This window comes from Acinonyx jubatus, chromosome C1, assembly GCF_027475565.1.
Source record: "Acinonyx jubatus isolate Ajub_Pintada_27869175 chromosome C1, VMU_Ajub_asm_v1.0, whole genome shotgun sequence".
Lineage (NCBI taxonomy): Eukaryota > Metazoa > Chordata > Mammalia > Carnivora > Felidae > Acinonyx > Acinonyx jubatus.
In genome coordinates, this window is record NC_069381.1 from 97,672,379 (window position 1) to 97,742,836 (window position 70,458).

A 70,458-nucleotide genomic window follows, 5' to 3' on the forward strand; every position below is an offset into this window, starting at 1 on the left:
AGGGACAGTTATGTGTTAGGTACTAGACCGCTATGGGGATACAGTATAGACAGGGTTTATGTGTTACGTACTGGACCACAGCGGGGATACAAAACAGACAGGGTCACTCACTGTCTTCTTCACTGCTGAGGGCATCCTCACAGCATGGACAATTGTCTCCGTGTGGTCCTTTGAACAGATTTGAGTCACCCTGGAATTAATGGAATTTTTGAAAGAATAAGTCAGAGTTTGTGACCTTGATGAACTTTAACAAATTTGTATATATAAGATTGATTTGGATCAAGCCAGCTCTCCTCCTTGGAATGAAAACCCCAGCCATTAGGTAAGTAAATCAATAGCAAACGCCTCTGCTGGTGAATCAAGGATGACGTTATCTTCCTAGGGCTTTCATATGGATGGTTTAGGGTTTTGAATACCTTGTGAAACTGACTTGAAAAATAATTTCTTGGTCCTCACAATAGAAATTGGGCCAAAGCTGGTTTACATGTTCATGCTTGCATTTGGTATGAGTCATGAGAAATGAGGATATTTATTTCCCGAAAAAGGAGGAGAATCTGAGTTAACTTTGAATCCGTTTCTGTGGCCCAACAAAGTGCCTTAGGCAGACTGTTGCTCAATAAATATTTGCTAATCCAAAAGTCACGTAGCCAGAGATTTATATCTACAAAGAAAGGTCCTCTTTGCCAACCTGTCCGAGATCCTGCACTGTGGGACTGCCCTATATATTGGAGCCTTTGCCCACGAGGAAGTATCTTAGGGAGTCAGGCACTGGTTGTGTTTCAAGAACCCCTATTTGCCAGGAACGGCACCCAGGTAAAACTAGAATGTAGTAATGCACCCTGAGCACAGACTGCTTCCTTCTCCCTGGCCCTAGTGATGCATCTGGGAGGCATCACTGAGCCCTAGCGAGAGAAGAATTACAGTTTCAACATTTTGAACAGTGGCAGTGCTGGAGCCACAGGGGGAGGGCAGCCACAGCCACAGACAGAGGGAGGCAAAGCAAGTTTGTGCATCTGATGACATACCTCTGGGGGAAACTTAGAACTGTAGGAGAGGCCCCACCAGAGCAATTGGAATCCTAAGTTAATGATTACAGTGAAGCAGAATAAGGCCAAAAACAAGAGGACTCTGGTGAAACCGAAAATGAGGTGGAGAGAGAATTCCGCACCGTAGGAAATTCAGTGAGAGAGAGGCTCAGGTTCTGTTGGTGAAACACTGAGTTTGGACTGACCGGCCAGTGGTAAGCCAAGAGAAGAAGGTTCTGAAATATTCTGGAGCACTTGATATCATGCGAAGGGAATTTTGAATTACAAATAGAAGAAAATGGGAGAGCAAGGCAGTTTTGAGGAGGGGTAGGTTTACGATATTTACATGGACTATTTCGATTTGCTACAGTGTTTCACAGAAGGGATCTATAGAAGCTGGCACGACCGCTGGGATTTATGAGGTGGGTGGAGCAGGGAGCTTGGCGAGGCCCAGATGTGGCTTCCAGACCTGGCAGAGAGCGGAGGTATGCAAATGTGGTGGTTGCGGACATCGGGCAGCGGAGTAGCCCAGGTGCCCAACAGTTGCTGAGCGCTCCCAGGTGGGTCTGGAAAGACATTTGCTCAGAAGTGAGCTGGGCTCCCAGAAGCGCTCTAATTTCTTCAGATCATCTGATAGCAGTCTCTGATGTTTACCTTCAGGGAGATCAGGCCATTGTGATTTTTTTTTTTTTTTCTGTAATAAAACTAGCCCCAGCCAGCCAGACTGGGAACTTACTGCCTGAGCTGTTTTCCAACATGGTTTTGCTGGCAAAACTAGACAAGAGTGTTTCCTTGACTCTCAAGGGGCCTGTTTACACTGACTTTATTTTTTACTGCCAGTTTTCAAGTGGGAAGAGGGAGATTATATTTAAAGGTCAGCAGGTAGGCAAAAAGATCCCTGTCCTGCCGTTCCTGGGTGTGTGCCTGTGTGTGTGTGTGTGCATGCCTCTATGTTTGTGTATGCCTCTATGTTTGTGTGCGAGCACGCGTGTGTGTGTGTGTGCTTTTCCACATGCACATTATTGTGCCCTGATCTTGTTGATGAGACCTGATCACTTGTCTGTAAGCATAATGATGGTGCCCGGCCGCTTGTTTGTCAGTTCCCTATTTGTTTATTGTAAAGAAGGTAAATCAATCTGCGGGATTTCTGGATTGAAGGGCAAGGAATATTTACTGTCAACAGGATAAGAACAAGGAGATAAAAGATACTGGGCTCCAGGGTGCATCTGGTGTCAGGACAAGAGCATAAAAAGGCAGGGAAGAAGCCAACTCCCGAGCATTTCTATCTTAAATGGAAACTTTTTAAGTATTTGAATGGGAAATACAACTTGGAAACTTGCCCTTCGGTCAAAGCACCAGTCCATAGGTCTAGGTCGAGTCAAATTAGGTTGGACTCCAGTTCAATTTCAATTTCATCAGCTCTCCTTTCTAAATTCCTTTCTAAAAAAAACTTTCCCGAAAGATGACAAGCGAATGCTCCCAATTTGGATATGAGAGCTGAAGGGAAGAATTGGGAAGGGAAGTCTCTGGTTCATGTACACATTCCCAAGGAAATTTAGCACTGAGACTGACATTCCTGGGAAACCAATTTGCAACTGTTGTCCTCCACTGAGGGACAAACCACAACATTGCTGCTCTACTAAGGACTGACCGAGAAACCATGAAATCCCCGTCTGCAGGAGACTTGGAAGACTACCTACTGAATAAGGTAAGGGCAGGTACTGGTCTCTCCCAAACACCCCTCCTCACCCCTGCTGCCCCATCAACCTGGATTCAGAGGGATTTCAGGCTGCTTCCAAAGATACATAAAATGCTCCTCAGGAACCCAAGACTATCACCCATAAGAGTGTTTACAGACTTGTTTAGTGCCAGAGGCCCATTGGGTGCAGAATGTGGAACAGAAGAAACGTGGGTTAGAACTCCAGCTCCGTCACTGATGCTTGGTATAGTCATGAGCAAGGCACTTAACCTGCCTGAGCCTCAGCTTTCTTCTCTGTATAATGGGGGTGATAATAGGGGCTTAGTGGGGTCATTGAAAAAGAGTAAATGAAATTAAGAATGCCTTTTGGAAACTGTAATCATGCTAGATTTAAAAATATATATCCTATTTTTAGTACACATCAATTAAGAGTTAATTGAATTTCTTCTGTAGAGAGTCAGAGACTCTTAGAATATTAGAACTTGAAGGGACCTTAAGTATTATCTAACTTAACCCTTTCCATTTACAGACAAAACTATTAAGGCACACAGACAGCCACCCGTAAAACTAAAACATGTAAAATAAGGGTAGGGACTTGTCTAAGATTAGGGACATGCCTTCACAAGTAAACACAGCAGAGTTCATGATCACAGTGATAAGGAAAGTTGATTTCTTAGGCAAAACCATTTAAAGAGATAAATAGGGGAAACTTACATTGATAAAAATTATAGCCAGCAAAGTGATTTCCCACTATTTCTCCTTTTGGGGGCTATTATAAACAGAAGGGTTTGGGCTGACATTTTCCCATGGTCCTGTGTTTTCTGAAGCAAAAAGCTCCAAATGTTTTAGCCTGGCATCCAAGTAATACTTTATCTTTCCACTCTCTGCTTCCCTGTGTCTCCAATAGCAGAAATTCTAAACAGTGCTCTACGCTTTGAATCTAGCCGTGCACGTGTTTTCTTTGGCCTACGGAGTAGTTTTAAATGTCTTCAAATGTGTTACAAACATTTCATAATAGCGGGATTTTGCATAGAAATCCAGATTTCCATCTTCTTCGGGAAAAGGAAAACATCAGGGTATCTGGCAATCCCAGGTCCCATGGGCTGGGGCCGAGTGTCTGTTCAACAGGGCATTTGCTCGCAGCTTCTCCTGGGTCCGACACCCGCCCCCCCCTCAGCCCTCCTGCACGTGTGCGTCCCCCTCTGTCCCTGTGGGTGTTTGAATCCGCCACACCTGCTCCACAAGTACTGTGTTCTGAGAATATCTAAGGCCCCAGCTTCCCCACTTTCCTCTACCAAGGGAGATATCCTCTCTCCTTTCCATTTCTCTGGCTCATATTCATCATATTCAGACTCAGCTCAGGGCCCACTTTATCAAGGAAGATTTCCCTGACACCCCAGCACAGAACGTTTTTGCTTTCCTATGAACTCCCATCATAATTATTACTGACAATATTTATTGGGCACTCAGGTGTACATGTTGACACCTTTCCTATTATTATCTTGGGTGGCAACATAAATATTACCTCATTTTATTCTTTAGAAGTTTCTGGAGGGGAGAATAGTGTCCTGGATATTTTCATTCCCCTTGACATTCACACAGTATCTTTGCACATAATGTGGTCAGAGTATTTTTAGGACTCGTTGAGGATAATACTAGAATAGTGTAAAAGGTGCTGGCAGGTTGGGGCCCATGCAGTATCTCATTTAATCTGTCAGGAAGCATGTGGCACGTGCCTACTACTTGCATTTTTTACAGAGGAGGAAATAGGCTCATGTGGATTAAAATACTTGCCCAAAGTCACACAGCTGGATAGTGAAAAGTTCTGAGGTGTCAGTAAGAACATTCTTTTTTTTTTTTTTTACTCCAAAGCCATATTTGCTCCGCTAAACCCCTCTATATCTCCATAAACACACACTAAGCACCTGCTTTGTGCAAAACATGGTGCCCCAAACACAGGCCCAGGATGTGGCCTGCTCAATGAGAGGGACATTGTGTTTTGGGTATCTTTTTGTTTTAATTTTTTTTTAATGTTTATTCAGTTTTGAGAGACAGAGAAAGACAGAGCGTGAGCGGGGGGGAGGGACACAGACAGACGGAGACACAGAATCCGAAGCAGGCTTCAGGCTACAGAGCTCGACGTAGGGCTCAAACCCATGAAGCATGAAATCATGACCTGAGCCGAAGCCGGATGCTCAACCAACTGAGCCACCCAGGCGCCCCACTGGTTATCTTTAAGGGTGGACCTAGCCCGCCTGCAGATTTTGCACATAGCTCTAAGGGTAAAAGGAGGATGTCCCGTGAGTGGACAGGGAAATGCTTAATATAATATATGGCCGAGCAGAGGGGTTGCAGCAGAGATTTCCACAGGGCACTGGAGGAGAACAGAGGAGTGTTAGCTCTCGTGGGGGAGGTGGTCCACAGCAAGAGGGGTGGAGACTAAGCCTGGGGGGAGCGCACGTAGGGTTTTCACAGATGGAGGAGGATACGAGAGGCCTTCCGAGCTGAGGGAAACTCATTCAAGCAGGCAGCATGGGTTTCATTCTCTGCAGCCTTGTCCCTGGGGGAGGCAGAGCCCTGGTTATGAATGTGGGCTGCCAGGTGTGACAGTTTCTGGCATGGATCCCCGTTCTGGGGCTTCCTGACTCTAGCAGGACCCTGGGCAAGATTACTTGGCCGTTCTGAGCCTGTGTTTCCTCTGTAAAATGGGGATGATCATGGCGCCCACCTTCAAGGAGTGTTGGGCAGTGCGGAGGAGCTAGCTCTCATAAAGTGTCCTGCACACGGGAGGGACTCCGGTCTCAGCGCTGTGGCACTGCTGTTGCTGTGGGTTCTGCCCAGCTGTACATATTCTGTGGGGCCCCAGCAGATGGCTCAGGGAAGAGTGGATCTGAAAAGGTGGGGATATCATGGTGGAAGCCTCCTGTCTTGTCTGTAGGCAGCATCTCTTCACCTGCATCCTTTTATTTATTTAAAAAAAATTTTTAACATTTATTCATTTTTGAGAGACAGGAAGAGACAGAGCGCAAGCAGGGGAGGGGCAGAGAGAGAGGGAGACACAGAATCCGAAGCAGGCTCCAGGCTCTGAGCCGTCAGCACAGAGCCCGACACGGGGCTCGAACCCACAAACTGCAAGATCATGACCTGAGCCGAAGTCAGACGCTTAACTGACTGACACACTCGGGAGCCCCCATCCCCATCCTTTTAGATTATTAACCCCTGGAAGTCAGAGATGGTACCCATCCTGTTTTATTTAAAAACCCGATTATCGGATTAAATGTGATTCTAGAATTAAGTCTGACTTCCTGATGTCTGGAAGGAAGTTCTCGGCCTTTTCTCCCCAGGCGCCCTTATCGTAAGGGACAGTCACACAGGCCATATGCTCAGGGTTGTGGCCAGGCCTGTGTGACATTCCTGGCAAGCTACTTGGCTCCACCCCTCTATCTCTCTCAAGAAAGCATGTCGGAATGCAAGCGAGTCAGAATGGTGTTATTATAGGGAATAACCTTGCATTCTCACTAATTTATATTTGAAACAGTAAATTGTTCGTGACCTGGAGCTATTCACAGAAGCAAATGATGTGTGGGACAACAGTGGGCCAGACACTGTGGCTGGGGAGGAGGAACATGGCCCGGATGGGGATGTGTACGTGTGTGTGGACACGTACCTATGCCCTGGAGACAGGGAAGCCCACAAAAAAATGCCTGGGCCCTTAAAGGGTGCTCCGATGACTCATTTTGCATAAACTCTGCTTAATTAGAGTACCTGAATCTGCAAGCCAACAAGCGTGGCGAATTTTCTGGGGTCGGTGTGACCGAAGGGAGGATTCGATGACCTAACCACGTCTAGCACCACGTGTCTGACTAATTTCACCCAGTTCATTTCTGCTTGTGCTTTGTCCCATCCGCAAATGCCGTCTTTTCAAAGGAAAAGCATACCTTTGTTCATTGACCTAATCAGCAGAGGAAGTGAGTGAAACTCAAACAGGCACCGAGGTCAAGTTTCAACTGAATGGGCCTTGAATCCTTCTTAAATTACCATATTCCACCTCCCACCCCCCACTTTAGGTTTGTTTCAAAGCGGTGCCATGAAATGGATCTGATGCCAAGGCTATTGTAAGGCCACAGCTGGTATCTTCCTGATGTCGGGCAGGCACTAAAGGGCTTCTGGGGTTGGGCTGGCTACCGTCTCTGCTTGTGGTGAAGCCGCCTTCTTTCCCTGAAATCACTCCCTATAAAGCCGCCTGGGGCCCCATTCCCTGCTTTTCCACACCCTGAAATGGAATCTTTATGCTCTACCTTACTAGGCTGTGGTCAGGACAGCTGGAGGGAAGCTGCCTGGGGTTTCTGGGTTGTGAGTGACACAAGGACAGTGACAAGTGGGGTGTGGGACGGAGCCTGGGAGACCTTTTGCACAAATCCCTGCTGGGGCTGCTGGAGACAGCATGTGGTTCGTATAAGAGTATGGATCAGAACCAATTGCAGCCAGAGACGTGGAGGGGAAGGGGCAGCCCATCATCACCTATGGGAAAGAGGCCTCCACTTGACTCCCGGGGCTTGGGCACCATGAGGCAGGCTTGTCCTAAGTGGGGCTGTTCCTCACAGCTCTGGTCGAACCCCACAACACAGGCCCCTGCTGTGTTGCCCTGGTGTGCGGTGGCTGGGGTGGGGGGGGGCGGTGCCAGAATAGTCAGGGATGCCCAAATAAACAGAGACTTCGGACTTGTTATTTCATGAGCCTGGACTCCAAATGGAGGGCGTGTTAATTCAGTAAAAGGATAGAGGTAGGTATTACTTCTGGAGCGTCCACTTGAGGGTCCGGCAAAGTGGGAGGGAAAGAGCAGCGAGGGAACCTGGACCTTAGGGCTGGCTTTACTGCCGAGTACCGGTGTGACATTAGGACCACCTGCCGCTCCGGCCTCCTGTCAAGTGACACCAGGCAAGCCGACTTCTGAGGTCTCTTTCAATTCTAAGAACCCCGAGTCAAAACTGCAGCGGAAGTAAGGGATGAAGGAAATCGGAACCAGAATGTGTGGCTCTAGGGCCCTGACTCTGCTCTGCGGCTTCAGAAATCAAGACAGGTCATAAAGATGTATAATGAGTGAGAGATGACAGGTGTGCACCCGGGAGTGTGTGAACTGTCTAGTTCTGCCCAGTAGGAAAATTCCACCATCAGGCGAGGGCATAATTTGAAGAGATTCACAATGGAGAACTTTTTCCAATAGGCTACTCGTTATGTGTGTGTACGTGCGTGCGTGCACACACTCTTTCTCTCAAGTTTTATCAGTCAAACTTTATTTATTTATTTCTTTGTTTGTTTATTTAATTTATTTTTTAAATTTACATCCAAGTTAGCATATAGCGCAACAATGATTTCAGGAGTAGATTCCTTAGTGCCCCTACCCATTCAGCCCATCCCCCCTCCCACAACCCCTCCAGCAACCCTCTGTTTGTTCTCCATATTTAAGAGTCTCTTCTGTTTTGTCCCCCTCCCTGTTTTTACATTATTTTTGCTTCCCTTCCCTTATGTTCATCTGTTTTGTATCTTAAAATCCTCATATGAGTGAAGTCATATGATATTTGTCTTTCTCTGACTGACGAATTTCGCTTAGCATAATACCTTCCAGTTCCATCCACGTAGTTGCAAATGGCAAGATTTCATTCTTTTGGATTGCCGAGTAATATTCCATTGTGTTATATACCATATACCACATCTTCCTTATCCATTCATCCATCGATGGACATCTGGGCTCTTTCCATACTTTGGCTATTGTTGATAGTGCTGCTATAAACATGGGGTTGCATGTGTCCCTTCGAAACAGCAGACCTGTATCCTGTGGATAAATACCTAGTAGTGCAATTGCTGGGTCATAGGGAAGTTCTACTTTAGTTTTTTGAGGAGACTCCATACTGTTTTCCAGAGTGGTTGCACCAGTTTGCATTCCCACCAACAGTGCAAAAGAGATCCTCTTTCTCCGCATCCTCGCCAACATCTCTTGTTGCCTGAGTTGTTAATGTTAGCCATTCTAACAGGTGTGAGGTGGTATCTCAGTGTGGTTTTGATTTGTATTTCCCTGATGGTGCGTGATGTTGAGCATTTTTTCATGTGTCGGTTGGCCATCTGGATGTCTTCTTTGGAGAAGTGCCTATTCATGTCTTTTGCCCATTTCTTCACTGTATTATTTGCTTTTTGGGTGTTGAGTTTGATAAGTTCTTTATAGATTTTGGATACTAACCCTTTATCTGATATGTTATTTGCAAATATCTTCTCCCATTCCGTTGGTTGCCTTTTAGTTTTACTGATTGTTTCCTTCTCTGTGCAGAAGCTTTTTATTTTGATAAGGTCACAATAGTTCATTTTTGCTTTTGTTTCCCTAAACATTATTTAATAAATAATGTCAAACATTATTTGACAGTGTCAATATGGTGATGAATCTTTCATTAGTTTATCAAGTCAGGAAACAAAATGTGGAGAGTCACCACTCTGTTACTGACATTTGAGTTCTATGAAGTCACATCAGTGGGCTTGGAGGATTTGTGGCTGAGCCTTAGTCCTCAACAGAGTCTAAGAAATTAGCTATTTGAGAATACTATTTCCCAACCGCTCTGACTGCAGTGTTCTATTTAGTTAGCCCTTGTATTACTTTCTCCCGCTATTCCTGATCAGACTTCTGGTCCCTGAACTTGGCCAATGTTCTCTAATCTACAAAATGGTTTTGTCCATTCTCTTCCCCTGGCTGGAAAACGTGGCCCACCATGGAAACCCTCCCTTGTTCCTTTATTCTTCTCCAGATCTTGCCCAGCAAGTCCTAACGTTAGCACCTCTGTTGTTACCTTTGGAGGGCCGAGGCATGGAGAACATCTTACAACGAAGCCCACTGGTATCCCACAGCCTCGGGAACCCCCCACAGCTGAGTCTTGGGACCTCCTGGAAATCTTCACATACATGCCTGAACAGCCTCCATTTCTTAGAGATGTGATCTCCAAAGTCTGTCACCCTGAAGTCCCCTACGTTCCCTTCTCCACCTTACAGAACATTGCCTTGTCTCCTATGCTGTAAAGAAAATAGTCATCAGACAGGAAATGTCTCCCATTCCTTCACTCCCTACCTTTTATCTGTGTTTGCACCTGTCTTTCTTTCCTTCTGATGCACCAAGGTGAAGTGCTCACCAGGTTTCTGGATTTGCAAGCCCCTCTGGCTGGGAAATTTTTACTCCACGGCTTCGCTCTCTGCTGCCTCTTCCTTCCGGCTCCTTTCTCTCTGCATTTAGACATGTTCAAACCTGTGTGTCATTTTGAAAAAACCTGTTGGTGTCCCTGTTTTGTTTTACCCCTCCCCTGGCCAGACTTCCTGGAAGAGTTGCTTACCTTGTTACTTGCTTGCCTCACACTTAGTCTTAACCCACTTCAATCTGGCTTAATGCCCACCCCTTCCCCGAACACATTGATCCTGTTCTAGTTGCCAAACATGGTGAACATTTTTCAGGCCCTATCTTGCTTGGCCCCTTACTGTTGACTTTGTTCTTGAAATTCTTCTTCCTTTATTCTCAAGACCTCTTGCTGCTTATTCTCCCATTTCACCATCCTCCTCCAAGGCAATCCCTTCTCCAACAATACAGGAGCCATTGTAGTTCTTCCCTTGTGCTCCTCATACTAGATATCTGCCATTTTCTCTTTCTAGAACAACCTTCACACCCTTCTCTTTCCAGCTAACTCCTACTCATCTTTCAAGATACAACACCACTACACTATGCCTCCAGAAAGGGCCCCCAGCCTCCAATACTAGATGAAATTTCCCTTTTCTGTGTACCCATAGTATCCTGTGCAAACCTCTACCCAGCACTAGATTGCTGTGACTTTAATTTCCAGTTTATTTGTCTTGCTTTGTCTGTAAACCTCTTGACACGTACGCACAGTGTTCAACAAAATGGGTTGAATGGAGTTGAATCACAACACAAAGAATTTCTACACTGCTGAGGACCCTTCATCATGGGCTGCTAAACACGTTCTCCTTTATGTTTGGCATGGCAAATGATCTATCCTCTCTGTGACCACCTTTCCTCTTCCACCTGGACACTCTGGAAGATGCAGAATCTTGATAGTTTGCAGATGTTCAAGGTAGGTGCCCCGGGTCCCTTCTCCCATGATGAATGTAGTGGGATAGAAATACGGAGAGCAGTATTGTGGCCACTGGTGGCAAGAAGAAGATTGAGCCTGTATAGACATGATCATCATATCTAAGGTCAGACAAGACACATGGATTTTGAAAAGACTATTTCATGTGTATCATGTATTTTCAGTGAGATTGTACACTCCTGAAGATCAGGGGCCTCGTCCTATGTTTCTTGTGACTCCTAGACATCTGGAGAGTATTAGTTTTTCAAAGACAGTCCCCTGTGTGGGGACAAGTACCTTTAAAACAGGTCTCAGTCTTCAGACTAGAAGGCCTCTGCTCCATTGTACCCAGGGGCACACTACACTTCCCAATCATGGCACCCACGCTTCCATTCAGTACTGACACCTGTCTTCCCCACCACTGTCAGCCATGGCTGTGTCTGTGCTGTTCATTGCTGTGCCTCAGCATGTAACAGAGTACCTGGAACACAGAGGTGCTAAATAAATGTTTATTAATGAACTAACTTTACATAGGATATACTTTATAATGTGTATGTGACATACAACATGTATGCGTGTGAATATTTGTGTCCAATGTCCGTATATGGTTGTTGGGTTTGTGGGTGGGAGGTATGAGGTCTTAGGGGACTGGGCTAGTTGGTGACTTAGTTTAGAAAAGCAGCTAGAAATCTCTTTGCCTTGAACTTGTTTTCTTGACCAGTTTATGGGTGTCTTAAACTACTCGAGAATACATAGAAACAGCCATTGTACAAAACTGGGTGGGGATATAGAGATTCATGGTGGACCTTGTGTTTAGATATACCAAATATTGCTTCCAGTCAGTTCCTGGCGAGGCTCAGTAGCCCCTCCAAGGGGACACTCGTCAAGGCACCATGAGCAATGAAACAGAGCCCCACCATTTCAGAAAACACTTATAGACTCTTCCCATTTCTTCTTTACTTGGATCTTTCTAACTCTCCTGGATTTTGCTAAAAGTTCCTTTGTGTTCCCCACAAACACCAATTTCCCTAAACTTTAAGTGTCTGTGAAGGTATATATCTTTGGTGTTTGACTTTCTGAGGGTAGTTCTGGTTCTGGGGAACTCACAGTGTGGGGTCTGAAGGAAAGCAAACACGCACCTTGTGAATCTAGTAACAAAGGAGGGGTGAGTACCGGGGTGGAGAGAGCCATCCTTTGTGGACAATGTAAGTGGGAAACCATCTGAAGCATGATCACAAGCGTTGAACTGCTTAATCTTCACCAACCCGGATAGCAGCCTTTTTACCCTATTTTATCGTCTCACCGCTGCACACAAAGCCCTATGGGATGGCCTGGTCCCGCCATCTTTTCCAAATTCATCCCCTGTCACCCTCCTTTCCCTTTCCCAGGCTCCAACCACAGGGTCCTCCTTGCCAGTCCTTGAGCCTTGCCAAGCATGCTCCCGCTTTAGGGGTCTTGGGGTTGGTTTCCCCGGTCGTTGATAAGGTTCACTCAGATGTCACCTCCTTAGTGAAGCCTTCCCTGGCCACCTGATCTAAAATAGCAGCCCCTTTACTCTCTAGTCCCTTATCCTATTTTATTTGTCTACATGCGCTTTATCATACCTGATATTAGATTATACATACACATACCTGTGTGTACATATATACGTGTATATATGTGTGTATGTGTATACGTGTGTATGTGTACACATATATACATATGTCCTGTATATACGAGGACAAGTCTATCTTGTCCGCTATTTTCTTGTTCACTTAGGTGGGCACTCACCGCTCAGCAGGTGCTGGATAAATATTAAACGAATGCTTCCAGTTTAGAGGAGAACATTGAGTCACGAGCAGGTGCCATCACACCCAAGTTCATCTCCCCTGGAGCTCTTGGGTGGGCAGGGTTGTTTGAGTGTACTCCTGTGGTCACCCAGCACTGGGCCCACGTTGTCACTTCCCCGTGCCGGTGCCTGGAGCCTGCACCGGGGATGACCGCCTGTGCCGATCCCTTGTCACGCAGGTGGACTTGAGGCGCCAGCAGATCTCGCAGATTGTGGAGGAGGTACAGAGGGTCGTCCACCATCTGACCACAGAGATCAGCCTCCAAGACCTCCGATTTCAGGCCGTCCCTTACTCTGACACATACAATGGGAACATTAAGGTAAGCAGGGCTCACTTGTACTGCAAGCGCCTCCCAGAGAGCCAGGGAACGTGGGTGGGCCCGTCTGGGCATTCGACGGACGTCACACTGCTGAGAATACCGATAAGCCTTCATGTACCACAGGTGCTCTTAGCATTTATCATTTACACGCTCGCTCCATCAGTGCTGTCTCATGTGAACCCCCGCGTTCCTCCTCTACGGATGATAAAAATGGAGACTTCGAGAAGTCAAGTGACTTGATCATGTCCTATTAGGCACTAAAGTTGGAACTGAGCCCGGGGCTTTTGATTCCAAAGCACATTTTGCTATATCAACTGAAGTTTAGTTAAACTTCACATTCATTTATGAAGCACCTAGTTCATAGATTGAGGGCTGGGGCGAGGGAACTGAGGGCACTGGTGGGAAAACAGTTGAAAGTGAGGGTCTATGGGTTGCAGGTGGGGGAAGGAAGAAGAGGAAGAGGTGGCCCTTAGAAACGGCAGCAGCAGCCCCACTGTGCCCACTGCGGACAGGGCTCTAAGTGGCCAGGGCCCTGGGTGACAGCCAGCCTTCCTGCGACACTGCTGTTTGGGCCAAGCCATTGTCACAGAAATAGCCTCACTCATGCCTCCTTGTGGAAAAGACATGGCTCACTGCCTTTCAGTGATGAGAGAAGTGAGGCTCTGATTCTCATTCTCCTTTATCTCAATTTTTCTTATGGCACATAAGAACCCCTTTCACTCGCATTAAAGATATACGTATTCATGCCCTGTCTCTCACACAAGACTACAAGCTCCTTGTTTGTAAAGTTCATGTTAATTGATCGCTTCATTCCGCGCACCAGCATAGTGTGTGGCCCATGGCGGACACCCAGCTTCAGTGAATAAATGGATAAGCAGAAGAAATAGCACCCGAACAGAAGACCATTACTGGTCCAGGACGTTTCAAGGTTGTTGGCCACAAGGACCACCCACAAGATTCTGGAACCTGTGGATTTGGGGTCAGAGTGCCGAGCTTGGGAAATTCACCCTGGGATAAACATTGCAAAACTAGATTGGATCCTGACATGTCACAACATCGTTTGCCTATGTCGATCACTCTTCCAACCTGTATTAGACAAATACAGACCAGTGACGTGGAGTAGAAACACAATGCCTTTTTTCCTAGAATTCTATCTGAGGAAATTTCCTTCTGTGGTCTCACTTAGAATCCATAGCTTAAAATACATCTTGCATTTATGTACATGATGTCCTGCATATTAAATTTTGAAAATAGTTACAGTGGGGAATATAAAAACTGCTTTTATTTTATCTTGGACCACATTCAGCGAGTGTTAATTAAGCACCATTGATGTGACTAGTAACATGATAGTTGTACTCTTGAATTCACATGCAAGCGAACTCAAATAATGTATTGATTGTGAGTGCTATAGTTTAGATTTGTTCCCTTTTTTTTTTTTAAGTTTATTTATTTTTGAGAGACAGAGAGAAACAGAGCGCAGATGGGGGAGAGGCAGAGAGAGAGGGAGACACAGAATCTGAAGCAGGCTCCAGGCTCTGAGCTGTCAGCACAGAGCCCGATGCAGGGCTCAAACTCACAAACTGTGAGATCATGACCTGAGCCAGAGTCCGGCGCTTAAATGACTAAGCCACCCAGGTGCCCCGCTTTGTTCCCTTTTTTAATCCTACTGCCTTTCTGTGGCCTTCAGAAGTCATGTGGATCCATCATCTAAAGGATCACACTGTTGATCTCTGAGAATGAGACGGAGTTTGCTGCTCACCCCCGAACTGCCCAGTGACAGGGCCCTGAGCAAAGGTTAACCAAATACCGCTGTCAGAACTTTCCATGAAAGGGAGGTGGCTCTTCCAGTGTGCAGCTGACTGGTGGGGGAAGGTACGGCACGGAGTAGACTGCCACGTGATGTGGCCCACAGTGTCAAGCTCCCTTTGGGCATAGTGTGCTGCTGGCCAGTGTGTTCTCTCCTTTGGACTTCGCACCTGACCACTTTCACCCTGACCTCTGCCTAACCGGTACCTGTAGAAGTGAAGTAGGTAGATTCTGATTGTTTGTCTTATCCCATGAAGCTTAGAATCATCTCAGTGGCTCACGTAGTCTCAGCAACTGCCTTTTGTTTCATCTGTGATGTTGTAAGGACCGATCATTAAAACGGGCTGTGGGTCATCGGTACAGGCAAAAAGAAAGAGGGACATTTTTGCTGAATGCTTTCACCCCCTCCCGTGCCCTCCTCTGCCAGACCCTTCGCCCGTTCCAGGCCACTCCCCCCTGACTGAGAGCCAGCCCATCAGAGGGCTCAGGTTCACCTTCTGGCTCTACCACTGAATGGCTGTGTGTCCCTCGGGAGATCTCAGAGCCCCTCTGAGCCTTAGATTCCTCCTCTGGGAAGTGTTAACAAAGCCCGCCGCCTCATTGTGTAACTGGGAATGTCACATAGTCTGATGCGTGAGAATTACGGTGTTCAGTACGCGCAGAACACAGCGTGTGCTATTTGTATTCCCTGCTTTCTCTTCTCCCCCGGACCTTAGGTGCCCTCTGGGGTTGCAAGTCAGGCTCACTCTTTTCCTTGAAGTTTCCTGACACCCAGGAGGCATTGCGGTGGTTAGTGGCACAACGAGGACGGACGCCTCCTGGGATGAACAGGTGCAGCTCTCTGTCCGTCTCGGCACGTTGCTGAGGGTCGAGTGGTTCACCGAGCTACCCGGTTCGACAGGCCGGCTCCCTGAGGATTTCTGCGACCTTCTGAGTCTGTGAACTCACACTTCTCTCTCCCTTCTCGACCCCAGGTTTTGGCCCCCTGCCAGTTCCTCGTCACGGTCCCGGTAAAGGGCCTGGTGGGGTACAGGGAGGCCAGGGAGCAGCGCTGGCGATACTACACCCTGCGGGGCACCAGGCTCCCCTGTCCCTTGCAGGACCCAGAGGGCCTGCGGCAGTGGCTGGAGGCGGAGCAGTTCATGAAGAGCCAGTGGCAGTGGCATGAGGCAGACGTGAACATTGAGGGAGATATTGTGCCCGCCAAGGTGCTCCAGGTATTCCGGAAGCTGGTAGAAAACGCAATTGGAACCTGTCATCTCTCAGGTGAGCGGATCGAGAAAAGTACAAGAGCAGTTTCTGGCATTTCCCATTTGCCTCTAGAAATCCTCTGCGTTGGTGGGTGTTAACCTGAAGCCCATGCCCCTAAAGTGAGACCATAATCGTGTGCTCCCAACATCTGTTCGATCCTCACAGTAGAAATTAGCTCTTTTTTCCGCTGTGACGCACCAAAGAATGGAATCCATACAGCATCTGCTTAGATTTAAGTGGTTTCCTGCCCTGGCATAGCTACGATGGGCTTTGAGTTATGCACCCTTTCCTGGATGTTAATTTAAAAACGTAGGTACTATTTTTATGTTTATTTTTGAGAGAGAGGAGAGTGACAGAGTGTGAGCAGGGGAGGGGCAGAGAGAGGGAGACACAGAATCCAAAGGAGGCTCCAGGCTCTGAGCTGTCAGCACAGAGCCCGACACGGGGCTCGAACTCACAGACCGTGAGATCGTGACCTGAGCTGAAGTCAGACGCTTAACTGACTGAGCCACCCAGATGCTCCATAAACGTGGATACACTTTTTAAAAACCAAATTCCTCACAAACCACAGATCTTTGTTATTAGCACATTTCTACAACACCCTCCGACTGACATGTTTTGTACCTCGGTGTCTTGAGATGCCACATTTGGAAACCACTGACTTGTGCCAAAACACAAAAGGACTGATTAAACACATAAAGGACTGATTAAATCTGACAATCCCCAAATCTTAAACTGTGTACCACCGTGTGGTATATGTGAACACACACACACACACACTGGGAAAAAATGGCTAACTCCCTTAATTATAAAAGAATATTTATAAACCAAGAAGAAAAAAATATGAGTAGACCAGTAGAAATAGTGATCAAAAAAAAAAAAAAATGACCCCGAGAAAAAGAATATAAACAAGTAGTAGTATAAAAGAGGGAAAACATGTTCCATCTAACATATATTTCGAGCAGTGTGCATTAAAACACCTCATAGGTTGACGGAGATGAAAAAGTGTGATTGTGCTCAGTGTAGGGGTGAGTGTGGTGCAACCGGCCTTTGCACGCATTGCTCCTGGAAGTGTAAGTTGGTGCCTCCCTTTTAAAGCACGATTATAGTCTGTTTTCATTTTTATAATGTGCTTAACTTGACAACCCAACAATTCCAGGTTCTAGAAATACATTCCTACACATAAAAGAGAAGGACACCTGGGTGGTTCAGTCGGTTAAGCGTCCGACTTTGGCTCAGGTCATGGTCTCACAGTCTGTGAGTTCGAGCCCCGTGTCAGGCTCTGTGCTGACAGCTCAGAGCCTGGAGCCTGCTTCAGATTCTGTGTACCCTCCCCCTCTGCCCCCTCCCCCACTCACACTGTGTCTCTGTCTCTCTCTCAAAAATAAACATTAAAACAATTTTTTTTGAAAGAGAAATATGTACAAGGGTATTCACTGCCATGGGCTTTGTAATAGTAAGTAACTAGAAATAATGTCAATTACAAGGGAAAATTGACAAAATAAATTGTGCTACCTCTGCCTCTTGGGCCACTGCGCAGCCTTTAAAAGAGTGGGGTACATTCATGTGTGTGCGCACAGAGCTGTGAAAAATCCTTGTGCTGGATAATGAAGGGAGAAACCACAGTGCCGAACAATGTGCACTCCCACGTGTGGAGAAAGAGACGGATCTGAATGTGCGTTTGCTTGTCTACACAGAACCATTCTGGAAGGTTCCCTAATGGAATTGGCACACGTTTAATGGATTTTCACCACGTGTAGGATGCTTTCATGGAAAATGCGATGCGCCTAGCAAACCTGTAGAGTAAGAGTGAATTTCCTACCTGTTTGACAGATGAGAACACTGAGGTTGAGAGAGATGGGGTCACACGGCAAGGAAGCAGAGCCAGGCAGGAGTAGGGTGTGGGCGAGGCAGGCTGGCCCAGCATGCGCTAACTTCTTATTTACCTCTGCAACACTGGTAACAATGCAAGGGCAAGTGAGAGATTCAAACCGGGGCAGGCTGATGAGATGCTTTCAGTAAATGATGCCAAGGTGCCAGACGTCGCCATGTTCCTGTCTGGGCAGCTCTGATGATATGCAGACAATAAGCTCTTTATCACACCCCAGCCAAGGAGAGGGACGTTATCCTTTTGAACAGCCTGACACAATTAGTGAGGGAGTTCCATTTTCCTCTCTGAGTGAAGAAGAGAACAATAATAGATCCCAATTCAAGACCGCTCATCCTTATCTGTAATGAGGGCAGACAGACAAACAAAACCACTGCGTATCTTTTGAAAGAAGGGAGAACGGATTAGCAGTGAGTCCTCCTATAGGAGCTGGAAGAGGCTACCAGATGCCTTTTTTTTTATCTCCCTCTCTCTGCCTGGTTGGAAGAGGCAGTGGGGGCCTGTTGCCACTCCTTTGACCATTTAAGCCAATGGCTATGAACACTTTGAAGTATTTTATAATTACAAGGGCTCAGGATGACAAATACATCTGAGGCTAGACTGGCTTAATGATGGGGGTACAAAGCCATGCCATCTGAGAGACTGGGAGTCAAGTGAGAGGTGGGTTCAGCCGAACCCCACCAGAAGCAGGTCAAGGAGTAAGGGGACTGGAGGCTGTCCCCAGCAAGGTCAGGACATCTGGATGAAACGGAGGGGGCATGGAAGAATGGTTGGATTTCATTTTTACCAGCAAATACTACGTCTTTTCTTTGTCTTCTGTGTCTCTTTTCTTCAGTTGAGCCTTCTGAAAAGAATTTATTAATTTTTTATTTTATTGTTGAGAGAGAGAGAGAGAGTGCAAGCAGGGGAGAGGCAGAGAGAGAGAGGGAGACACAGAATCCGAAGCAGGTTCCAGGCTCTGATCTGTCACCACAGAGCCTGATGCAGGGTTCGAACTCACAGACTGTGACATCGTGACCTGAGCTGAAGTTGGACGTTTAACCGACTGAGCCACCCAGGCGCCTCAAGAATCAATTAAATTAAAAGAAAATGGGGCTCCTGGGTGGCACAGTCGGTTAAGCGTCTGACTTCAGCCAGGTCACGATCTCGCAGTCCGTGAGTTCGAGCCCCGTGTCAGGCTCTGTGCTGACAGCTCAGAGCCTGGAGCTGTTTCCGATTCTGTGTCTCCCTCTCTCTCTGCCCCTCCCCCGTTCATGCTCTGTCTCTCTCTATCCCAGAAATAAATAAACGTTGAAAAAAAAGAAAATTAAAAAAAAAAAAAAAAAGAAAATGTACCACAAAAACCTTGGGGGTGGGGGAGGAAGGACAAAGAAACACTCACTAACAATGAGATTTTCTAGCAACGTTTCTATCGATATTTACTCAGCTAATTGTCTAGTGTTGACATAAACACCCCACCCTTGGAAGGCTCCTGACGCTTGAAAGTTGCCCCACCAGTTGCAACAGGTGGTCAGAGCCACCGCCCCAAATTCCTTCTTGGAATGAGCCAGGCTTTCTCTTCTCATCGCCTCCTTGTCATTTCCCACCAGGTAAGGTCAGCATGCTGACGCAGCTCTCCGCAGTTTGGGTTGCCATGGAAACCTCCACATGTCAGGTGGAGCTAGAGCTGGTCCCCACGGTGGAGATCCCTACCGTCTGGCCCGAGAAAGCTCGCTGGCCTCCCTGTCTGAAGCGCTGGCCTTCCCGACAACGAGTGGAGTGTATCAAGGTATCGGGGAGCCGGGGGCTCACAGCTTAGCCGCCCACAGCATCACTGACTGTGAACCAGCTCTGGAAGGAAACATGAGGTGTCATGAGATCAGCGGTGCTCCAGGTGTGGGTCGCAGAATCTGAGAGCCTACTAGGAATGCAGGTTCCCGGGCCCGCCCCGGACCTACCGACGGAGGCCTGCTGGGCGGGGCCCTGCAACCTGTGGTGTAAGAAGCTCCGCAGGTGATTCTGGTTCGGGCTTAACGTGGAGAACCAGTTGAAAGTGGGCACAGCCTCTGCCATTCACTGCGCTCCGGGAAGGGGCTTGTCCCGAGGCTCCTTCCGTGTCCCCCACGTAGGAGGTAGAGCCTGCCTGCTGGCAGGCCCCCCCCACCCCCCAGAGTAGCGGATGGCTTCAGAGAGGGCTTTCTGCTGCGGCGAGCCCCGTCCGTCTCATTTTCCTGATGGTTTTCTCTCTCCCCAGTCGTTTGGGTTTGCCTTGTTGGCCTGTTCAAATTATCACTGGCAGCAGAGTTTCCTGCAGGCTGAGCAGGTACTGCTAGACCAGCTGGATGAGGACGGGGGCTGCCGCAGGAAGTGCTTCCAGGCCCTGAGGCAGATGAAGGAGGACGTCTGGTGTCCGGGAAAGAGGCCTGTCATCACGTCCCACCATCTGCAGGTGAGTGGGCACGCACGAATTTGGGCGGGTCCTCTCTGTATGCCCTGCAGGGCCCGGCCGGAGCCACTCACGACAGGTGTGGGTGTGTGTGTGTGTGTGTGTGTGCACACGACGAATTCAGGAGAAGACCCTAGTGTCCATAGTTGCCATCCCAAAGTTACTGCTCACTGCCGAGATGTGTAAACCCGGGCTGTATGTGTGCCCGCCGCAGCCCTGCCCAGGCTGAATGGCCTCCGCCTCCTCCCTGCCCTCCCCTTCTTGCCCTCTTTCCTTTTCTTGCTTTTTGCCCTTTCCAGATTTTCTTCTGTCTCCATCTCTCCCCTCAACTTATTTCACGCAACAAACCAGCGCGATGCGCCAGAAACTTGGCTGGGGTTCAGCATTGATTTACTCAAAGCCTCCGCCTTTGAGAAACCCACGGTCTGATGAAGTCTTGCAAATTGCTTGAACCTCAGATGGATTCGAGGTTTCCCTGGTGTGAGGACTCCCTCAGTCCCCACAGGTGCGGCCACCGGTGCTCCGATGCCCGCCGCGCAGAGGAGGATCCGGGAAATGGTGAGGTTGCCACGTGAGCATTGCCACAGACCCGAACTGCCAGGTTCCAAATCAGCTGGCAGGGGTTTCCCTAAACCCTACGGCACCTGCCTCCCCTCGCCCCCAAACCCAACATTCATGAATGCCCTTCCTCGCTCACCCAGCAAATGTTTATTGAGGTTACTATGGGCCACACCTGCCCCAGCACCTGCTGTGTGCTCCACAAGCACAAGATGAGCAAACACAGAAGTGGTTCCTGCTCCCATGGAGCTTATGGTTTAGCGGGGCAGACAGACATTTGTCAGATGGTCCTCCAGGTGCATGTGGCCTCACACAGCACGGGGAGCACCAGAGAGGACGGGAGCATCATTCCGTGAGGGCTCAGAGCAGCAGAGCCTGACCTGGGCTGCGAGATCGGGGCTGGTGGGGGGGGGGTCCCCCTGGGGAGGTGACTTTCACACTCTCAGCTCCTCTTTTGCAAATTTCCAACCATACACCGTGAACTGGACGTTCATGGAACAGGCTGTGTGGCACACTGAGGTTGGGAGAAGGCAGACTTAGAGACAGCACAGCCCGAGCCTAGCTAGCGTCTGTCCGGGAGCTTTGTCCGTTCTCCCTGCCCTTCGACCAGGTGAGCACAGGTCCTGTGTGTGTGTCTTCCTTGCACGCTCCTGCTGTGCCCCTTGGCATTCAGTGGACCTCCATCTTCTGCCCCTGTGTTGGGGTCAGAGCTTCTGACCCCAGCTCCAATGTAAGCTATTTAAGGGCAACTACTAACGAGCCCTTAGGATCTCTCCCAATGTGGTATACCTAGTAGTTGCTCAGTAAATACTTGTTGGGCGAATGAATGAATGCCTTCACATTCTACTGAGCTTCCCCCCCCCCCCCCCCCCCGCCGCCACGAAATCAGTAGTCTTTGCTTTGCTTTCGTATCTTCCCTAATAACCTGTCCCTCTTGACCTGCCCAAGAATCTGTTAATATCTCATTTGCACATAGCTGTGCCTCTCTCTGGAATCTCAACATTCTCAACACCGAGCACATTCCCCTAAAAACACTCACCTGTTCTCCTGGATTGAGGACATGTGCTTCCTGAAGGTAGTCTAGTTCATTCTGCTGGTTTAGCTTCTTTCCTCCTGGCCTTTCTACAGGCCACACTAGCAAGAGCCAGAGCTGAGCCGCAAACTCCATTCTATCTCCTATTGAAGCTCCTAATGTTAACCACTGACTTCATTGCCTCACAATTAAGATGGATGGAAACACATTAAGTGACATGAATAATTTAGCCGAGATTGAATAGGGCCACCACAGGCCTCCCGGCCCTTGACTGCAGTCAAAACTGCGTTACATGCGAAGATTTACTTTTGTTCCAGTGGCTTCTCAGTCACTAGAGGATTTTAGGGCAACTCCTTAAAGGTGCTCTGTTTCAGTTCTCCCGAGCTCACCTCCAAGGCACAGGATTGTGCCCTCTCAAGAACGGGCATTGTAAAGGGGGGTTATTTGTTGAGAAGGGCAGGAAGGGCAAAAACAGTCCTAACTGCCTGTTCTTCTAGTCTCCCACTGTGGCCCAAGGGCAGGATGCCCTCACATTTAGACATTGGGATGGGCGTGGCTGGTGACCGTGTGCTGTTAGACACCATCCAGATGATGGCTTGAGTGGGCGGGATCGTTGCCAAGCCTTCAGCCTGGGGAAAACAGAAGAGACTGGTTGCAAAACAGCATCAGGAAGGTCGTGCCACTTATTGTCACCCCACCTTCAGCCTAACACTGTCTGATGAGTTTCTCACCTCCCCAAAGTGGCTCTTTCCCGAGCAACTCCAGGTGAACAAGAGCTTATCCTTCTTTGGCTTATTTGCTCCTAAAACCCACTCAAAGGCACAGGGGCTTGATTATAAGAGGCTTAACTGTTTTGGTTTGTTTAGGGAGATAAATGCTTAACTACAAGAGGCACGAAAACACTTTTTTGTATCTAGGTTATCTTTTTTTTTAATGTTTCTTTATTTTTGAGAGACAGAGTTGCAAGCTGGGGAGGGGCAGAGAGAGAGCGAGAGGAGACACAGAATCCGAAGCAGGCGCCAGGCTCTGAGCTGTCAGCACAGAGCCCGATGTGGGGCTCAAACTCATGAACTGCGAGATGATGCCCTGAGCCAAAGTCGGATGCTTAATCGACTGAGCCGCCCAGGTGCCCCAAACTATTCTGTATCTAGGTTATCTTGACTAGCATGATATCCTCTCCGACTCGTTTACTTTGCACGATGTGCTCTAAATCAAAACACACTCAGTGTCTTGCCGTGAACCCAAAACTGCTCTTTTCTTTCTTAGTCAAGGCTGTATTTTAAAAATGCTCAACATCTAAATCATAACATTGCTTATTTCACTTAGTCAATAAGCGTTTATTGACTGCCTCCCATGGGCCAGCTCCTCTGCTGGGTGCTAGTGATGTAACAGCAATTAAAATAGGTATCGCGCTCTTCTTTGATGGAGTTTACAATCTAGCAGGGAATCACATTAATGAATACAGAGACGGCTACTCCTGTGATCACTAGTGCTTATGGGAAGTGCGGGACGAAGAGAGTGTTTAATGGTATCGTAGGGAAATTTGATCTGACAGGTGAGTTTCCCGGACATACTGGGGAAGGAAGTGTGCTCCACACAGAAGTCAGATATGAAAGAAGTCACCCTGTGGTGGAAGAGGGGGGCCAGTGGGGCTGGAAGGAGAGAACAAGGGAGGACGAGGGTAAGATGAGGCTGGAAAGGAAGGTAGGGAGCAAACCTCGCAAACCAAACCATGTTAAGGATTGTGGTTTTTCATTGACCGATGGTGGGAAGTCTTTAAAGTGTTTCTTTTTTGTTGTTTATTTATTGCGAGGGGGAGAGAGAGAGAGTGCATGTGCATGCAAGCAGGGGAGAGGCAGAGAGAATCCCAAGCAGGCCTCACACTGTCCATGCAGAGCCTGATGTGGGGCTCGAACTCCTGAACCATGAGGTCATGACCTGAGCCTGAATCGAGAGTTACGCACTTAACCAACTGAGCCACCCAGGCGGCCCTAAAGTATTTCAGACACGAAGAAACATAGATTTATACTCAAAAAGATCACGTTGGCCACAGCGTGGTGGTGACAGACTGGGGACAAGAATAGGGGCAGAGGCCCAGGTGAGATGGGAGAGGAAGAAAACAGTGGAGATGGACATACACGGTAGATGAGAGAAACACTTGGCAGGCACTGGCAGAACTTGATGAGGGTGGTGAGGGAGGGGTGACTCCCGGGTTGAGTCTTGCCTGACTGGCTGGATAAGGAAGTCTGGAAACACACCAGGTTTGTGGGGAGAAGGGTCGTGAGTCCGGCTGGGACATGTTGGTGGCGATAACTTTCAGATTCCCAAGAGATACCAGGAGAGGAGGTCAGAGAAGTCTGGCCCGGGAAGAGAAATTGTGAGTGACCTCTATTTGTTCGGTGGGGATTCTAGCTGCTGAGGAAGGAAGGAAAAGAGACCAAGAGAAAAAGAGGGTATGGAACGGAGCCTCCAAAACTCCATCACTGGGAAGTAGAGAAAGCAGATAGCGTGCCAAGGGGTAGCTGTGGTGCCTGGAGAAACCCAGAGAGCCCAGAAGCTTGGCAACCCAGTGAGAGAGAACCCCATTGAGAAGCCCCAGTGAGAGAACCCCATTCTGCTGGGCAAGGCCTGTTGGACTTGGACTTAGCAACATGGAGACCACGGGCCCTGAGGACCGATGGCGGAAAAATCCATATTGCAGTGGATCGAGATGGCAGTCAGCGGAGAGGAAATGACGACAGATGATTGAGAGGATTCTTTTGAGAGAAGCCTTCACTTGCCAAGATGTGAGGGTTTAGGAGGCAGACGTGGCCCTGGGGCAAGGAGTGGGGGAGGAGAGTTTAGAATAATTTCAAGAGCCAGCAGAGGAAGGGCAAGGGCAGGAAAGAGGGAAGTCAGTCGCAGACAGCTCCCAGAAGGAGAGATCCCAAGCCCTGTTTGGGGGTTCTCCTGGCCAGGGGGGTGGTCAAAGCAGACAGCAAAAGAGGAAGATGCGCATGTAGGCGGACTGTTTTGCTGCCGTGAGGGTTTCCATCTTCCTTGAAAAGTAGTAGGCAAAGGCATCCGCCAGGAGCGGGGAAATTGCAGATCTAAGGAGAGTGGTGGTAACTGGGGATACCAGTGGCGAGAAATGATCAAAGAGGCGCAGGAGACCTGCAGGGCGAGGCCGAGAACCCACCCGAGGGTGGGGATCGTGAAATCATGGCGGAACCAACTTGTCCTGGGTGACTGCCTCCCTTCTCCCTCCTTCCACGGCCGCGTGAGCCCGGTACCATTTCCGAAGACTTTCTCCTCCATTGCCCGGAACGATGTCTGACACCACCTCTTCCTTCCGTAGACGGTGCTCTTTTGGACTTGTGAGAAATACCCCCACCCGAAGGAGTGGCAGGTGTTCAGCAAAGCGTTCCTGCGCCTGGTGAGGAAGCTGCACAAGTGTGTGAGCCAGCACTTTCTGAAGCACTATTTCGTGCGCAAGAGCAACCTGCTCCAGCATGCCAGCTCGGGCGAACTGGACACCGTGGCCCAGAAGCTGGCTCTCTTCCTGAAGAACCCCCAGATCGGCCTGCCCTGACGCTGCCCCTGCCTGGGGGGCTCTTGGACGCTTTATCCTGGCTCGACCTCGTTCCCTGGAGGATCCTGCTCAGGAGAGAAGCAACGTGTGGCACAGGAGATGACATTGGCCCACTAGCACTTAAGGGGGGAACACTGTACCCCAACATGTCCAATCTCAGCTTCCCTAGAGCCAAGCAAGCATTTCAGCCCTCACGAGCTACCTCTCTCGGGGACAAGCTGTCATCAGGCTTCCCCAAGCCATCGATTCCGAGCTGATGACAGCACTGGATGTGTTCTCCTCGCTCGGGCTCTGAGTGTCTGCCGGGGAGGATGGAGACAAGAACCCCTGGGGGGCCAGGCATCGGCCTGCGGCCCAGGACTGGTGCTCCAGCCCACTGACGGTGGGCTCATTACCTTTCCACTCGCAAATGCAGCTGTGAATGTGCCTTTCTGAGCCTGCGGGACTATGCTGGTGCCCTTACTAGAGGAGGGCACTGGGTCAACACAAAGTGTTAGTCATTGGTTGGTAGCCGGCGTTTGCCTGCTGGATCGGCACCAACACCGCTGACGGGGTGATTGTGTCTGATCGGTGGGCATGCCTGCCCTGGCCTTCCTGCCCTCAGTTCTCCTGAACCGTACTTCGGGTCGTGTGGTTCTAGCTGCTTCCCTGGTGTTCTCTAAGAGGGGAGAGGGTGATTTTGATGGCCAGTGCCGGCCAGAGGTGAAAGTTCAGCCCTGCTTGCCAGTCTGCTCCGGCCATTCCCCTTTTCTTGTGCCCGATGTTTTATATTCTTAGAATGGGCCCAGGATGATGACCTCCAAGAAATGGCTTGGTGTCACCCACCTCTCAATACCTGCCTTTGCTCACCTCATTCGCTCACTCATTCATGGGTAGATACATGCTCATTAGGCACTGGGAGTAGAGCGAGGAGCCAAATGGACAAAGGATGTACCCGTTGGGGGACGGCACCTAATGTCAAAGACAGGAAGTGCACAACAGATAAATAAACATGATTATTACAAATGGTAGCAAGTGCCCTGAAGGAAACAAACAGAATATTGAAATAGAGCCACAGAGAGCTCCTCGAAGGATGAAAATGTAAACAGCTGAAGGGGAAGGGAAGCGGGCGGGGGGGGGGGGGGGGAGGGGGGGGGCAGGGGCAGGCTAGGAGGGGCTGGAATGGGTCAGATCACTGAACCTTGTAAAGCTGGCAAGGAATCTGTATTTTATTCTAAAATCAAAGGCATGACAGTTGGCCTTTCCCAGAGCAGTAGGGTATGGTGATATGATTTGCATTTTGTTTATTTATTTATGACTTGGATTTTAAATGACCAGTCCAGTGACTGTATAAAGGGGGCATAGGGTCCCACACAAGAGTTGAGGCATTGAAGGCCAGTAAGCCCACCCATTTTGAATTTCACTGAGATCCACGGGGCCACACATCCCATGTGGCACAAAGAATGCTTGGGGAGGTCAATGCTTTCTTCTGGTACTTATTTATGCTTTTCAACTCAAGGGAATCCTTTATTACTCAGAACATTTCCCCCACTGAAATTTCTAAAAGCATGAACAACTGAGTTTTTTTTAAAAAAAAGTCACATTGGAAAGTGAAATATTTTTACAAAAATACTCTAACCAAATGGTGGGTTCCCTGGGCTATCACATAGGAAATCATGATTTTAAACTGTTGGGGGAAAAAAAATCCTTTCAAAGATACGATGAGTTGGTAATTTTTGAAAATGTGAAATAATGAGCAAGCCAATGTTTTGTTAAGTCATCAGAACTTGCATTCAAAGACCCATACTCTTGGGCCTTGGGGCACATCATTTCTGAGAAGGTGGCAGATAATAACTTTTTTTTTTTTTTTTAATGATGAAAACAAGTGAAGCAAGTTTTAAGCGAGCTGTATAATGCCAAGAAGTGGAAGTTGGCCGGACCACTGATTGGAAATGTGCACGTGGAGAGGAGTGGGACTGACATACTCCACAGTCTGATCCGGTAGGCTCTTCCCACCTCCCCGTATCTGTCTGTGGTCTTCGTAGGAAGCAGGGCGATCTGCGGACTCCCGACTGTTCCTCTGCTGGGCAGCAGAGGACAGTAGAGGACCGCATTTGGGAAGAGCCTCTTTCCTGCACATACCCCTCAGAGCCCAGTAGGTGGCACCCTCCTCAGCCCGGGACTTAAATCTGGCTTCTGGGAGAAGGGTGGCCAGCCATCACAGTCGTTCTGCTTAAGGCTCAGGCTTTCAAAGGGAGCCTGGGAGAGAGTCGTCCCTCCTTTCTGTTTGTAGGCACAGAGCGCCTAGCTCTGAGAAGTCTGATATTACTGATATTCTGATATGCTGATATATACATACTGATAAGTCTGATATTATTCTGGTCAAGTTTTGTTTGTTTGTTTGTTTGTTTTTATTCTCCAAAAGATTTTTCCTTTCATGTCCACTCTGGCCACAGGACTGTTTTATACTGCAGTGGTTGGTATTCAGCCATTTAAGTGACCTGCTTGCCCTTGCATCTCGCTGGCACACAACTGCCCTTAATAAGTTGTTCACCCCTCTCTGTATCTCCATTTTTTTATGGGCGTGGTTATGGGCTGGATTGTGTCCCCCCCCCACACGCATAAAATTCACGTACAGAAGCTCTCACCCCCAGTGCCTCAGAATGTGTCTGTATTTGGAGGTGGGGCCTTTAAAGAGGTGGTCAAGGGGCGCCTGGGTGGCTCAGTTGGTTGAACGTCCGATTTCGGCTCAGGTCACCATCTCACGGTTCACAAGTTCTACCCCCGCATCAGGCTTGGTGCTGACAGTGTGAAGACTGTTGTCTCTCTCTCTCTCCGCCCCTCCCCTGCTCACACTCTGTCTCTGTCTCTCTCTCTCTCTCAAAAATAAATAAACATTAAAATTTTTAAAAGAGGTGACCAAGTTAAAATGAGGCCATTTGGGTGGGCCCTGGGCCATTAGGACTGATGTTCCTGTAAGAAGAGGAAGAGGCACTTGGGCAGGGGCACAAGGGAGGAAAGGCCACCCGCAAGCCAAGGAGCGGAGCCTCTGGAGAAGGCAATGTTGCCAGCACCTTGATCTTGGGTTTCCATTCTCCAGAACCGTGAGAAAATCATTTCCTGTTGTTTCAGCTATGCAGCCTGTGGCATTTTGGTACGACCACCCTGGGAAGGCAGTACAAGCACGACGACAGAGTATGTGCCTCACTGCCTTGATGAGGGGAATAAACAGAATAAAGGACGTTTAGTAATCTGGTGCACCGTAGCTGTCGAATAAGCGCTTGGAGTCTTGGACAGCTACTCCCCAGGGCCGTGCCTCCACCGCTGCCTTTCTTGATAGCTCCCCCCGCCCCATGGAGACATCCTTCATCAAGAAATGACAAACCATCATGGGGACAACGTGCGTGGCATCCCACCACGAGTTCCATAAACCCATCTTTTCCTTCGTCCCTCTTGCTGAGCGGAGGAAGGGTCTGAGGATTTCTCCACGTGCGGTGGAGCGATGCCAACCTGCCTTCTTGGGGACAGCTTTCCATTTATTGTGCATAGCGTGCTCTTCCTCTTACACCTGTCATTCCCCCTCTTAGCCTCTCTTCACTGCCCAGCTTCCTCTTCACACCTTCCTTCCTTCCTTCCTTCCTCCCTCCCTCTCTTCCTTCCTCCCTCCCTCCCTCTCTTCCTTCCTTCCTTCCTTCCTTCCTTCCTTCCTTTCTTCCTCCCTCCCTCCCTCCCTCCCTCCCTCCCTTCCTCCCTTCTTTCCTTCCTTCCTTCCTCCCTCCCTTCCTTCCTTCCTTCCTTCCTTCCTTCCTTCCTTCCTTCCCCTCTTCCTTCCTCTCTTCCTTCCTTCCTTTCTTTCTTTCTTCAAAAGATATCACACAGGTGGGAGTTGAAAGTATCTAAAGAATAATAATAAAACAGATGCCAATATACTACCTAGGTGAAGAATAGCACTTGGCCGGTACTTTAGAATCCTAGGTGCCCGTTCTGTTCCCTAGCCCCCTCTCTCCCTGATTTTATGTGAGCCATTCAGCTGCTTTTCTTTACAGTTTGACTCCCTGTCATATTTCATTGAACCTAAGCCCCTAACAGTTGTGAGGTGAATCATGATTTCACGTCCCAGAAAGAAAAGGTGCTTTCATAATTGCAAATAATTGCAAATCACCACTGACTATCAGATGCGTCCTCATTTCTTTAAAAAAAAAATGTTTATTTTGAGAAGGAGAAAGAGAGAGAATCCCAAGCAGGCTCTGTGCTGTCAGCACAGAGCCAGATGCGGGGCTCAGACCCAGGAACCACGAGATCATGACCTGACCCGAAATTAAGAGTCGACACTTGACAGACTGAGCCCCCCAGGGGCCCCGTGCATCCCCATTGTTTTAGAGAGATTAAAATGTGAAAAAGTTGATTTTAGAGCCCACAAAATACGACTTGCATGCACCTAGATGTCTTTCAGTTCTGCCTGTTTTCGAGTCTTATGTCAATGGAATCATCCCATGCAAAGTCTTCTGGGATTGGCTTTTGTCCACAGCGTGCTTCTGAGGCTCTTCCATGTGGGCGTGGGTGGCAGAGGTGTGTTCCTTCCCACTGTCATGGAATACTCCACGGCGAACCCCTGCCACTGTACGTATCTACGTTACTGTAGCTGCGCATCGGGTTGTTTCTAGCTTTAGCGATTGGAACTGCTTTTGTACACATTCTTGTATGTGTCTTCTAATGCACTCAGGCCTTTTTAAAAATTTTTTTATTTTTATTTTTGAGAGAGAGAGACGGAACATGAGCAGGGGAGGGGCAGAGAGAGAGGGAGACACAGAATCCGAAGCAGGCTCCGGGTTCTGAGCTGTCAGCACAGAGCACGACGCAGGGCTCGAACTCACCAACCGTGAGATCGTGACCTGAGCTGAAGTCGGACGCTTCACCGACCGTGTCACCCAGGCGTCCCTGAATGCACTCAGGTCTCTTAAGGGTATATACATAAGAGTGAATTCTCAGGTTCAAAGAATACACACACACACACACACACACACACACACACACGTTTAACTTTGTGAGGTAATGTCAACATATTTTCTGAAGTGATAGCACCAATCTAAATTCTCCATGTTCATGTCGGTGAACTTTCAGTGACTTTCTCCATTAGAATGGAACGCATTTTGTGTCTTGTGTAAGAAATCCTTCCTGTTTTTTAACGTCATGGAGATATGCTCCTATGATGTCCTCTACAATTTTACCGCTGTGCCTTTTTTCACCAGAGTTAGAAAGCACTCTCTCTTTTTCCAGTCAATTCTCATGAAACTGGGATGATCTCTTTGCTTGGAACTTTAGTAAAACTCACCTAAAAAGCTGACTGGGCCTTGTGTTTTGTCAGAAGATTTGAAGCTATTAATTTTTCTTTTAGGGGTAAATGATATTCAGATTTTCTACTTCTTCCTGAGCTTCCTGTTAATTTACATTTTACTAAGAATTCTCCCATTTCATCTAAGTGTTCAGATTTACTGGCAAAATAATTGTTCATAATACTTAATTATCTATTTAAACGCTGATATATTTGTATTCTTTCTTGATGAGACTTATCGAGTAATTGTGTGTTTTGTTCATCTTTGGATGTTTTTCATTAATTTCTGCTCATAGCTTTCTTTCCCTCTACTTCCTCCAGGCTTACTCTAATGTTATTATTTTTTTTAACTTCTTAAATGCTTAGCTCAGAACTCCTCAGCATGTCTTCTTTTCTAAGCATACAAATTTCCTTTTAATACCCTTTCAGCAGAATTCCACAGGTGTTAATAAATTGCATTTTCATCTTCTTTTAGTTCTGCTTATTTTCTGATTGCTACTGCGATTTTCTCGCTGACCCATGAGGTACTTAGATGTTTTAAAAAGTATTATTTTCAAACATATTGGGTTTCCTAGTTATGTTTTCATTACTGATTTATAAATAGATTGCACCAGAGTCCAAGAGAGGGGTCTGAAGGCCTCACTCCATGGATACTCATGGAGGCCGGCTTTTTTGCTCTGAGCGTCTCCAGTGGTCAGTGCATACAAGGGGTTGTGCGAGTTCGGATGCAAGGTGTAAGGAATGTCAGTTAGATGGTGTGCTGCTTAAAGTTTGTACCTATTTCAGATTTCTTTTTGGCTGCATTTTCCAACATTTCCTGCGAGAGTTGTTTTAAAATCTCCCATTACGAGCGTGGATTTTTCGATTTCTCCTTAAAGCATCGACAACTGGTTCTCGATATACTTTCAGACTATATTATTAGGGTCATACAGGGTTAGAGTTTATGTCTTCCCAGTCAACTGAAGATGTTATCATTATAAGGTGACTTTTTTTTTGAACTGTCGTAAACATTTGCGTAAACATTGCTTTTGTCTGATGTTAATGTTGGAACACCACCTTAGTTGCCCTCGCATATCATTTTCCGTCAGTTAGCTTTCCACCCATTTGTATCTTTACATTGTTGATAACTCTGTCTCTTGTAAATGGCTGAGTTTCTAAAAACAAATGGAGGCCTTTTGACTCGACTAATACATTTAGATTGATTGCTACTCTTGTGCTTTCCATGTGACCCATTTTCCAAACCTTTTTCTGTCTTTTGCCCCAGCATCTTGCCTTTTTAAAAATTAAGGGCTTTTTTTCTCTTTTTTTTTTTTCTATTTCTTTCCCCCTCCTTACTAGTTTGTAAGGTTCATGTACTATCTCTCTGTCTTTTTAATGGTTACCAAGGCTATTTGTCTATATAGACTAATTCTATGGGCTCAGGTGAAAGTTAGCCACTACCTTTATTCTCTCACTGAGGACCCCAGGGTCTTGGCTCCTATCACCCCCCTTCCCACATTATCTGCTACCGTGACCCTGGATTTGGATTCTAGCCTGTTTGTCCCCCCTCCCCCCCACACACAGAGTGTCTTTTATTCCATTGTGTCCCCAGTATGTGGCACACAACGGACAACAATAACCTTTCAGGACACAAGTGAATGAACCCTCCAGCAACATTGGTACAGGCTTCTCATTTAGGCCCGATGATTTTGGTTTAGGCATTTGGTGGAACAAATATGCCTGATTGCCTTACAGCTTCAAATATCTTGACATGGTGTCTGATGCCCTAGGGATTTCTGGTCTCCGTGCACCACTCACCAAGTCCCCTCCAGTTTTTAAGTCACGTCACTCCTCCACTCACAATCCTCCAGTCACGTCCCATCCCACTCATCCTAAAATCCAGAGGCCCAAACCACCTGCAACCCCCGAGCTCCCTGAACCTACCTCCTACCCCTTTCCTTTCTCACTCCCACCTCCAGTCACACCTTGCTCTTCTAGAACATTCCAAGCATGACTCTGCCTCAGGACTTTTGCTTGTTGTGTCTTCTGAAGACTTTCCCTAACCTTTCTTGTTGTTTTGTTTTGTTTTGTTTTGTTGTTTTGTTTTAAGAGAAAGTACGCACACATGTGCGGGTGCAAATGCAAGCTGGGGAGAAGAGAGGCAGAGGGAGAGAGAATCCCAAGCAGGCTGCAGGTTCAGTGCAGAGCCCCATGCAGGGCTCAATACCATGACCCTGGGATCATGACCTGAGCTGAAATCTAGAGTTAGGCATGCAATCAACTGAGCCACCCAGGCACCCCCTTCCCTAACCCTTCTTATACAAACTAGTTATCACTGGTCCCTACTCCCTCCTCACCCCTGTCTTGATATGTTCAACTTCCTGTTCTGCTTTAAGTCTCTCCATGGCACTAAATACCACCTAGACATTCTTTCCTTCCTTTTTTCTATCGGTCTGTCTGTATATTCTTTCTATCTATCTATCTATCTATCTATCATCTATCATCTCCCACCAGAGTGGAGTGTCTGTGAGAAAGAGATTTCATCCCTATTTTCAAGGTTGTGTCTACAACCCTGGCCACATGGCAAATGCCCAATAAGTAATGTATTGTGTAGAAGTATTTGCAGAACTCCTTCAGAAACGACCTATTCAAGTCTCAAGCTTCCTGGACTTTTACAGGAATTTTTTTTCTCTCTCCTTCAAAGTGGCAGAATCGTAGAGTTTTCTCACTTGAAGAGATGGTAGAATGGGGCAACTGAGGGTTCGGACAGGTTGACCTGTTGGGCTCAGCTCACAAACTTTGAGGCGATTTGTAATTGAAAGTCTAAAATCTTTTCCTCAGAAGCCCATGAAGCTTCTAAAGCGCAAACCTAAGTGATGTAGGAATTGCAACCCAAATCAGACTCTGGCCACACATTTTTGGTGATTCTCCCTCATCTGTGGCCTGTGCTCTCTCACCCCCCTCGCCCTCCACCCTGGTCCCACTGCCATGGTTGTCAGGACATCGACATGGGCAGGGCCCTTGTCGGATACGGGGACCTGCTTTTGTGGTCTCTCTTTCTTTCTCTCCTTCTCCCCCCTCTCTCTTCCTCTCTCTTGTTGCTTCTTTTCTCTGAATTCAGAATATATTTGCAGGTTTAAAAGACATGGGAATGTGGAAGAATTAAAGAAGGTAGCCCTAATCATCATGGAGGAGAGCCTGGTGACCAGCTGGTGGCCTATACGACCCTTTGTTGTATAGGTGAGAAGGAGAGGCTAGAAGAGAGGACAGGAAATGATTTGCTCAGATTTACAGTGCCCCCAACGGAACCCTTGATTTCCCTTCTCCAGCCTGTCCCCACTCAGTAAATAGAGTCCTTGTCCAACCATTTGCTTCAGCCACAAACCCACGCGTCGTCCCGGAGCCTCTCCATCACCCCCGCACCTTCAGCCCACCACATGCATCCCCACGCCTCTACACGGACTTCCTCACTGGTTTCCTTGCACCTGCTTTTGCCACCCGCCCCGCCGCAGGCCACCAAAGTCTCCCCCGCCCAAGAGCCAGCCGTCTCTTTGACGTGCAAGTCATAGCACGCCTCCCTGCTCCAACCCTTCCAGGAGCTTCCGGTCCCTCTTAGAAAAAGTCAGAACTCCCATTGCAGCCCACACGGCCCACGCCGCCTGCCCCCCACCCTTCTCTCCCGCCTCGCCCGCCACCTCGCGCCTCCACCCCATTCCGGCCACAGGACGCCACCGTCCTTGCCTTGTTTCAAACACAAGCTCGCTCCTGTCCCATGCCTTGTACCAGCTCACCCCTCTGTTCAGAAATCCCTTGGCCCACAGTTGACAGAGCTGCCTCGGCCCCGACCAGTCTAACAGATCGCACCCCTTCGCTCTGCGCCCCCACCCCGCTTTCCTCTCCGCGTGGCAGGTTGCCTGTTCTCACTGGAATGTACACTTCCCGTGGGCGGAGAGTTGTTTTGTTCACTGCTGCAGCTTCTGCACCTAGAACGGTGCCTGGAGCATAGCACGTGCTCGGCGAACGTTTGTTAAACGGATACTTAGATGAAGGGATGAATGCATGAATTCGCCCCACGGTGTGCTTCACTTCAAGGCAGGGCCTGAACTTGAACCCACGACTTCCGATGCTCAGGCCAGGCTCTCCCCGGGGTGAAGTAACATTCGGAAGGGCTGAGGAATCCCATCCCCGCCTCTAGAGAAAGAGAAGTTGCCTCTGGGCTCCGGATGCCTTCCTTCCAGGAAGGGCCTGGCTCCTCTCCCGGTGCAGAGCCCGGTGTGACGCAGCAGAATGCGGGTGCACACTCATGCTGCGGCGGGGGGGGGGCGCGGCGCCGCGTCCGGGCCTCCCCGGCCACCGCGAGGGGAACACTGACGCGTACTTGTAGCTGGCGCTTGCCGGACGCTGCCGGCTCAGCCAGGATCCAACCCAACGCAGGCATTTTGTGCACTCCACGAGCAACACACACGCACCCGTGCACACGCACACACTTTGCATGGAAACAAAACACATCAGAAAGGGGTCCAGGCCTCCCCCCTCTTTTCCTGCCAAGCATGGGGGACAAATGGTAGGGCTCTTGGCAGAAGGTCTCTGTCTCATTCTCTTCGTCTCTGACTCTAGACCATTCATTTCCTCTCATTCAAACGTCATTATGTTTTGGCTGTGTGACTTTCTTTTGTGAGCTTATATCTTCTGTTCTCAGGCTTTATAACCTATGAATCTTCTGTCAGGACCCAGCCTATGAAGGCCCGAAACAACAGACGGAGGGAACAGTGGTCCTGTGAGGGTGGCATTGTGAATGAACAAAACACTTGCGCAACATCATGCTCAATTCTTGAATGTCATGTAAAATGTCACCTCCCTCTTCGGGGCCCAGAGGGATATTAGAAAAGTAGGTGGAGCACCGAACCCAGACCTGAGAGACTGAGTGAGCAAGCCACCTGCCCAAGCCTGAGGGCTTTGGTCATTTGGTGGCCAGGGGACAGAGGCGCTGGGCTCTGGGCTCCTGTGCTGCGGGACTTATGACAGCCCTCGGCCGGGCCCCCTCCTCCTGCCTTTCCCTCCTCTCTACTGCCTCCTTCCAAGGAGTTCTTCCTTGCCCACATGGTGAATTAAGGGACATCAGGAAAGTTCTCTGCCCTTGACTCTCTCTGTCCAGCGGCCACCGTCAGTGACTTGTGGCCTTGATGACCAGGACATGGGCTCCTGAAGGAGTGAGGAGGAGCAGTGGGGGCCTGGCATGGGTGCCCCCTTCACCCTCCACCCAGAGGGGAAGTCCAGGGGCCCGGTGGGGGAGAGGCGTCTGTCCTGGTGCTCAGTGCTGTCTGACTATGAAGCGGCAGGGGGCGCCCGTGGCTCCTCTCCCGCAGACCCTGCAGCAGCTGGCAATGCCACCAGCCCAGAGTGCCCACAGGCTCCCTGCAGAGCCCTGTGCTTTTGGGGTGCCCCGTCAGCTCACCTGATGCCCGGAGAGGCCCTCGTGACCCCCCGAGCTGACTGCGTGCTGCCGGGGGCCCCTCTTCTCTTATGCACCATGCGAATCCAGGCCACCCCCGCAGACGGTGACTGTCCCTGAGCTGCAGGACGCCCAGCGCCTCGCCCGCAAGAGTGGAGGGGCTGCAGAAAAGAAAAGGCAGCCATGCTCCTCTAACTCCTCTTCCTTACAGACCCGTGGAGGGAAAAGGAGGAGGAAAGGAGAAGCCCCGAGGCTGTGGGTAGGCATCGTGAACCCAGTTCGTCGATGAGCATTTGGAAGCTCAGAGAGAAAAAGGAGTCCCCTCAAGGCCACCCCACTGGATGTGGGCACAGCCATGTCTTTGGCATTTGTCCCAGTGAACACCTCACAGTGCAGGGCGTGGGAGAGGTACGCGGAGACAGAGCAGACCAGGCCTTCCAGACAGAAGCTTTGGCCTGCCTGCCTGCCGGCTCTGTAGTCAAGTGAGCGCCCAGGAGCCAAGGGAAGGGGGCTGGCAGGGAGTGACCCACATCCTCAGCCCTTGACATGGCTCACTCCTCACAAGGCCGTGGGTCGATCATTGGGGGAAAGGGTACGGGTGGAGCACAGGGTATGGGAGAAAGTGCTGTCTTAGAATTTTCCCTGGGCTGACATTTCCCAGTTGCACCTTTGAACGCTGTAAAAAAATCCTCAAAACTCCCTTTCACGGGAGTTACTCATTCACTCTCACCTCAGGCCAGATGACCTTTGGCATGTGGTTGGGGTTTTGTTTGCTTTTCTTAAAAGTCCTAGAGTTTGTAGTTGGACCAGTGTCATTTGGGTGAGGAAGAGAGGAATTTGGGGTACGGTACCAGGCTTTATTTTCCTCCTGTCCTCCACCTCCTGGGAGTCTGGAAACATTGGAGAGGTTATGGATTCCGAACTCAAACAGGTTGATCATCTCTGGCTGTGGCCCTCATGGGGTGCTGAATGAGGGAGACAAAAGCACATCAAAAACAAAAAGACAAAATCCAAGCCACCGCCCATCCTGCCCCCAATTCCTTTAGGACCGTGCTCTCATCTGGATGGCAGCTAAGTTCAACCCAGATCATTCTCTTTATTTCACGACTGCAGTTACCCTAATCAGCTTTGCACACGGAGTGGTGCGTGTTAGCAACTTTTCAAAATTAGTATTCCAGTCACCTAAAAGTTAAGTGATCTCCTGTAAGAATCGGGGAGGGCCAATTGGCTGTGTGACCTTGGGCAAGTCACCCAACCTCTCTGGGCCTCAGATACCCCTTCTGCACCGAGGAGGAATGAGTTCCAAGGCCTTTCCAAGGCTGATGCTCTGCAGCCTGTAATCACGCAGCCTGTGGTAAAGGGCCACCCCAGCTCAACTATTTCTGACCCGCAGATTAGAAGGTTTGTCATAACCACACCCATCTCGGACTTTCTGAGAGCTGGCTGGACATTCTCACCCGGCGTCCCGCGGGCCCTCAAGCGTAAGATGCCCCAATCAGACAGTTGTCCCCTTTTGGCAGCCTAACCCCGCTAATAGCCCCTTTTCTCTTCCTGCCCCCAGGCTGAGAGCCTCAGGATCACCTTTGAATCTCACTGTCCTTCAACCTCCACATTCATCTGGTTGCTGAGATCGGAACGTTCTAGTTATGAAGGGCCCTCTGTTCCTAGTCCCACAGCTGCTGCCTGGTTCACGCCCTTGTCACCTCTCCCCTGGACTCTTGCTTCCACCTCCAACCCGCCCACAGCCTCCCTCCTGTCACTCTCACTCCAACCCATACTGGGTCTGTCACACAAACCCACGACTCTGGCCAACCTCTCCCCACTGCAGACACTTGAATAGTCTCCAGTGGCCAACGGAACAAACAGCTGACGTCCGGGGCCTTGCATGACGTAAGCCCAACCTTACTTCCCTCCCACACGTCCCCTACATTTCAGCCACGTTCGGTGTCCCTTGCCAGGGGTGTCCCTTGCCTGGGGTTTTCCACCCCAGCTGTTCCCCCACCCTTCACATTCAATCTGGAACACACATAGCTACAGTACCTGCGAAAACCCACCTCTTCATCAAGGCCCCATACGAATGTTTTTCCTTGAAACTTTCCAGGAGACTCCCATTAAGGGTCAATTTCTCATTCATTCAGTCAACAAATATTGAGGAGTGCCTGGGTGGCTCAGTCAGTTAGGCATCCAACTTCAACTCAGGTCATGATCTCGCAGTTCGTGGGTTCGAGCTCCGTGCTGACAGCTCAGAGCCTGGAGCCTGCTTCCGATTCTGTGTCTCCCTCTCTCTCTGCCCCTATTCCGTTTGCACTGTGCCTCTCTCTCTCTCTCAAAAATAAATAAACATTAAAAAAATTAAAAAACACAGAAAACAACAAATACTGAGCACCAACTGTGTGCCAAAAACAACAAATATTGAGCACCAGCTGTGTGCCAGGTACTGTTCCAGGTACTGCAAATTCAATGCTGAGTAAGATGGACACGTTCCTACTCACAGGGAGCTTGCCGTTCGTGGCAACAGAACATGAGCAAACAAGGAAATTGTCGATTCTGGTGGGTACGCTGGAAGAGCTCTCGGATCCACTGGCCCTTGTTACAGTCCACTGTAACATGCCTAGTGGTGATCAAGCACTACCTTGTGAAGCCCCTGGAGGCAGAACCTGGGTCAGTAATCTCTGTAACTTCCACGACGCCTAACATCATGACTTCCATCACTTCCGTGTGGCGGTGCCTCGGTACATGTTTATGAGAGGAAGGAACAGGGGGATGGAGAGAGGGAGGAAGGTGTGCATTTGGAAAAACATTTTTAAAAACTTTATTTGATTTTATTTTTGACACAGCACAAGTGGGGGAGAGGCAGAGAGAAGGGGACATGGAGTGGGCTCTCCACTAACAGCAACTAGCCCGATGCAGGGCTTGAACTCCCCGACGGTGAGATCATGACCTGAGCCAAAGTCGGACGCTCAGCTGGCCGAGCCACCCAAATGCCCTTGCAAAACATTTAAGCCAACACTCCTGGCCAGCAGTGGAGCACTTACCAATATCTTTACTTGTTAAATTCAGAATTGCAGTAAAAGGAAATTCTCATCTTGTGCGTGCCCATTTCGCAATCCCTAGAGATGAGTTTTAGTTTGAGAATCTCACTCCAGATAGGCAGGGGAAGGGCACTGCACAGGCCTGGGATGTAGTTCCTGCCCTGCCATCTAATGATTGAGAGAATTTGAGCACGTTTCTTAATCTCTCTGAGCCTTCATTTCCTCATCTGTAGAACGGGGATCATAAAACCTGCCTCATGGAATTGGAAAAGCAGATAAGACAGGTGTGTGAGGAATTGCTTCTTAAACTGAAAGAAAGCACCCCGTAACCATAAAATTGATTGGGAATTATCCCAGGTCCTTGTCCTGGCTTTGTCTGGGGAACACTACAATAGACTATCTGTTCCCCCCAAAGAAGAAAAGCTGCTGAAATCTACCGTTCTGGAAGCTTCCACGGTAACCTTAGGCTGCCCAAAAAAATGACTGGGTCTTTCTTACTCTTCCCTAAAATATGTTCTCCTATGATTGCACCTCTTCTAACCACTAGGGTTGTAGCTGCGACCACAAGAGGCACCTGGTTGCCTTCCCTGAAAAGTGTGCCCTTATACCTCCTGCTCCCAGACCAAATGAAATGAAGTCATTTCTTGCCTTTGCCATGATTTGCTAGTGCCGGCCTGTGAAATGCGGTCTGCCCAGTCTCTACTCACCAAACATAGACTGTAAAGGCCCTGCAAACTTCTCTCGTAGCCCACTGCTCCTTTCCAGCACAGTCTCAGACTCGGGCACATCTTCTGCGCCTTCCAAAACTCACTCATCCCCACAGCCCCCATGCCAGACTGATTCCAGTGGGGTTGGCATGGTAGGGAATGACTCAGCCTCAGGATGTCGCAGCCAGAATCAAGCCTTTGAAACAGACTATCATTCCAACAAGATGAGATTCCAGTAGGGTCAGGTCTGTGTTGGTGACCCCTGGTAGACACACTTGCCCCTTGCTTGTCCAGACTTTCCTGATGGGTTCCGGAGTTTTGGCAAAAGTTCCTGCAGCATTCTGAACTATCATTCCATTAAAATTTTTTTTTAATGTTTATTTATTTTTGAGACAGAGAGAGACAGAGCATGAACAGGGGAGGGGCAGAGAGAGAGGGAGACACAGAATCTGAGGCAGGCTCCATGCTCTGAGCTGTCAGCACAGAGCCCGACGCGGGGCTCGAACTCACGGACCGCGAGATCACGACCTGAGCCGAAGTCGGCTTAACCGACTGAGCCACCCAGGCGCCCCATGAACTGTCATTCCATTTAAGGATTAAGTCCCCTAAAAATAGCTCTTGACCATCAATATCTACTCTGATGAAGTGGGGATATAAGCAATTACTTGGGCACATACACCCCTTCAGATATTTGATAAATATTAACTGAGCTAAAAGAAGGGGAGAGAAGGGGCACCTGGGTGGCTCTGTCGGTTGAGTATCTGACTCTTGGTTTTGGCTCAGGTCATGATCGCAGGGTCGTGGGATTGAGTCCAGTGTTAGGCTCTGCACTCAGTGTGGAGCCTGCTTAAGATTCTCTCTCTCTCTCTCTCTCTCTCTCTCTCTCTCTCTCAATCCCGTCTCTCCCTTCCCCGCCCCCCCTCCCCAACTCATGCCTGAATGCTCTCTCACTCTCTCTAAAAAACAAAAGGAAGAAAAGAAAAAGAAAAAAAAAAGGAGAGAGACATATAAATATAGAACAATCTGTCATTAGCACATTTCCCATTAGTGTGTTCTTGGTATATCATTCACTGCTCCCGATCACCTCAATCAATCAGGACTCCAGTGGGCATCTCCTCCAGCTTCTGCTCTCCTCCTCTCTTAACAAACATATGCTTTTTGGGGTAGAGCGGGAATGGGGAGAAGAGGGTCTCTCAGACAACTGTCCTCACGTTGCAGGGAATTGGAGAAAATTGCATGGAATAGTCTAGCAATCTGATTCTTGCTCCTGCACTCCACCTCCCGTTTACTTGGAACCCGGTAGAATGCCACACCCTCAGGGAATTACAGAAGAAAAGATCACCACAAAAGGAAAAGAAGCCATCTGGAGAGCAGGCATTTAGAGAGTGGGGGAGGTCTTCTCTGCTGCAGTGGGCTGAACACCATGCTTCACAGGGATGGACCGTTGGAGCCAGGAGCTGAGCCACAGCCCCCCTCTGATGCGAGTTCCCACTCGTGAAAGTCTTCTGCAGTGAGGTCCTGGCAGCCACTGGCCCTGGGCACAATTGCTCCTGGATTAGCTTTCCATGGAGTGGTGGGGACACATGGAATTGCCCTGCCATCACCGTCCGGGGGTGTAAGCACAGAATCAGGGGAGAGCTGACAAGGACTTTCCACTGAGGACCTGGACCTGTGGCTTGACTTGCTCCTCAGTACACGTGAAGACATCCCCCCCCGCCCCACCACCAAGACTCCATATCCCCACCTGTGAAATGTGACCAATGACACACATCTTGTGTGGTTGTTGGTGGGAAAATTATGCGAAATGTATCTGGAAGCACTTTGGCAAAGGTTTCGTACAAATGTTAGTGACTGTCACCAGAGAGCTAATGCACACACAAGACACACCCATTTTTAATTTAGTTTTTATGTTTTAGAGAGAGTGTAGGCAGGAGAAGGGCAAAGGGAGGGAGAGAGAATCTTAAGCAGGCTCCACACTCAGCACGGAGCCCAACAAGGGGCTCCCCAAACCCTGGGATCCCCAAACCCTGGGATCATGAACTGAATTGAAATCAAGAGTCAGATGCTCAACTGACTGAGCCACCCTGGCACCCCAAAACACACCCATTTTTTTAGTTTATTTATTTTGAGAGAGAGCGCACACACACAAGTAGGGGAGGGACAGAGGGAAAGAGAGACAGAGTCCCAAGCAGACTCTGAACTGTTAGTGCAGAGCCTGATGCGGGGCTCGAACTCACAAACTGTGAGATCATGACCTGAGCTGAAATCAAGAGTCTGTGCCACCCAGGTGCCCCCAAACACACCCATTTTTAAACTTCATTTTAGAAATTGATATACAGTAAAATTGGTGTGTGTGTGTGTATGTGTGTGCGTGCCCAGTTCTGTGAATTGTAATACATGTACAAATTTGTGTAACCGTCATCACAGTGAGACTATGGAAGAGTATCATTGCCCCATTCATCCACTGAGGACTTAATCACAACATATTATTATTTTCACCTATCACTGGATTCAATTTGCTAATATTTTATTGAGGATTTTTGCATCTATGTTCGTGGAAGGGGGATATGAAGTTTTCTGTTGTCATTGTGTGGCTTTGGAATCAGGATAATGCTGGCCACTAAAATAGGCTGGGAGCACTCCTCCTTTTTTGCTCTTACTTCTTGACATGTTTGTGAGAATTCACTAGTGAGACCACGGGGGCAAGGAGATTTCTCTTTTAAAGGGTTCCTAACTATGAACTCAATGTCTTCGATCATTAGAAGACCCCTCAGATAACCCTTTTCATCATGGCTGAATTGGTAGTTTGTTTTTTTTAAGAAGTTAGGCCATTTTATTTAAACTGTCAGATTTGTGTGTGTGGAGTTGTTCGTAGTAATTCTCTTATTGCCACATTAATGTCTAGAGCATCTGTAGTGATAGCTCTCATTCTGAATATTGATGATTTGCATTTTCTTTCCCTTTTTTTATTCAATGTTTATCAATTCTGTTGATCTTTTCAAAGAACCATCTTTTGATTTCACTGACTTTCTCTATTGTTTCTGTTTATTATTTCATCAATATCTGTTCTTTTGTTATTTCCCTTTTTTTTTTTTTTTTTTTTGCTTTCTTTGGCTTGCTTTTGCTTCTCTTGTTCTAGGTTCTTAAGGTATAAGCTTAGATGATTAAGCAGATACCTTTCTTCTTTTCTAAGATAAGCATTGTTTTCTTCTGAGCACTGCTTTAGGTACATCCTATAAATTTTGACATTTTATGTTTTTACTTTTATTGATTCAAAATATTTTCTTATTTCCTTTGAAACTTTCTGACTAATTATTTTAAAGTCTTTTGTTTAATTTCCAAGTGTTCAGAGATTTCCCCAAATATATTTTATAATCATTAAACCTAGGAAAGGTGTACAAAACCAAAGAAGCCATTATTTTAGAAATGAAATAGTTTATTGAGCACCTTATGTGTGCAAAGCACTAGGCTAGGTATTGTTTGGGGTGCAGGGCGGCACGAGATTTAGATCCAGCCTTTGAGGAACTGACTGTTGAGGAGGAAAACCAACATGCTTATGCAAACAAATGGAATGCATGGTGGTCGGTGATACGAGCTTCTACATGGTGCAGAGAAGGGCTGTGATGGGGGTCGGTCTCTTCCAGCCCAGGTGATCAAGGTCAAGGTTGTGAGCTGGGCTTTGAGAATGGGTAGCATTTCCAGACTGAAGGTCTTAGGGTAACACCATGTTGGTTAGAGGGAACTTTGCTTGGCAATGGCAGGAGACCCTGCCCTTGGTCACTCTCCTGCCATGCCCACCTGAGCCTGGCACGCTTGGCCTGCTTAATTCACACGTCGGGGGAGTGACCGAATCAGACTGACAGGACCGAACTCTTCCAGGAGTTGAAGGCAGCTCCTAAAGCCTGTAGAGAAATGGGGAGTGTTTCCTGGGCCAGCAGAAGGGGAGGTGGAATGACGAAAATAAAGCTAACATCCAAAGAGTATTCTATTCTACTTCCCTCACATCCTGCTGCCTTACAGATATGGTCTGTCCTCCTGCTTTGTCAGAAATTGAGCTGCACTTGGAAGTTAAGGGCTCAAGACCATAGAGCAACTCATTGGCAGACCCTGGAGCACGCTGCTGTGTTGTGGACGTGAGCCGAGTCAGCTCTGGGACTTGAGCCTCTCCAGCCTACGGAAGGAACCCTGGAGTCATTGAAGCCAGCAAAGAATGGGATGGCAGGTGGTAGGAGAGAAATATTTGCTCCTGTCCTGAGGGTTTGGCTCAAGGAACAGAGGGGGACGTGTGAGGTGGAGACGGCTCCCATCCCGTGAGACACAGGAGAGATCAACCACAGAGGAAGAATTCCAGGGAATCCATAACCACGTTTTCTTCATTCTTCCTGGGGCTGTCAGTCATGTTTCGCCCTCTTTCCCATTTTTCTTCCCAGCCTGATGTACCGGGTCAGCTTTCAGCACATAAACAAGAAGACTAAAAGCAATGCTTCTGAGATTTTGGAACTTGCATTTTCCCCAGCAGTTTACCTTTTGCACTTGGATATATTGGCTTTTTTTACTGATGCGCTGGTGACTTAACAAGAAGGAAATATGTTTTAAGTCTCCTAGCAAAGATTAAAATAACTAGATTTCATTTTATAGAAAAAAATTTTTTAAGCAACTGGTTGATTTCTCATTGAATTTTGTTACCTAAACTCTCTAGGGGGTTGCCACAATGTGGGGAAGATAAGGCAGCAATCTTAGCACCTAGCCCAGCCAGTTGTAGACCCCTTGATATGGAGACAGGCTGCATGAAGAAATCAAAGACGGAGTCAAATACCCTAAAGCTTTATGAAATCCCATCATGGCATTTCCAAATGACGCTATGAAATTGGAACTAATCTTGGTTACCTTACCATCCGGCCCCAAAGTGAAAGGTCTATATGACCTGTGTTCTCATGCAAATAACTAGTTTGTTCTAAAGAGGAATAATTTTGTTTTTTTTTTTTAATATATTTATTGTCACGTTGGCTTACCTACAACATCAGTGCTCATCCCAACAGGTGCCCTTCTCCATGCCCATCACCCATGTTCCCCCTCTCCCCAACCCCCCCCCACCCTCAGTTTGTTCTCTGTATTTAAGAGTCTCTTATGGTTTGCCTCTCTCCCTCTCTGTTTATAACTATTTTTTCTCCTTCCCTTCCCCCCTCGTCTTCTGTTAAGTTTCTCAAGATCAACATATGAGTGAAAACATATGGGATCTGTCCTTTTCTGACTGACTTATTTCACTCAGCATAATACCCTCCAGTTCCATCCACGTTGCTGCAAATGGCAGGATTTCATTCTTTCTCATTGCCAAGTAGTAGTCCATTGTGTATATAAACCACAATTTCTTTATCCATTCATCAGTTGATGGACATTTAGGCTCTTTCCATAATTTGGCTATTGTTGAAAGTGCTGTTATAAACATTGGGGTACAAGTGCCCCGATGCATCAGCACTCCTGTATCCCTTGGGTAAATTCCTAGCAGTGCTATTGCTGGGTCATAGGGTAGTTGTATTTTTTGAAGAACCTCCACACTGTTTTCCAGAGCAGCTGCACCAGTTTGCATTCCCACCAACAGTGCAAGAGGGTTCCCATTTCTCCACATCTAAAGAGGAATAATTTTGAGGCAGAAGAAATTCTTAGGAGGAATCAGATTCTGATGTATGCAAAAACAAGGCATCCTATGGGATTTTATATTTCTTCTGGTGCTTTATAGTTCACGAAAGACTTTAACATGCCCCATCTCTTTTGGATCACCAGAATGGCCCCCAGGAAAAAAAAAAGGCTGGGAAGGGATCAGTGACTCTGGCCTTAACGAATAGGGAAATGAAGACTCCAAGAGAGTGAAGAAATCCATGGCTTATGGAGACTAGAAGCAGTTTCACACGTCTGTGTCCACTTTTTTTTTTTTTAACGTTTATTTATTTTTGAGACAGAGAGAGACAGAGCATGAATGGGGGAGGGTCGGAGAGAGAGGGAGACACAGAATCCGAAACAGGCTCCAGGCTCTGAGCGGTCAGCACAGAGCCCGACGCGGGGCTCAAACTCACGGACCGCGAGATCATGACCTGAGCTGAAGTCGGACGCTTAACCGACTGAGCCACCCAGGCGCCCCTGTCTGTGTCCACTTCTAACTAAGGTCTCTATGCTGTAGGAGACTGGGGTCAAAGCTATTTAGAAGGCAGATTGAACCCTTTTGTACTTACTGGTACATTTCCCTAAGGCGCCCACAAGCATCTGAGTAATGGTTTTAGGCTGATATTTGATTAGCTTTCATGATGAGAGAATGTGAGATTTTTACCGGTTATTTAAATAGCAATGTGGGCATAAACTCAGGCTATCTAATGGAGACGAAGGGAGAGAGAGAGGGAGTCGTGTGGGCAGCTCTGCGGCCTGTCCTGGGCTTACTGGCTTGACCGCTAACCAAGCCTCCCCACTGCATGGTGCCTGTGACTTGGTGGTACCTTTTCAGTGAAGCCTGCCAGCACACAGCCTTATGCCCCCGCACACTCAGCCGGGGACAGGCTTCCAGATGGATCTGGCCTGCTCAGGCCAGATTCTGACCCATTTTAAGTGATCCCTGCTTCCATTCAGGCTCCTCGGGTGAAACATTCACAGACACGGAGGCCTGTGTGTGTTGTGCACTGTGCCAGGAATCCCACGAAGAACCTGAGAGAGTCCTTGCCTCGAGGCTTACATTCTCATTTCTCCTGTCTCTACTGCCTAAATAATTGGCTCTGAGATGGATTTGCTTCTCTAATGTCTTTTCCGTCAGTGAATCCCCGAGGCGGTTTCACTGCTACCGGAGAGCAGTGAGAGAGAAGCGTCCAACGGCTGGCCCGTGCTCCTCAGGGGATGGCCCAGTGGGACCGCCTTGAGCACCTCCAGATGCCCAGCATCCCAGCTTCTGGGCCCCGATCGATGCTAACGTGCTACCCCCAGTCCCTGTGACCACCAAAAACATCCACCCACCCCCTGCCCCCTGGTCTGAAATGCCAGTATGGCTCTCACGTGAAAAATCACCGAATCAGTCTGACTAGTAACCTTTGTGTTTGGAAGCGCGTTGCCCAACGACAGTGGAGCCGGCAAACCGTGAACTGCAGGTACAACGCGGCACACGGCCTGCTTGTGTGTGACCCTCGAGCTAAGGATGGCTCTCGTGTTTTCAAAGGGTTGGGGGGAGGAGGAGGAGGGGAAGTCATAGACTCGGCAGGTGCTCCTGCCAAGTCTGCAGGTGCTGGTGCAGGTGCAGGTGCTGGTGATACCATGATGGAGAAGACATCCTTGTTGTCCCGAGGGAACGACAGTCACGTGTGGGAGAAAACAAACCACCGGAACAGCAAGCGCCATTGTGCAGTGATGGGGCCCTACGCGTGTTCACATGTTGCTATGGAGGCATAAAAGAGGGACGCCCAGCTCAGCCTTGGGGACTTGGGGAGTGCAGACAAGGGGAGCCTGCCAAGGAGAGGTGGCCGGTAAAATTAATCTGGAAAGAGAAGTAGGTATTAGCCAGGAGAAGGGTGTGGTGTGGCGAGATGGAGGGGGTCGGGGGGACGGTGAGGTAGAAACAACAGCCTCGGCAGAGAGACAGAGACAGAGACAGGGAGACGGGGCACACAGGCTGTTAGCGGGACCCAAGGTAGGGCACCTCAGGAGCTGGAGCTGGAGAGGGCTGAGTGCCGTGCCAAAGGACCTTGTGTCTCACAGCTAGATGCTTGGACTTTACCCAGGTTCAAATGCTGGCCCCATCGCTTAGTAGCTGTGCGGCCTTAAGCAAAGCGTTTAACCTTTCTGTGCCTCAGGCTCTTCATCCGTAACCCGCGGTTAAGGAGAGGACCTGTCCCGGACGGTCGTGACAACACCGAACGACACAGCGCACACAAAGCACGCAGAACCATGCTGGTTCACAATTCATACTTGGCCAACGGTGGTAAAATCTTTGCTGTCGGGCCGTCGCTGGTTGGCCATTGGCAATAGGGAGGCAGTTGAGAAGCCGTGAGCACCCGCTGCGTGTCTGTCTCTACCTTAAGCGCTAGGAGTACAATGGTCTTGTCTCATGACTTCCATACGAGACCTAGACCTTGCAGAAATCCAGGCAAAAGGTGCTAAGATGATGAGGTTCCCTGGTGCCAGTTGCCAGTGTGGGGGAAATGGGTCTATGCCATGACTTGTGGAAATGGGTCTATGCCACTCTTCGCCGAAGGCATGTAGGGAGTCATTGAGCACGAGGGCTTGCATGGGAGCCCAGGCAGGCAGGAGGTCTGGAATAGGGGCGTGAAGAACTTCTTAATTCAGGAATCACATGCTTCCGTCTTTCTCCTAAAAGGGAAACATCAAACCTGGCTTAAGAGTGGAGAAAAGTAGGGGCGCCTGGTTGGCTCGGTCAGTTGAGCGTCCAACTTCAGCTCAGGTCATGATCTCGCGGTTGCTGGGCTCGAGCTCCGTATCGGGCTCTGTGCTGACAGCTCAGAGCCTGGAGCCTGCTTCAGATTTCTCCCTCTGTCTGTCCCTCACCACCCACTCACTCTCTGTCTCTCAAAAATAAACGTAAAAAAAAAAAAAAAAAAGAGGAGAAAAGTAGTGAGCCTTCCCTGGACCCAACTCACACCGATCTTTGGCAACTTTTCTTTGCTTCAGTGACCCTCTCAAGTCATTAGGTCTCTGAAATTTCTTTGGGCTCATGCAATCCTTCAGTGGGTCTGTGTCTCCTCACAAAAAGAACGCCTCTCCCTGCATGTGTGGTCCAGCCTGGAGCACAACAACCAAAGAGGCAGAGGGCTGTCACCCGTGAGTTGTGCCCACCTGGGTTTCTTCACCCAAACAGAGTCCACAGCCTAGGGAGGGCTTGCACTGGACAGAAGAGAAGTCATTTCCTGCCCTCTCTTGTGGGGTCTCCTTCTGTCTGCTTTGCCCCGGCTCAGGGGACCTTAGACACAGACATAGCCTGCAAAGGCTGCCGGGAAGTAGGTGCCAACTTTCAGGGCTAGACCCCCTGTCCCCCATTTCTCCTGTTGGCAGTGCAGTGAGCATGGAGAGATCCCCTGCTTCTGGAAAGCCCCTCCAAGGCCTCTGTGCTTTTCTAAGCTGGTGAGGACCTCCAAGGGCAGTCGTCTCTCCACGGGTCGGCCATGTGCCAGCGGACCTGCTGCGGGAGCACGGAGGCTACAGTCCTTCTGCTGAGTGCGGCTGGGCCCACAGTGCCTGTGGCCCAGGTTCTGTCATCCCCACTACAGCAGCGGACCGGCACTGGCAGTCTCAGCCACCCAGCCCAGGGCCCATGCAAGTGGGACTCTGACAATGCAATCTCTAAGTGCTCTGGGCTCCTGTGAAAGGAGAACATTATCTTGGATATTATTATACCGTAATGAGAGAATGTTCCTCTGTTCTGCGGCTTTCTGGCTGAGCACACCATGCTCCCTGAGGAAATACGCTCTGATTTATTTTCCCTCCAGAATACTCAAGCTGACACACAGAGACTCGGGTCTGTGGTCATTTCCTGACCATTTGCCTCTCTCCGGGCCACCCTCCACTCCCCAGACACCCCATTGCCTGCCCCTTGGGCCCCAGACCCTCTCACCGGACTACCCAGGTTCTTAGAACTTGCTTTGTACTGTTTAAGCACTTCGCTCAACTGTGTCCATTTAATTCTTAAAATAGTCCTAGGGTGTAAGGATTATCATTGCTCTCATTTCACAATTGAGGAAGCTTAGCCTGGAGAGGTTAAGTAACTTGCCCAGGGTCACACAGTAAGTGGCAGAGCACAGATTCAGACCCAGCCATCTGACTCCATAATTTGGGCTATTAACCCGCACTATCCAGCCTCCAGGTCTGTGCTTTTCCTGTGTGGATCTATCTACACACGGAGCAAACTGGGGGCACCGTGATCCTTGGCATCCAAGCCAGGGGACGCCGTGGGGCCGAGGAGCAATTGTTGATCAGCACTGACCTCGTGGAAGTTTTAGGCCAAAGTTAGATAAAACTTTCCTTTCCCTCTAGGACGCTCCCAGAGCTTCTCAGGTGACCCCACAGTCTGAGTGTCTGAAACCTCTCTAGGAAGCCCAGTATCTCCAGAGCAATTCCTCGGATTCTCAGAGCTTCCCAGACCGGCCTTAGTTTGAACAACTGAGCTGTGGCCATGGAGGTGCCAGATACTGGGCTCTGGGGCCAGCTGTCTGGGCGTAGCCAGCAGTGGGCCATAGTGACCCTCCCTAGGAACGCCCAGTTGACATGTCTTGGAGTCTGTCCGGGTATATCTCTGGGGCTGAGCCTGTCTCCGTGTCAAAGGGCAAATGTGTATCTCACGACCGTGATCTTCACTAATGGCTACACTTGTGTTTTATTTTGCCCACCAGTATGGATGCGTGTGGGGGCTTATGTCCAAATATGGGTATGTTCCAATGTGGACACAAAGTGTGTTAAAGTTGGCATGAAAAACTGAAAGGCTGGAGGGACATAGCTGTATAGCCACATGTGGGGGGCGGGTGGGGCACACTCTCCTGGTGGCTCTCAACACAGCTGTGGCTTGTAGCCGCCTTGGCCCTCCTCCCTTGCTGCACTAAGGCAATGTTCCCAGGTGGTCCGGCCCCCGCCTTGCACCAGGAGGCAGTTGAGTTCTTTGTGGCCTTGATTTCCTTCCTGCAGGAAAGGAGACAGCCCCTCCAGCTTTCCTGGCACCCCCACGGATTTTTGCTCTTCTCCCCTGCTCTGCTCCAGCCATGTGGCCTGTCCTCCCCGCCCCCCTCCTCCCCTGGCCACATCAGAGGGAGCTGGCAAACATGTGGTATGGGGCAGTTTTTGAGCCAAAGGACGGTGCCCAAGGAGTCCCCAGAGCCAGGGCAGGACTGAGTCCCTCCCTCTATGAATTTCAGCATCCCACCCCCCCCCCCATCTCCTTTTGAATCAAGCCTCTCCTCCCCCCAATCCCAGGGGGGCACAACTCCTGGGGGAGGGCCCTCCCCACCCCAGTCGTTCTGATTGGTTCACAGTGGGGAGTCAAGTCACTCTCTGAGCCACTCTCCAGCCACCCCTCTAGGTCTCTGGGGATTTCACTCAGCCCTTCCCCCCACATCCTCCCCCACCCCCTCCGCAAAGCTGGGCGAACTGGGGGCCGTTAAAACCGTGACTCCTTGGAGTCTGACGGAGAGGGAGACACCCAGCTGCTGGTGGGGTCCTAGGAAAGCGGTGGCCCTTCAGGACGCAGACGTGGGAGATGGGTTCTGCAGCCTGGCAGGGAGAGGCAGCTTTGGGCAAGGCTCCAACATTGCCTTGCCAAGTCCCTGCCTCTGCTGCAGCAATCCATACCGCCTGAGGCCCTGCCTCGGGGCCTGTGGCCAGATCTGCCAGGGTGTGGCCATCTTCCAGACTGCTCTCTGGCCCCTGAGGGCTGGGGCAGGGTGCCTCCAGGCCAGAACTCTGTTGTGCTGAAGAGAACAATCCGAAAGCTCTGTGACCTCCGGGGAATTGCTTCAACACCTGTGCCTTCCTTTTTCAATCTGTAAAATGGGGATAATGACCGAACTAAGGCGAGAATTAAAAGAGCTACTGTAGGGGAAGCCTGTGGACAGTAATGGCACCTAGTAATTGTTATTGTGAGACGACCCCCAAGGTCAGTCTGGCCTTTTCCCAAGGTCGGCTGGAGGCAGGACAGTGCCGGAATGGGATGGGAGTGGGTAGGGAGACTTGTCTTTTGTGGTGTCTAGGCTTGGAAGAAGGGCTGGACCATGCCTTTCACCCTTTGGAAAGGATTCCCACCGGCCAGGCATTACCGGCTGCGTGGTGGACCCGGCCCAGGACAGAGCCTGCCTCTCCCTGCTTGTCTCTCATCTTTGAAGTCTTTTCTTAAAGGTCAGGAGAACAGAGAGACCCCTCTAGAATTTGTCTCTGGTGATAAGGCCAGCCGACATAGGCTCTAAAAATAAACCTTAATAAGATTTTGGGTAAACACTCCACCGCAGTTCAGATCACGATTTTTTTCCCCCCATTCCTAGAGCAATGTGACCTATGGTGGAGCCTCTTCCCGCAGAGGAAATGTCAAAGGCTTCCAGAGTGCCAGGTTGAATTTGGATGAGGCCCCACTCTGCTCTGGGGCCCGGCCTCGCCAGAAGGACCCGCAGTCGTAGTGTGAGAGGCTCCCTTCCAGTTCCATCCATCGCGGTGCAGTACCCCGACACTCCAGCCACCCCCTCCCCCGCTGCCCGCTCCAGGGCCCAGGGAACAACGTGAGCTCCGCGGAGTGTCTGTACCCAGGGGCAGGCGGGGACGGCGACTTCGCTTTGTTACTGTTCCCTTTTTCCCCAACATGTGGCTCTCAGAGGTGGGGACTGCGAGCCTGTCTAGTTTACCGGGCCTGGGGGCCACCCTAGACGGGGCACACAGGGCAGTGCCTGGGGCGTGGAGTGCCCGGGAGAGGGGCGCAGGCTGCGGATCTCAGCAGCAGGCGCGGGCCGACTGGGACCTGTCGGTCGGGGCCTGCGGCAGAGTGGTCTTTAGAGCTCCTTCTCACTGCAAAGCGAGAACAGGTCAGCGGGGTGCTGGGATCGGGGTCCACGGCACTGGCCTTCCCCCTGGGGCGGTCCAGACCGGGAGGCTGTAGGAGCTGGGGAGAGAAGGAGGTAGCGCACCGGGAGAAAGGGTGTAATTGGGGGTGGGGGGGGGGGGGGAGAAAGGAAGAGGAGGAGGAGCCAGGGGTGGGGCGAGGAGAGGGATGGCAGAGGCCTCGCCCGCACTGCCGCCCTCGCCCCCGCGCTCCCCCTGTCCCCCACCAGCGGCGGGGGCCGCGGTCCCCGGCTCGCGCACGCAGAGACTGGGCACAGGAGCGGTGGGAGGGGCTGGGGTGGGAAGAGAAAACCGGTGTGGCCGGAGGACTGCGCCGGGGACCGAGGGAGGGGGAAGGAGCCAGCGGGGTTTTAACGACGCCCCGGGGGCAGGGGACGCGCGCCCCGCTCGCACCCGCGCCGCAGCCCCCGCCCGCGGCGCCCCCCACGCCGCCGCCGCTGAAGTGCCTCCCACCTACCGGTGTTTTCTCCCAGCGTTCTAGGGGACCGTGGAATGTTTCACCCTTTCCTTCCTGGAGCTGGAAGGAAAGAGTATCGTAGGCTCGCCTGTGCTCCCCGTTCGGGGTGGGAGGTGGGAGAAGGTGCATTCTCTCACAACGAAGGAATGTAGGTGGCTGTCACTGTGGGCACAGCTGGCCCCAGACAAAGAGCAGAGCCCGGGAGATCCAGCCGAGAGAAGGGAAGCGGTAACCGCAATCTAGAGTGGCCACCTCCTGCTGCTCGGTGGTGAATCCAGCCTGCAGGGCCCAGTCCTCGGCGCCCAGCGCGCCTCCCGATCACCACCGACTAAGCCCTTTCCAGGTTGCCTCCCTCTACCCTCAGACGTACCCCCAAATTAGCTAGTATCCGCCCCATTTTACAGATCAGAAAACTACAAACAGCTTAAGTACCTTGCCTCCAGCCACACTTCCAGCAGCTGGAAAAGCCCAGACTTGAACCCTGATATCTCTCTGACTTCGGCAATGTTTCCCCGTGTACCAGGCAGCCGCTCCGGATTCTTCTGCGCCCCAACATTCCCAACGCCCTCCTCACCCTCTCCGTATTCCATCCCCACCCCTGCCTCACTGTCCTGTCTACCTCACTCCTCCATTGGAAGGATGATGGGGGACTAGTTCACACTGAGGTTTCAGTGACCGATTACCAGCCCGAAGCTCTTCCCTTCTCCTCCCTCCCTGAGATCTGCCTTGTAAGCAGCATCTGAGCCTCAGGTTACAGGACAGGTCCCTGAGGGAATGGGTTTAAGGGACAGCCAGGAATGCGGAGCGGTCCCGTGGGGGCAGCAAACCCTCCCGGCGCCCCTGCCGCACAGAGGCTAGGCTCCTTCCATCTGTCGGCGGGTCTGGGAGAGAGTCACTGAATCTGACCTATGGACCTACTGCGTGCCTCCACTGTGCTGCCGTGCCCGTCACAAGTGTTACCCCCTTGATTCCTCACAACGACCAGGGAGGTGGTTGTTAGTCTCCCCATCTCACAGAGAAGGAAACCTGGGTCTTCACGAGGAAAGAACTTGCCCAAGAAAGTGGTGCTAGTAAGTTGACTTGGAATCCAAACCCATTCATCCATTAAGTGCGTTGTTATTATTTTGCTGTGTGCAGGGATACGGACACGGAATCATCGCTGCTGTTCCCAAGCAGGTGAATAGGTGTGAAGGAATCAGTACAGTAAGGCGGTGTATGACAGTCTGAGAGTTGCCCTATGGGGGCGCTGTGGGCGAGTCAAAACCACTACACAGGTGGTGGGTCCTCCCTAGGGATAGGTGGTGGGGAAGTGGAAGGGAGACAGGGAACAAAAGAAAACCTTCCTAAGAGATACCTACGGATTCTGGGCTTTTTTTCCCCTCTCCCTAGTGCTGCCTCCAGAAGCTCTGTGGCTTGGGGGAGGGGTGCACCGAGGCCTCCGATGCCACCTCTTTAAACGTCCCTTGACTCCCCTGCTCTTCACTGTGACTTCACTGTGACATTCTAAGGATTATTAGATCACTATCAAGTGCCTTGTATTTCTGGTATATTCAGGCAGCCTAAATGTACCGGTATCATCCGTTTTTTTTGTTTGTTTGTTTTTTTTTTGCTTTACCCAGTTCAACAGAGGATGCTTTTAAAATATGCTTGACTTGAAGAACAAGGATTAAGAAGAAGAAAAAAAAAAACTGTGGGAGCTTGAGGTAAAAATGGAAAAGAGATGAAACCCAAAGTATTTTCAAGGTGTCTTTCTCTGTGTTTCTTTTTTGCAGGTTTTAAAAGCAGAATTCAAGTGTAAAGCAGAGGGAAATTTCTCTGATGCAGCATTTACATAAGAAACACGTTCAGAAAAAGAGGCTGTGATTCTGAAGGTGTCCCTATTATAACTGCACAAAAGATCTCGGGGGAGGTTTACATTAGTCGGGGAGAGGAGAAAGTAATATCCCCCTTTTCAAGTTGCAGATCTCTCCCTACACTGAACATCCGCACCCCCCCCCCCCCCCGCCGCCGCCCCCCTCCAGGAGATGGCCACACTGTGTTCAGGAGCAGACAAAGCCCTCTTTGTTGTAAGGGCTCCACCTTCTCTGTGCAATTCCCTGGCTCCTTCTGTGACTAACAAGTCCCAACATCGCACCTGGTGCCGCATCATGAGCACACAGCTGTCAGGGAGGCCCTTGTTGTCGGCGGTTGTGCATTTTGCTCTCGAAATGTATCCACAGCCCATTTAACTGCCTCACGGAATCAGTCAGTGGGAATAGCACAAAATGGCTTGCACTCTTCCAAGCCCATGTGATGTATGTATGTATGTATGTATGTATGTATGTATGTGTATTTTCTCCGATATTTGTCGAGTATTTGCTTGCTAAAGCGCATAGAATGTCACCTAGAGTAATGCTATGTTCTGGTTATCTATTGCTGCCTAATCAGGCTCCTCTAAACTTGGTGACCTAAACAGCAACCGTTTCATTATGTGTTGTGACTTTGTAGATCAGGAATGAGGCAGGGCTCAGCTGGGTGATTCTCCTGCTCCAGATGGTTTGGGATCACGCAGTGGCTTGTGGCTAGTGGTGGCTGATGCAGAGGGTCCAAAACAATTTTACTTGCATACTTGGCACCTTGGCAGGGGTGGCTTTAAGGCTGGATTTGCGGGGCACGTCTCTCTCCACGTAGACCCAAGGCCTCTCCATATGGTCTCTCCGGGAAGATGGCCAGTGTTCCAACAGAACAGTTCAGGTGTCTGACATCAGATGTTTGTAAAGCCAAGATTGAAGGCCCTCCTTTGGGGTCCCAACGTTCCAAATTTCTTCCTCACCTTCTTTCCCCCTACCTCACTCCAGCCCTGCCTGACACACCCATTCTCTGTGCCCAGAACTGCCACAGTGCCCCCTCGGGTGCAGTCAAGTCACAGCGCAGCCCAGAAACACAAGAAGAGGAAAGAGACCCCATCTGTCTGTGTCCATCTCTGACCCAGCGGCCAACAGCAGCCAGTATCAGACTTCTTTTTCCAGGAATCAGCATAGACTACACGGAACCATCAAATCTGAGATTTGAAAGATACCCTAAAAGATCATCTAGTTCAACATCCTAATTTTGCAGATAAGTGAGGCTAGGAGATATCCAACAACCTGGATCACAAGCCCTAATTGCAAAGGCAAGCCTCAAACCCAGGAGCTCTGATCCCAGATTCAAGGAGGTGTTTACTGGGTGCCTACTAGGTTCACAGTGAAGCACTTACACTGACAGAAGAGGTGCAAAGTTGAGGGCTATGCCATCCTGGGTGTCCAAGAATTTACAATTCGGCAGAGGGCAAGAGTCAAGAAATGTAGGTAGTATAAGAAAATAAGACTTGGGCGCCTGGGTGGCTCAGTTGGTTAAGCGCCCAACTTCGGCTCGGGTCATGATCTCACGGTTCGTGAGTTCAAGCTCTGTGCCATCGGCTCGGAGCCTGGAGCCTGCTTTGGATTCTGTGTCTCTCTCTCTCTCGGCCCCTCCCCTACCATGCTCTGTCTCTCTCTCAAAAATAAATAAGCATTAAAAAAAGAAAAAGAAAATAAGACTTGCAGGCAGCATGCGGTGAACATCTACAGATGGGTAAATCTCATCTGGCAAGAGCGTTCAGGAAGGGATTTCTGAAGATCTGGATTGATACTGGCTTTTAACGATGGGTGAAACTTTCAACTGGTGACAGCACAGCAGTGGGGGGGGGGGGGGGGGAAGGGGGTGGGTTCCAGCCAGACACATCACGAGCAAAAGGAGACAATAGCCAGGGATGAGGGTGGATGGCAGGGTGAGCAGTGAGGAAGTGATTTTGCATTATCCCCACTCGGACACAGTCACCCTGGAGAGCTGGAGTGCATACTGTGCAGACAGACATCCAGCCTGCGACCAGTCTGTAGTCGTTCAGTCAGATGCTTTCCAGCTAAGTCTCCTACTGCAGCAGGATTTGTTTTCTGTTCTAGGCCAACTATTCTTGACAGTGATCTCCGTGGATGCCTTTGGAATATCCCGATGCCTGAGTCCCACCCCAGAATGAAAAAGTTAGATTCTCTGGGATGGGACCCAGGTCTTGATTTTCTTTAACTCCCCAGGTGATTTCATTTATTTTTTAAAAAAATGTTTATGTATTTGTGTTGAGAGAGAGACCACGGGGGGGAGGGGCAGAGAGAGAGAGGAGAGAGAGAGTTCTAAACAGTCCCCATGCAGGGCTCGATCTCAAGAACTATGAGATCATGACCTGAGCCAAGATCAAGAGTGAGACACTTAACCCACTGAGTCACCCAGGCGCCCCTCCCCAGGTGATTTTAATGTTCTGGAGCGCCGTTCCTCCAGAATCACATGGAGGGCTTATCAAAACATTGGGGCGCCTGGGTGGCTTAGTCAGTTAAGCCTCTGACTTGGGCTCAGGTCATGATCTCGCGGTTCGTGAGTTTGAGCCCCGCATCGGGCTCTGTGCTGACAGCTCAGAGCCTGGAGCCTGCTTCGGATTCTGTGTCTCCCTCTCTCTCTGCCCACCCCTGCTGGCGCTCTGTCTCTCAAAAATGAATAAACATTAAAACAAATTTTCTTTAAAACATAGATTACTGGTTCCCACCCCCCAGAGTTTCTGGTTTAGAAACCAGAAAATTAGCATCTCTAACATGTGTGATGCCCATGTCACTAGTCCCTGGATCACACTCTGAGAACCACTGCTCCTGACAACTGGTCTAACCAGTTACCTTTTGAAGCCACGTCCTCAGAAATTCTATCATTGAAAACAGAACTCAGGTCACAGACTGTGTAGCCCAAAGCCCTGCTGTTCCAAGTGTGGTCCATCCCTGGACCGGCCTTGACATTTGCCTGGGAGCCTGTTAGAAAATGTAGACTCTCAAACCACATGCCAGACCCAAGCAGTCAGAATCTTTTAACAAGATTGCCCAGCTGATTTGAAGGCACAGGAGTTTGACAAGCTCTCCTCTTGAGCTGAGTTCTGAGTGTTGATTCCTCAGGGACACCTGAATCTTGATAGGATCACAAGATGAGCAGAGGTCTTCAGGTATAGAAGCTATAATGACTTACCTGAGATGGGCCAGTGACACATTGGTAGCACAGGAGTCACCTAAGCTTTTTAATACATAAACCATGAATTGGAAAATAGTAGCTAGAAAACAAAATCCAACAGGTTTTGTATGTACGTGTTTTTGGTTTTTTGTAGACTTTTGCAGTTTATTAAGCATTTTGACCTTTGGCTGGTTCTGCATCTGTTAAAAAATGTTGACATAGCCAACTCAAGCACAAATAAAGGGAAACTTAATCGCTTAACTGTCAGGAGTACCCACTACTTTAAATCTCTTTCCTTCACTCCTACCAGTGGGTGGCCCCAGGCCATTTGCACAGCATTTGGCCTAGTTCCAGACGGGATGAAGTTGCTATTTGGAATTCAGGTATTGATTACCTCTTTCACAGTGCTCTGATACCCAATCAACACTAAATGCTCCCAACTGCCTCATAGTTTCTTGCCTAAAGGGTTTTTCTTCCTCTTCACTGTGTGGAGAGTGAGGAGGATTCATTCAGCAAAATCCATTTCTCCCATCGCGTTTGGAATTCACCTCCTCTTCAGGTGACTTGCTCTAAACCAGCTATGCCGATGCATTACCATGGGCAAGATAACGAAAGTCTTCCTAACCCCTTCCGGAGATCCAGATGTCTTGCCTTACGTCTTTGTCCAATTAGTTCAATTTAATCCTACTCAGTGGAGGCGAAGCAGGGTTCAGGCTGCTGCTGTGTCTCATTTCCAGTTGGGCCCCTCTGTCACCTTTTGCCAGTCTCACGATCTGTAGGATTGTTCCAAAACGTGAAGTGGGGTCTCTCGTGGCAAAGAAAAAAAAAATCACCCGGGGAAGTCGCTGCAGGTCTACTTAGTGGTGCAGGCGTGTATTAAATGCCACACTGGCAAGGCTCCAAGCAAGACAGTTCCTCATGGGGATTCTTGCTGTCTGCACAGAATGTTGTGTTTTTCTATTCTATTTTGTTTTCTTATCGTACGATTTATCTATTTATACATTTATTTTTTATTTTCTCGCATTTTTCTATTTTTCACAAAAGAACACCATCGTCTGGGGAGGAGAGAAAAGTTTGGGCTCACCGGAAAGAAGAAAAGTCACATTAACGCCGATACAAGAATGAGGTCTCCCGCCAGAATGATCAGTTTTCTTGTCAAGGTACAGGTGGTTATCCTATAGCTAGACACAGTTACCAAAAGGATTCTAGTTTGGCTGATCAAGTTCTTTTAACTGGGTGTTATCTCATGGCAGGAAAGGAGAGGGTGAACTCTGCTGGGAAGGTTTCTTTGCTGTGCATACAGGGGTGGGCAGCTTTGAGGAAAAGAATGTAGAAAAAATGAGGGGTTGTGAACTTGCTTCATCAGGGAGGAATTATGTGCATTGCAAAAAGACTCTGCCACAAGGGCCCAGGACTCAGAAAATTGGAGCTGGAGCTTTGAAGGAAGCTGGCTGGCTGGCTGGCTGGCTGGCTGGCTGGCTGGGTCTTTCTGGATGGCAGTACCCACAGAGGTATACCACCCCCCAGCATCTGTTTCTTGCCCTTGTAGATCCAGAATCTCAGTTTGGAAATACAGAGTTGACAGGGCTCTGTGGGACTGACTACCACTGATCTAACTCAGAGGGGTCCAAAGTATAACTTAGTTATGTGTTGGTTTACTGTGGGATCTCCCCTTTCCATTATTAATTCATCAGATTTTACTAAGGGCCTGTTAAAGGCTCAAACTCCCTGCCCTCATGCTGCATACATTCCAGGAGTGGTAGGGAGGGGGGCAGATAGATGATAAACAAATACGTATCTAGTATGTGAGGAGGCAATATGTGCTACCGGGAAATTAAGGAGAAAGTGTTGGGGTGGAAGGTGAGGATAGGGATTCGATCCTATTTCAGTTAGGGATGTCAGGGAAAGCTGGAGACATCGGAGCAGAACGCGGAAGCAGCTAGACCCAGAGATTTCTGCAGGAGGGATACCCGGGGCAGAGTCGCACCAAGTGTGAAAGTGAGTGTGTACTTGATGTGTTCAGGGAACCACAAGGAGGCCAGAGTACCTGCAGAGAAGTGGGGAGTGGGGGGTGACATCAGAGAAGTATCCAGGGCCAGGTCCCTGGCAGGCCTTCGTAAGGATTTCAGCTTTTGCTCAAAGTGAGATTTTGAGCTGAAGAATGACATAATCTGATTTACATTTTAATGGCATCACTCTGGCTGGCTCTGTGGAAAATAGATAGAGGGGTGGGAGGGGGGAGGAGGCCAGGGAAGAAGCAAGATTAGTCAAGATGCTTTTGTAACAGTGAGGCAGGAAATGAGAGTGGCTTGGACCAGAGGCCAGGGCAACACAAGCTGTGTGATCAGGGGTCAGATCCCGGGTACATTTTGAAGTAGACCCCCCGATATTCGCTGATGGTTTGCTTGCAGGGTGGGAGAGGAAAGAATAGAAGCAAGGATGTCTCCCAGCTTTTGGCGTGAGGAGCTGGAGAACGAAGGCTCCATGTGCTGTGAGCAGGAAGGAGAAGCCTCGTGGATGTGTGTGCTGTGTTGCCGGGGAAGAAGCAGGAGCCCAGTCTGGGAGATGTTAATTTTGCTGTGCCCGTTAATATATCTGGAGATGCATGCCACGGGATGCATGCGTCTGGAACTTGGTGGAGAGATCCAGGCTGGAGATATAAATTTGGGAGTCACAGCTTGTAGGTGGCATTTCAAATCCTGACGGTAGCTGAAACTGCAGAAGCGAGAGTGTGCATGTTGGCCCGAACTCTATCCGGGATTCTCCACCCGGTAGAGGCCAGTGAAATGAAGAACGCTCTGCAAAAAAGACTGATAAGGAACAGCCAGAGAGGAGGGAGGGGAACCAAGAGAGATCAGGGGCCAGAAGCCAACAGAGGGTGTTCCGAGGGCGAAGTGACAGGCTGTGTCAGATGCTGCTGACGAGCCGAGTAACATGGGGACAGACATCACTCCGGGAATCGGGAACCGGGAAGTCAGGGCTAACCTTGACAGCAGCAGTTGCAATAGAGAGGTGGGAACCGAAGTTGGACTGGATGGGATTCAAGAGGGAAGGAAAGAGTGGAAGCGAGGGGGGCGGGGGCGAGTACAGAGATGTCAAGAGTTCCACGGTAAAGGGAAACACAACTGAGTTAATGGCTGAGGAGGGATTGGGGTCAAGGGGGTGTTTGGGGGTTTTGTTGTTTTGTTGTTGTTGTTGTTTGGTTTGAGGATGGAAATATAGCAGAGCGGTTTGCTGGGGAGGGGAACAGCTTTTGGAGGGATGAGCCCGGCCGGGAGAGAGGGGATAAGGTCAAGCACACAGATGTAGGACGGGCCTTAAATCAGAGCAAGGCAGTTCACCCGTAGCAGCAGAAGGGAAACCACAGTGTACATTAATCGTGATGGTGGGAGCGGGTAGTCTTCTGTTCTCAGTGAAGTAGGCCACAGGGTGTCAGCCGAGATTAAGGGGCACGTAGGGGGGAGCGCTAAGACGTTTGAGGAGGAAGAGGAGGCCAATGGTGTTGTCTAGGACAGTAAGACTGCCTGCCAGCGATCTAGAGCAGTGGTTCCCAAAGTGTGGTGCCGGGCGGGACCCACAGCACGAGGGTCAGCTGAGAATTCATCAGAAATGCACATTCTCAGGCCCACTCCAGCCCTCCCGTGGCGCCAAGTCCGGCCTTCTGTGCTCTGGCAAGCCCCCAGGGGGCTCTGATGCACACTCACGTCCGAGAAGTGCTGCCGTAGGAATAAATACATCGTGTGTTGCCAGGCAGCCGGAAGGGCCTCCTTGAGGTCAGTGGTCGTGGATCTTGAGTGATGTCAGTCAGTGCGATTCATCCAAGCGCATCCTGATAATGCCATCCCCCTTCCAGCGATCCCACCGGGGCTGGACAGAGCATCCCGTTCCAGCTAACACGGCAGGAGGAAAAGTCCGCCGGGAAAGGCTTCTAGCAAAGCTTCCCTCGGTCTTAAGAATGAACTCAGGGAAGACGTGATCTCTCTTTGCTTCTGGCTTTTGTGGTGCGAGGATGTGGCGGCTGTCTTCTGACGGAGGAGAACAGCCCGAGGACGAGGCCAGGAGGTGAGGAGGCAGAGGAGGAAGTGAAGGGACAGGTGGCTGATGATGCCGTTCGGCCACTGGACCAACCCAGAGCTGCCCCATCTCTGGGCTTGCTGATGGGGAAGGTAGAACAGACTCGTGCTCCGTCCCCCAATCCTTGCCTGTGAAACCATGTCCTTATAAAGAGTAAGGGAAGACCATGCTTTTGAAAACAGCTTCTACCATCCCACAAGTGTAGTTCCCATTAGTGCGTTGGTATCCTGGTTCGAATCACACACGTTTTGCTCATATACAACTTTCTACTACGTGGGCAAGAGTGGCGGTGAAGGAAGGCACCAGTGCGTCTGGGGCCTCCCCAGAGTGCTCCAACCTCAAGCCTGTCCTAGTGTGAACCCTTGCTTTGTCTAGGACACCAGCCGGCCTTGGACCTCGCAGACGGAGGCTCCCTCGCCGCCCAGCACACCCGGGCACTGGGCAGCTCAGCTGGGCAAAACAGGCCTGGAAACTGGGCGCAGAGAGCAAATTCCATGGCCCAGAGCTCGGCCGCCCCTCACCCCAATGAAATCTCTCACCTGTTTGTAAATCCCATAGCCCATTTCAAGTCTCCCCCCAGGATGACCCGTTTCATTCCGAGTGCGCCCTTCCTACACAAGCGGAACCTCCCCTCCTGTCGAGAACCTTCCTTCCTGGAGGAAGCGCGCACTCCCTCCTCATCCTCCATGTTACCCCTGACCCGAGTTCAGGTCCCAGTGGGGTCCTTTCACTTCCTACCCTTCTTCTTCCTTCTCCTTGGCAATCAGTGCATGTGGGGGCTTCCCCTTGACTGCCACATGTCCTTGCAATTCAGCAGAAAGACGAGTTACCTTTGAGGCTCACTTTCAAAGCTCAAGTTGGGATCGGCCATTACCTTTGAGCTCAGCTCATGGATGCCATTTGGACAAACACCGTGTGTGCCCTGGGCATCGAAAGGAGCAGAACCCCGTGACCTGTATAACTTTTAAGGGTAGACTTTCTCTCTCACACTTAGCGGAGGGGTCCTCGAGTTCTCCACCAAACAGGTTGACGTGGAGGCTGCTGGCATCTTGAACACTATTTTATTATTCACGGCTTTCTTGTTACTGCTTCGTGCTTGGTGCTGAAGGTTGCTGGCTTTGGCTCGGGCGCCTGTGAGGAGCCACTGACCAAAGGTGGCATCAGAGAGACTTGGCGGTCTACCTGGGGAAAGAGACATTTCACACCTGTGTGAGGCAGGGAGTGCAGGAAGAGGGAGAGATCGGATTGCATACAGCACCCACAATAAAATAGCAATAGCAAAACAATAAAACAATCCACTAAAGGAACAGGGGACACAACCACATGCAGAGGGTGGGTGACCCATGGCCTGCTGGAGAACTGGCACGAGGGACGTCAGCCTATCGTGACTAGGTCTCCCCACACCTGTTTGCAAAGAGCCGGTCAGAACAGGCTGGGGCAGGGCAGCACCTGGATGTGAGAGCCAGCCCATACCCTGAGCACTCGCAAGGACCACTGGGTGTGCCTCAAGGGCCCGGCTCACTCTCCTACAAAACCGTGCCCTCAGTGGAATCGTGAATGGCTAGGCCCCCTTGCAAAGGCCACGTTACTTCAGACTGGAATCTCTTTGCAAACCCGGGGTCCCGGACTGGATCTGGCATCTCTAGGAACACAGGACTAGCTGCTTCACCCGAGTGCCCTTCTACTAGTCCTGGGGCCTCACAAGAACAGTGAGTGTCCCCTCAGAGATGAACTCAGAGCTTGGCACAAGTCTGTTCCCCTCGAAAGCTTTTTGAACTGAAAGCCTAGACCGGGGGTAGGCAAATGGTCTCTGTTGCAGATCTATGTCAACTGTGAAAACAGCCACAGATAATTATGTAAACAAAGGAGTGAGGTGAGGTGCTGATGCAACTTTAGCATATGGATGTTGACATTCGAAACTTCGTATGATTATCCCTTGCCATGAGACATTCTTTTGATTTTTTTCCAACCACTTAAAAAAGGTAGAAGACGCTCTTCGCTTCTTGGCTGCACCAAAACAGGTCACAGGCCAGATTTGGCACACAGGTTGTCGTTACTGACGCCTGGTCTAACATATCAAAAAAGGCTCACTTCCTGTTTCCAAGGGGAGTAAGCCTAGCTCTTCCATCCATACTTTTTAGTCTCTTAAAAGCCACTGATATGGGCATAGCTCAATAATTGGATCACTCCACTCCTCCCTGGTGCATGTGTGGGCACACACATGCGCACCCACGCGCACACACACACACACACACACACACACACACAGATCTATCCCACATGGCCACTGTTCTGGACACCAGGGTGTGAGAGGGGGCAGTCTCCAGGCAGCCATGATGATTGCAGATACATTTTTAGGACTGCTGGTTCCCAGTAAGAGCGAGATGTATAGGGGCGCCTGGGTGGGTCAGTCGGTTAAGCGTCTGACTTCGGCTCAGGTCATGATCTCACGGTCTGTGAGTTCGAGCCCCGTGTCGGGCTCTGTGCTGACAGCTCAGAGCCTGGAGCCTGTTTCCGATTCTGTGTCTCCCTCTCTCTCTCTCTGACCCTCCCCCATTCATGCTCTGTCTCTCTATCTCAAAAATAAATAAACGTTAAAAAACAATTAAAAAAAAAAAGAGTGAGATGTATAGACTGTCAGTGACTTGAGCCTCATATATCTTTCTGCCCCACTACCTTCACTCCAGCCCATACAGGCCAAGGGTGGGAGACAGTAACTAGTGGGAGAGAGACCGGGTAGCAAGGAAAGTTAACAAGTGGTCTGCAGACAGGGCAAACATCCTACCGGACCAGCGCCATAGGCTGAACACCCACCTTCACCTCTGCCTGCTCAGACCAGCGCCAGGTCTAGAAAAGATGGCCTCCGGGCCTCAGAGAACACTCCTTCTGTCCAGAGGATGCTTCTTCATGGGGGTCAATTGTAGAATGGGATTAGTGTCAGGGCCTGCTGGGGAGCCCCAGGGAATCGCCAGACTGGCCTGTGCACATTTGAATCTCTCGTTGCAGACATAGAATTCCCAGAGAAAGTTTCTCATGCCGAGTTGGAATTTGGCACTGCTTTGTAACAAGGTGAGAAAAGCTTCAGACTTTGAGCAAGAAGCCCCAGCTTAAGCGACCCTGAGCAGGTCACCTAACCTCTCTGAATGTCTTGCATTTCCTCATCTGACGGGACAAGAACAGTGACGCACTGCTCACCCCACTGGATGCAAGCGTTCTACAGAACTGGCTGGAAAGGTGTGGAAGTGCCATCGCCTTAGTGCATCTTCCCCACTTTAGGTCTGCCTTTGGCCTTGACCAGTTGTGGCGTGGTGTGCGACGTCCCAGGTCTAGCAGAGCAAGATTTTGCCCCTGGATGTCGGCATCATCTTTTGGGAAGAGCCAAGGGGTTCCAAAGCCTTAGATGTGCAGACATCTTGCAAGGTGAAGACAAGCCTTGGTCTTCTTCCTGCAGTCGGGCAGTGTGTGAAGCAACCTCACTGCAGAGCAATACAGAATGAGATGAAATTCACATCATATTACTTAAAATGTCATAGCACTCAGTTGCCCTGCCTATTCTGTTGACACGTGATATCCGGCGGATGCTTTCTGACTTCTGCGTTAGCTTGCAACGGGTCCTTTTTGTGTTTTTTTTGTGTGTGTTTTCCAGGTGAGTTCTTGCTGTCCTCCTTGCACACTTTGTTTTTGCCAGGGTAAGTTGCATCCAGTGCCATCTGACTGCCGGGCTCTGCCGTCAGCCCCTCTTCCTACCCCTGAGCCCAGCGGAGGCTCCGCCCACCATCTCCCGCTTGGCTCTGCGGGCTCTTCCTGGAGGAGGACACGCCCCTCTGCCTGGCCACTCAATTGTGAGCCCAGACTAGGTGGTTTTCATTGTGGTGAGGGGGCTTCCGCCTCATTCCACGATTTCTTACCTGAGATGTGGTTTTTATTTTTAATAACTTACGTTTTAATAGCCGATTGCCTCCGACGGGCTATAGAATTATTTAGTTTGCTCTGATGAATCTGTCTTCTGATCTAAAATATTAAATCCCTCTCTGTCTGGGGATTTACAGCCTGGCTGCTCTAGGTTCACAAAGCTCTTCCATTAAAGGTCTCTCTCCTCTGCCAATATTTATTGCCAGAGTCACTGTTTGCCCAGAAGCTACTGTCTGCTGCATTTTCTGGGAAATGAAATTTATGTCTCCTGGCACTGATGGGGGTGACATCACTGAGGCACTGTTTACATCCCTGGGGGGCATAAGCCCTGAGCCTGTCTCCAATGGGTGGCAAAGGTGGGGGGAGCGGGGGAACGGGGTGGGTTTACATAAACAAACATGTCTACCTCTTCTTGTCCCTCCCTTCCCTGCACCATCCCACCGACCGCTTGTGTTGACAGTATCATTACATAGTTAATGGAATCTATAACAAAATTGACACCTCCTCTTAAACTTGGTATTGAGTGGCGGGGGTCAATAGTGGTGGAGGAATTGGCGGGAGAAGGATGACCGACTTTTGTGTGGAGGGTGTCTGCTCAAAGTGCCTTCCCTTCATAGCAAGTGACCCCCCCCCCAGACCAAGTGACACAGGCTTGGCCATCCCCTGTTGACAAGCGAGCTCCCTAGGGGACAGAGACTCAGTCTTGCTAATCCCTGGCGGAAGTGGGATTCGAGCCTACCTTTTCTCACTCTGTTTCCACGATCCCCTGGTTTGGTAGCATGTGCCCCGTGAGGGGTGAGTGGAGCTCTCAGCCCCAGCTCCCCCTGCTACCTGCTCTCCACAGAAGCCCCGCCAGCCTCCAAATCAAGCGGGCCCCGAAGAGAGACAAGAAAACGCCCGAGCAGCAGTTTGCTGGGGACACGTAGCCTCCGCCCATGCTCTTCTCTCTTTCCCTAGTTAGCCAGCCTTCTCCTACCACATAGTGTCTATTTTCTCCAGCGAGTCTTGGTGCCATTACCACTTCCTCACCCCCATGAGCTCCTCAGCCCACTACCTTCGTCTCTCCTCCCCCTCCCCGCTTCACCTGAGTTGACCACTGAGCTCCCGGCTGCCCAGCCCAGTGGAAAGCTTGGGGCCCAGGCCTGACTTCACAGGCACGGGAGGAAGACAGTGGCCCAGGGACCTGTACTCCGAAGGGCCCCACGCTTAGTTTAGTGCTCCACCGTTGCTGTCTGGAAATTCTTAGTATGTTGAACAGAGCACTCCAGAATCCCGTTTTATACTGGGCCCTACGCATGACGCAGTGGATCCTGTCTTTTAAAGATGTGATTTGTGCCTCAGACATCATCCGTTGTCTACCCAGCATGCATTCTCTCTCTGTTCCTCCAACAGAACCCATTTCTTTTCAGTCACCATGGGAGACCCCTTGAGTTCGGGGAGAGGCCATTCCTCAGCCCCAGGGAATGAATCTGATTGATTAACACAAGGATGGAATCTTAAGACTCTCGGTCCCTAATTGATCTAAAGGTGACCACATGACCTAGAGAGGAAAGAGAGGAAAGTAAAAGCTTGTTCTGGGAAAGCTTTGGTGTTCCTGAGAAAAAATGGACAGACTCAGCTGGCCTGCTTTACTCTTTTGCGCATCCTCTCTCCTTCTGGTGTGGATGTGGACACGATCGCCAAAGACACAGCAGCCATCTTGTGACAAGAGAGGGAAATCCAACACATTGCCAATGGTAGAGAGAAAGAAAGGCACTGGGCCATTGTGGAGGCACCGCCCCTCCGAACTTCCTACCATGAGGCGAACAAACAGCAACAATGACATCAAAACCCTTATTTTCTAAGTCATTGCTGTGATGTTTTTCGCATTTACTGCAAATGAACTGTTTTGTAATTGCTATGACTTCTCAGCGTAATTTGACACAATGCTGTCTTTTGCCTCCACTTAAACCATTCTTCCCTTGGCATTCATGATACCGTGTCTGTGGATTTTTCTGATCACTTCTTATACTCCTCTCCTTAGCTCAGCCCTCGATGGTGGGGTTTGACAGGACTTCGTGGTTCACTCTTTAATTCACTGCCAGGTATTTACTGGGTGCTGCTGTGTGTCCACCTTTATACTAAGCATGGCAGGTGCAGCCCTGATGAGAGACAAAGCCCCCCTCTCAAGGAGCTTACACTGGAGTCCTGGCCACTGCCCCAACTGCCGTGCACACTCCTCCTGCACAACCTCATTCCCTTCCTCAGTTTCCCCACACGCTGCTGTCTCATTCCTTTGCAGGACTTCACAGTGACTTACCGAATTTAACAACAGTCAACAGATCCTCCTGGAAAAGAAAGAGAGAAGAGGCTGAGGTGCCCCTCGGTGAGTCAGCCGTGAAATAATCTCTACCCCATATTCCCAGCCAAGATAGAAAGAGAAGACACAAAGGAGTTGGCTACCTTTTCTCCTACCTAAGCTCCAACTTAATTTTTCTGCAACACTCACGCATGTTAGGAGATTCTAAAGCAGCAAATTCCCCTAAAAGAACCCTGCCATATGTGGGGATTCTCTTTGTTTGCTTGTTTAAAAATTCTTTTTTTCTCTCCAAATGTTTAATTGAAGTGCAGTTGAGCGGGGATTTTCTTTTATTTCCTATAAAAGGTACTGAAAGTTCCCATCAGGTTTAACAGTTACTGCTCGGTTACTACTGTCAGACCCGTGCTCCTTACACATAAATGGTGGCAGAAGAGAGTAAGAGAGGAAGTAGGAAATGAAAATGTGTCAAATTCCCTCGGGGCCCTCATGGAGACCGCTACTATGGATAATGGTTTTTGTGTTTTTTTTTTTAAATGTGCTTCATTTGGGAAACATTTAAAAGGTAAAAGCTTCAAATAAAACGGCAACCCACTAATCCATGCATATGAATGTGAGGGGATTTGACCTAAAGATATAATTCAAATGACAGAAGATAACTGATCCGTAGATATGCTTATTATCTGTTGATGATAAGAAAAAATTAGGAAAAACTTTTCTCACTGTTATTCATGTAGTTCACTACATTAAAAAAAAAAGTTTATTTATATTTGAGAGAGAGAGACAGGGCATGAGCAGGGGAGGGGCAGAGAGAGAGAGGGAGACACAGAATCTGAAGCAGGTTCCAGGCTCTGGGCTGTCAGCACAGAGCCCCACACAGGGGGGCCCGAACCCGTGAGCCTTGAGATCATGACCTGAGCCGCAGTCAGGTGCTCAACTGGCTGAGCCACCCAGGCACCCTTATTTTCCTGTGCTCCTACATTGAAGGAGAAACACCACATGATCATATCAATAGATGCTTAAAAAGCACCTCTTTTCAAACTTAATGGTCATTGCTAATAAATATTTTTAGTAAGCCAGGAATAAAAGGAACACTTTTCATTTATAAAGGTTATATGAAAAAACCCCATAACACACATTGTACTGAACAAGGAAACAATAATTCCCACCATCAGAGTTTGGTAAAACACACTACAGATCCTTCAGAGCAGGGACAATAGGCAGGTGAGTGATGAACTTGACTGAGGTACAAACGTTAAGAGCATGCCCAAATCAGTCATCAGTACACTAAGTGATAGCTTAATGCAACATTTTGAAAAATTAAAATTGATGTAAAAACTCCTTGAAGGACAAAAATATAAAATGTACAAGTGTTACATACATATAGACAGGATCAGTCTTTTTCCCCGAGTTTTTTCTTTTTCCCTGCATCTCTAATACGGTTCTTTAATATTCATTCAAGTATTCTTTATCTTGATTGCTGAACTTTCTGGTACCTCTCTAAATTTTATACCTGAGACAAGTGCCTCACCTCATCCTGGGATTTGCTGAGATGGAAATGAACTTCCCTGTGGTCCCCTGTGGTGGCTTGTGCAGGACAGTAACCCATCAGTAGAGCCTTGGTTGTCTTTGTCCTAGCCTCCCTTCCTCCTGCACCTCCTCACCCCTCAGTCTAACAACTGAAGAGGGCTAGGAGAGCCCCAGGCAGGGCTCTGGGCTCAGTTCACCAAGTGGGAGGACAGGAGGTACAATCCCCAGCCCGAAGCCTGATTAGGAGCTGAAGGGTGGGAGGGGCTAAGGAGAAGGGTGAGGCTCTCAGAGATAACTGTTCCTGAAAAGGCTTATTTGAGGGGCGCCTGAGTGGCTCAGTCAATTAAGCATCGAACTACTGACTTCGGTTCAGGTTATCATCTCTCTATCGTGAGATCGAGCCTCGGGCCAGGCTCTGCACTGGGCATGGAACATGCTTAAGATTTTCCCCTTCCCTCAGCCCCTCTCCCGCTCTCATGCGTGCGTGGCTCTCTCTCTCTCTCTCAAAATAAATATAATTTTTAAAAAGGCTTATTTGAGAATATAACAAAATCACAGTAAGGCTGGAGCCCTCAAG

At 49.5% G+C, this 70,458-nt stretch overlaps 1 protein-coding gene and 1 long non-coding RNA gene across 17 annotated transcripts; one reads left to right on the forward strand and one right to left on the reverse strand.

Annotated features, from left to right (window-relative positions):
• The first annotated feature begins 595 nt into the window (after positions 1 to 595).
• Positions 596 to 34,173, forward strand: MAB21L3 (mab-21 like 3). Of its 15 annotated transcripts, XM_053214657.1 has the most exons (10): positions 635 to 1,907; positions 2,488 to 2,733; positions 9,516 to 10,841; positions 12,846 to 12,986; positions 13,810 to 13,965; positions 14,674 to 14,858; positions 15,767 to 16,058; positions 19,521 to 19,699; positions 20,165 to 20,359; positions 25,285 to 26,350. In XM_053214657.1, exons 6-10 carry the CDS (start codon positions 14,811 to 14,813, stop codon positions 25,516 to 25,518), a joined length of 948 nt encoding a protein of 315 aa, XP_053070632.1. In that variant the 5' UTR covers positions 635 to 1,907; positions 2,488 to 2,733; positions 9,516 to 10,841; positions 12,846 to 12,986; positions 13,810 to 13,965; positions 14,674 to 14,810; the 3' UTR covers positions 25,519 to 26,350. The 15 variants fall into 15 exon arrangements, with proteins under 15 accessions (XP_053070635.1, XP_053070625.1, XP_053070624.1 ...); XM_053214658.1 differs by lacking the exon at positions 13,810 to 13,965; XM_053214659.1 differs by lacking the exons at positions 2,488 to 2,733; positions 9,516 to 10,841 and having other exon boundaries at positions 635 to 1,585.
• Positions 34,174 to 45,919: 11,746 nt separating this feature from the next.
• On the reverse strand, positions 45,920 to 54,596 carry LOC113599620 (uncharacterized). Of its 2 annotated transcripts, none has more exons than XR_008295175.1 (5): positions 54,391 to 54,596; positions 53,033 to 53,092; positions 51,322 to 52,606; positions 48,629 to 48,768; positions 45,920 to 48,339 (listed from the first exon to the last, which is right to left on the reverse strand). It is a non-coding gene; the product is annotated as an uncharacterized LOC113599620 (long non-coding RNA). The 2 variants fall into 2 exon arrangements; XR_003420537.2 differs by lacking the exon at positions 54,391 to 54,596 and adding an exon at positions 53,465 to 54,384.
• Positions 54,597 to 70,458: the final 15,862 nt, after the last annotated feature.

Excerpts from the sequence above, each read along its gene's own strand:
- MAB21L3 (XM_053214648.1), top strand. The coding sequence starts at position 1,443 with ATGAGGTGGGTGGAGCAGGGAGCTTGGCGAGGCCCAGATGTGGCTTCC. Across the intron at positions 1,908-12,845 it reads TTATATTTAAAGGTCAGCAG|GTGGACTTGAGGCGCCAGCA; the intron begins GTAGGCAAAAAG and ends CTTGTCACGCAG. Across the intron at positions 12,987-15,766 it reads CATACAATGGGAACATTAAG|GTTTTGGCCCCCTGCCAGTT; the intron begins GTAAGCAGGGCT and ends TCTCGACCCCAG.